Source organism: Diadema antillarum, unplaced genomic scaffold (genome assembly GCF_040938485.1).
Source record: "Diadema antillarum isolate AM-2024a unplaced genomic scaffold, OU_Dant_1.0 seq00000696_RagTag, whole genome shotgun sequence".
Lineage (NCBI taxonomy): Eukaryota > Metazoa > Echinodermata > Echinoidea > Diadematoida > Diadematidae > Diadema > Diadema antillarum.
In genome coordinates, this window is record NW_027271601.1 from 2,228,083 (window position 1) to 2,300,171 (window position 72,089).

General features: G+C 37.7%; 2 protein-coding genes across 2 annotated transcripts; one reads left to right on the plus strand and one right to left on the minus strand.

Annotated features, from left to right (window-relative positions):
- Positions 1–2,674: 2,674 nt before the first annotated feature.
- On the minus strand, positions 2,675–49,044 carry LOC139737607 (dynactin subunit 6-like). Its single transcript, XM_071648288.1, has 7 exons — positions 48,983–49,044; positions 44,628–44,692; positions 43,489–43,594; positions 42,244–42,314; positions 40,101–40,148; positions 38,792–38,934; positions 2,675–2,844 (listed from the first exon to the last, which is right to left on the minus strand). The coding sequence occupies exons 1-7, from the start codon at positions 49,015–49,017 to the stop codon at positions 2,749–2,751; spliced, it is 564 nt and encodes a 187-aa protein (XP_071504389.1). The 5' UTR covers positions 49,018–49,044; the 3' UTR covers positions 2,675–2,748.
- A 5,563-nt stretch (positions 49,045–54,607) lies between these two features.
- On the plus strand, positions 54,608–59,564 carry LOC139737608 (ornithine decarboxylase antizyme 1-like). The gene is made up of 5 exons (XM_071648289.1): positions 54,608–55,005; positions 56,460–56,608; positions 57,216–57,373; positions 57,794–57,879; positions 58,636–59,564. The coding sequence occupies exons 1-5, from the start codon at positions 54,909–54,911 to the stop codon at positions 58,740–58,742; spliced, it is 597 nt and encodes a 198-aa protein (XP_071504390.1). The 5' UTR covers positions 54,608–54,908; the 3' UTR covers positions 58,743–59,564.
- Positions 59,565–72,089: the final 12,525 nt, after the last annotated feature.

The following is a 72,089-nucleotide window of genomic DNA, read 5'->3' on the forward strand; positions in this document are numbered from 1 at the left end:
GTCTTTTGTGTCTCCTCTAATGACTTGGTATGGATGACGGCTAATGACTTGGTATGGATTACGACTAATGGTATGAGTGTGTTCGCACCATTTTGCATAGCAAATCACACAACAATGTTGCAACCACACTCAATTTCTCTCGACAATGGGGCAATACTAGTATTCTCTCCAAAATCAGCTTCATTGGGGGAAATACAAACATACATTTTGCACTACACAAGTTTTATAATGCATTCCAATGGATACACATTTCACCCTGACCTCAGTCGAAATCTATTTTGTAACCATTACATGCAGCTGAGGTTCTATAGTCTACATCTATTGGAATGCATTTTGGTCTTTTTTTCCTCTCCCTTTCTTGCTATGTTGGGCAAGCCTCCAGCTGGATTTTGGGTTGTCACCTATGACCTTTCTCGCAGAAACATGCATGCAATTTGAATGCATTTTGAAAATTACAAACTGGATACATGGTTAAACTAGTATTGATTACATGTTTTTCATTACAGCATGCAATTTTACCTGAATCCATTGATTTGTCTTCGAGATATTTCAGAAGCCTCACTTGATTAGAAGCCTCTTGTTAGACCATGCTTACACAGCTCTCATTTTTAATAGGGATCAGAAGAAAGCAAAATTCCACATCAAGCTCACATTTGCTTAAAAAGATGAGGAGTACTGAAAATCAGATACACAGAATGGGAAGATCTCATCATTACTGGACTTAAAATAAGGCAATTGTGGAATTTTTAGACTTTCGCATGTTTTAGAAAAACAGTGATTTAGGCAACGACAAATTCATCAAATCAAATTAATCAAATCAACATCAAATTAGTGAAGTCTCATAATAAATTTCTTCTCATGACTTGTTTCAGGGAACAGGGTTTGGTTGATCACTTTATGACCAAAAAAGGTAAAAAAACTTTTTTTTTTCTGAAATGTTACTTTTGCATACAAACAAATGGGAGTGTAGTAAGGTGATGACTGACATCACTGTGTCATCTAGGTAGCATATGAGGTTGTGACTATATTTAGCAGTGTCTTATAGAAACATGTGAAACTCTAAAATTCCATAACTTTTTTTTTTATCATTTTAGGTCAGATTTTGATGAAATCTGTAGCATTATTTCAACTTTACTTTAAATTCAATTCATTCATTACAGCTGAGTTGAACACAGTGTGCATCCAACTGCACTACAATTCTTACAACACCACTACTCTAAGAATACTATCAAGTATCCTATAGACGCATCATGGCTATTACTAGTAGCGACAGGGGTAAGCACTGATCTCGTAAACCACAGACAGCAAGAGCCAACCCAATCCTGGCCAATGATATCAGAATGCTTCACCAAGACTGATTGTAGGAAATCTGCAAGCCAAAATGACAGCACACAGCCAATCTCTCATCTCATGGCTGTGTAAACACTTAATGTACGAGACACAAGAAATCCCACATCATGTATGAAAGGTCATGCCTTACGATCATGCATCAAACACTTTCTGAAGAGTATTTTCTTTATCATAATCTCTTTGTGTATCTATCTACATATCAACAAATGCATACACTTATTTATCTACATATTTACTTATGCACACTCTTATTTATCTACATATTTACCTGTACATACACTTATTTATCATTATATGCTTCTCATTTTCAACTTTCTATCAATCTATTGGTTTGGCTTCCCTGCTAGCTTTCGTGGCTCTTGCAGTAAATTGTATGGAATCAAAGATGTCACCCCCCATTGAGAAAGTACGAAGTAGAAGTCAAAGAGAGCCCTTGACCCCTGCAAAGACCGCATAAATGCCAGTAAAGGCTTATTGATTCTATACAACCTTTGGGAGGAGGGAGACTTTTCCATTCAAAATGCACTTTTGGTCTCCATTTGAAAAAAAAAGAAAAAGAGAAGATTTTAAAAGGACCTTGAACAACTGCTAGAGTCAAAAGATTCTGACAATTACACTCTGAATACCGCTTGATATTTAGACGCACATTTCTCCGAGAAAATTCGTCGGAGACATCTTGGATTCTTGCATCAAGGAGCAAACCTGGAGTAAACACAGCACTGTACCCACAACAATGTCACAGCAATAGTGATATACAACATGTCTGCTGGTGCAGTGATACTTGTAACTGCAGCTATATGCAAGCACCAACATTTCGTCACACAAACTGCTTTAAACTTGACCTAACTCTCTTGAAAGATAGTTCTGAAAATATGAGTTTACTGTTATAAATATAGAGAGGAAAGTGGGTAGTGGTCTCTTGAATTTCTCCCACATTGCAAATGTTCATGATATTCAATCTACTCTCATGGAAATAAATTCAACCAACTAGCAGATGACATTCTCTCTAATTGATCATTGGAACACACACACTCACACACAAACACACACCCATGCTAAGGGAGCATCTTCCTTTAAAACTGTCCTTGACTCAAGAGGCAGCGATTGGTCACATGTAGGAGGACTTTCAGTAACAAAGAGGCAAGCAAGCTGTAGCTACATTGTATCTTCCACTTTACAAGGATACATAGGCATGTGGTATGGTCATGCCGACAACAGGGGGGGGGGGGGGGGGGGAAGGAGGTACAGTTTACATGGAAACTAATGGAATAGGTTGTACCATAGCACATTTCAATCCATGTGATTTCAATCCACAGTGCCCGACTTCTGTCCTGTTATCTGTTGAGGTGCAGATCGAGTGCCCCTGCCTGGCCCGGCCCCTGGCCCCAACTTCGGTCCTCAGGACTTCTCCACAGACTTGGTCTTTGTGGACTTCTTGAGGTGGTGGTAGTTGGGCAGAATCTTGGTGAGAAAATCCAGCTGCAGAGTCTGCGCCTTGACCAAACAAAAAGTACAGCAACGAAAAATAAACAAAAATACAAAGATAAGGAAGAGAAAAAACAAACAGGGAAGAACTTTAATAAGCTAGTGGTGAAGGCAAATTACATCTTCCAGTTTCATACATGTAGTTACGATATAAATTTGCTTCTTATAAACAGAACAAAACAATTGGACTTGGTTGGCCATATTTGAAGAGTCTTAGACATGACACAGCTTATGGTCCCATCTTTTGGTGTGTGTTTGTGTGGGTGCAGGTGTGGTGTTGTTGGCTACCAACAGACATGAAACAATGTTAGGGTGTACAGATTGTTTTATAATGCACATATATATGCAGATGCACAGTAATACACCACAGCAATTCACTTTGATAATCCTACATTTGACGTATTTTCACTTCTTCAAGGAAACTTCAAGTACATACATCATGTACTTTCTGGAACTTAGTAGCATGAACACCAACAGTTAGAAGAATTAACTAAGATACAGTTTGGGTGTTTTGTGTGTGTGTGTGTGTGTGTGTGTGTGTGTGTGTGTGTGTGTGTGTGTGTGTGTGTGTGTGTGTTCGCTAATGTCTCGAGCATGCATCTCATGTACAGTTTAATGATATATAAAGTGATACTTAATGTACTCCACTTCACAACATGTTGAATGTGATGATATTCCTCCGTTCATTTCCCCTTCAATTCTGTTGTAATCTAGAAGCACTCAGGAGAGGACAAATGTCCACTAAGGCCACGGGGCCACCAACATCAATCAACAGCGCCCACTTCCCTTAAAACAAAAACAAACAAACAAACACACATACACTAAAAAAAACAAACATCCAGGATCTAGCTCACGAGCAGTATCAGCTCAAAGACTAATCACCTGTACCCTTTTTAATACCACAACGGACGTATGCTTAAAATTTCATCAAAGTTTGTACAATATAAATACCTTTTTGAAAAATATTGCTATCAGACCAACAAACAAGCAAAAAATCAAACCCAGGAAAACATAATCTCCTTGGCACAGGTAATTACACATGTAATGTACCAGTGTATTTCTATAATAATATGGACCATGACTACTTATCTCCCCCCCCCCCCCCCCCCTGATGCTTTTAAGAACGTTGATTGTGAGTTTCTGGGTTGTGATAAGAGTGTTTCCATCCATGATGGCAATCTGTAAAAGCTGTTATTTTTGCATATTGAAATTTTAGGAAATGTGGTCACAGACATTTTCGCGAATTGTTATCGCGATTTGACACCAAGGCCATCATAATTGTACACCACTGTATTGTACATGCAACATTTTTGCATGTTCTTCAATTCATGGCCCCATAGTGATTTGTGAAATTTGCGAAGATTAAAACCTCACAAAAAGAACAGCTTCTACAGTAGTATAAAGATTATGCTTCTTTGTTTTAAACAAAATCAAACCTGAACAATCATTATTTCAGTCAGCATTGTCGTACAAAGAAATATGGGCAAAAAGCATTCCCTACAGTCAATTATGCAGCCTTGATCGCATCATGTTCACAAGGTATCAGCTCCTCAAAAATATTGATATGCCGACTGAAGCAAATACCCTAAAATGCCACCACATCGCATTGCTACTGTGGGACGCAGTATCATGGCGGACTAACCACACACACACACATCACACTCTATAGCACAAAATGTATGTGTCTCCTGCCGCCCATTAAAGCTCATTCCCTGATCTGCAAATTGATGTGCTAAGTTGCCGCTCACTCAAACACAATGACCATTTCCTTCTCCTAACGTTCATTCCACTGTCACAATGAAATGCACAAGGAATCAACCAGCATTAAGACGCGTACACTAAGGCACGAGCAGGAAAAAAAAAAGACAAAAAAGGTAGATGCCATTGACAAGAAACCAACAACCAAAAAATAATTGAAGAATCAAGAAAACAAAGAACAGCAGCAAAGCGCAATTAGAGCAGTTAGGACAATAATTGCCCTGTGTGGTGAAATTATCATTATCATCTATTTTTCTTTTCTTATAATGCCACAATTTTATGCAGAGGCTCTACAAGAGACAAGAGCAAAACAAAAACAAGATGGAGATTGAAACCTTTCACTTGGCAGGAGCGTTCCGCTGATGGCTATCTCCTGTTTTCTCTCCATCCCAACTTATGTAACGCCGGACACAAACACTCCAACATGGACGACATGAAGGAAGGAAGCAAGGACAATGCTCATTACAGAGCCGAAGGAATGGCATGGCTTCTTACCGGGCATCGCCGACCTAACGATGTAAACTCTCCCCCTTTTTGTTTTTGTTTTTTTCTTCAAAATATGGCAGACTGGTATGGCTACTTTCTATCCGCTCTCTATTAATACACACAACCAGCTCACCAAGAAAAAAGACAGCACCAAGCAAGAAAACAAGTTTTATGCGACTCATTCCCCCCCCCCCCCCCCCCCCCCCCCCGCATTGGGCTGTGATTTAAAACAGTAAGTTATTATGACAAACATAATAATATCTACATATATAGTGTACATATTTAAAGAACATCAGCCTGAGGTCTTTTAAATCACAGAGCAGCTACCGACATATTCATTCATGAGCATGGCATTTCTCCAGACTTGGACAGTGGTGATGTCTGTTAATGAATGGGAATTTTTGTTTTATTTACTATTTTTTTAACATCTTTTTTTGGCAGCGTATCATCGCTCAGCTGGCACTACTGCATTGATGGCATCTAAATGATGGCCATCTCATGCTTAGTTTGTCTCGTTTGGTGTCTGGAGATCAGAGCAGTATCACTCTTGCAAAACACAGATAATCCACACCACTATTTTTTTTTTAACCCCTTGATTACGAGTCCTGAGTATACTCGAGCAAGTGTCTAGGGGAAATGTGTGTTGTAGCAAAATCAGCCTGTCCTCAACAGGTTAAGTTTATGTTTACCAAGAATAGATAATAGATATGCATAGAACTTAGAAGTGTGTGTTTGAGGGGGGGGGGGAGGGAGAAAGGTATAGCATATTGTTCAGTTGGTTACTAGAGGGAAAAAATGTTGGGGTTTAAGGTCAGGGCGAATATCATAATTGATGAAATGATGCACAATGATGCACAAAAGCAAACGATGCCCTAAAGATGAACATGTAGACAGTAGGGGCATGAAAAACATTTATGGAGATAGGATGTCAGAGGTCAAAGAAAAAATGTGTTAATGTTAGATGATATCATATGTAAAAAGGTTCCAAGTTTTAAAAAATAAATGTCAGAATTAAAATGTCAAATGTGAGGAGGGACAGTAATGACTCTCATTTCACCGATTTGTAACCTATCACTTCACCATGGCTGCCATTTTTACCTCTCACACAAGTACCTTCTGACATTTTCAACTCAGTCGATATAACATTGCTAGCTGTTATTCACAGCTAACAATTTTACATCGACATAACAAGTCCATCTCTATGGTAATTGCCCCACTCCACTCTCTTAAACGCAACCTGAGCTAAGAGGCCCCTGAGTAAACGCTTCTCGGGCAGACGAGCAGGGCAAGAGTAAGACTGCACGGCAAACGACTTGCTGCCCTGAATTTTGAGGCCAATATACACCTGCTTTTTAGGAATATGACATCTTTCGACTTGTTTCAGCCCTACGGTAAAAACCACTTCATTGTCTGCAAACTTTCTCCAACACTTGTGAACTGTGGTATTGCTCTCAAGTTTCAGATCAACATAAACATGCTATTTGCATTCCCGAAATTGCCTTTCACTTCCATTGAAAATTAGAGACACTTTTCTATCATGAGCAAGAGCAGAATTTTTCCTTGTTCCTGGTGAATATCACAGTCATCAATATTCAATCCTATATGTAGTATTGTACAATTATTGTGTCATTGAATTACATCATTTTACAATCTCTTCTCCTTTGGGTAATCAAATATTTAGTCATTATCATTATCATTGATGTTGATCTCTTGATTACTACTTTGCCATCAACACTACTACATCTTTAGACTAGATCCCCCCCCAAAAAAAAAAAAAAAAAATGGACAAGCTCAATCTGCAGACTATCAATTGCCTAAATCAACACTAATTTTGGTTGAGAATAGAATATTACAAGTTAAGATATGACACAAACACATACACACACACACACACATGAACTAAATCCAAACATACACATTTGTCAGAACCACACTGATGACACATACCACTTCATTCTAAAGTTTAAAATGGTGATATGTTCTGTGTTATGGAATGAAACTAACTTACTTTTATGCAAAAGCTTGATTAATTATGCAAAATTAGAACACACATGCGCAAACCAAAAAAGCATGCTGAAGACGATGTAAGCGGCAACAAACAAAAATAGAATGAAAAGGTTCAGTTGACTTTCATGATAATTTTGCAAAATCCTACCAATACAAAGGGCAAAGTACTGAACAATATCAACTCTGTATCATTTTGACTATGAATGTAAAGCAAAGTTTGGCATTTATGCAGCTGAAGATATTGTGATTTTAAGGTAAAAAAACCAATTAACTTTATGGCTACTGCTAGGTTTACCGGTACATGGGAATCTGGGTTATATTCTGAGTAGACAACTCATGGCTGATGACATGTATAGCCTACTCGATACCTTTCTCAGCTCTGCAGTTACTATACATACATATATGCATCTTAGCCGGTTTATTGAACAGGAAATGGTTTGACAAACCTGTGTATCTTGTACACAAGTTGTGATTTGTTGTGTTAAGACATGTAAGAGTGCAATCAGGGTCTATGGAGGAATGGTAAAAAAATGGGTCTAGGGCAATTACCCCCTGGGCAATTACCCCGGACCCTTCCCCTGGCCCTAATCCTAATCCTAATTATGAACCTAATCTTAACCCTAACCCAAACTCCTAACCCTAAACCTAACCCTAACCCTATTCTTTACTCTAACCTTACCACTTACCAGTATTTAGCTGGGGGGGGGGGGGGGTTAATTGCCCTCTGGGGGTAATTGCCCGGATATTTTAAAAAATGTATCTCAGTACCAACTCAGGACACAACAAATATACTTTCCTGATTGGCCTGGGGAACAAACACCAAAAGAAGAGAATAAATCTCAGTTATTGATGTCAGGGACGCAATATGTAAGAATAAGAATGATCATGTGGTATACTTGTGCAGAGTTTTTGATTAAGTAAATGATATTACATATCAATCAAATGATTGATTATCACAACGAAGGAATGCAATGATGCTGATAAAAAATGTAGGATGCATAGAAACTATAGGTGCAGATGTATAACACCGGCAAGTTGGAGGAGCATATGACAATGACATTGACAAGTTTTGCAGAAGCAGAGTGAGGAGAAAAAAAAAGTTTGGTAAAATTCTCTTTTCCCTCATTTCACTTTTTCTTTTTCTTTTTCTTTTTTTTTTTGGGGGGGGGGGAGGGGGGTGGTGGTCCTTTGTCTGACTTTTACAGACACGAGTTTAGTCACCTACATTACCAGATAGGCTTGTGGAAGAGATGATGCTTTTATGCGGCAACCCCTTTAATGTATGATTTATCTGTTTCTGGACTTCATGGGACACTCTGTGGAGCTTGCACAATCGACAACGGTTGATAAGTGGTATCATGTCCCTCTTTATGGACACTTTTCTCTACGACAGAAAGTGAAACAAATTATGGTGGGGAGACAACTTTCACGCACCCCAACCATGCTTGCTTCTTTGACAAAGACATCTAGACATTTATACAAGCCTATACGTTACAAACATAGACCATTGCAGCTATATAGGTTACTTCATTTCACTTAGATAAATTGGAACCTTACAAACTTTTTTTTCCCCCACTGTGCAGATGCATATAGTGTATATATATATTTTTTTTTTCATGAGGAAAATAATATTTACATATCATACACTTGTGTTTCTTGACACACTGTCATTATGTCATAATGATATATGATAATAATATTTGGGAGTGTCCATAGGAGCTGTGGTTCTGAGGGTGGATACCTTCCTCACTTCTGCTGTCTGGTTTTATCACGTGCTAAAAAATCTATGTTGGGCTGAAACTTTATTTTTTATTTTTTTCATTTCCAATATGGCCAAATTATTATAAATGAGGCATATTCAACTTTTCCCTGCGGCTTACTTTCAAGAGATGGCATGTTGCAAACTGCATATTTGAAGCAAGTTTCAACTAAATGTTTATGTTTGTTAATAACAATGAGAGAATGTACAAGTCATTAGCTTGCTCCCACAGATACTGTACATCGTAGCTACACTGCATTTGATGCTGACCAATGCGTAAAATATCACGTGGTTAAAATTCCGATTCGTAAATCATGTGCACACACATGTGGGAGAGACAATACAGATGGACAAGATAGACAGTTGATGGAAGACACACAGCTAGGAGAACTGTGAGAAACCGAGTGCCTGGCCTGCAATCACACACATGCACCAAGATTTAAAATAAAATCACAAACAAAAAGCCCCTACGTTAACGGTATGTGTACTTTATTGACGAGCTCTGTTGATCAGCTGAGTGGTCAATGCCATTCCCAGATAATCATCCTACATTTGTGCTTCAATGGGAAAACACACTTTATTGACGAGCTCTGTTGATCAGCTGAGTGGTCAATGCCATTCCCAGATAATCATCCTACATTTGTGCTTCAATGGGAAAACACACTTGCGCTGTGACTTTCATCTTATTATGAGATCATAATTATGGGCCGAGGAAGCTGAATTCTTTTATTCTTCCCTGTCTCCTAGAACATTTTCGTTAATTTCTTCTGAAGATTCTCTCATGGCCTGGGATTCTGAGGGTCAAGTGCTCGGCCATTTCTACGAGTAGACATGAACAGGCATGTTGCAATGTGCAAGCAAGCCAAGTTCCTGAATAGTATGTGCTTGCATCATCGGTGATAGGCTTGACATTTGTTTGTGCTTCTCCTGCCAAGCTGGGTGATTCACTGCTTACTTTTCTTCCAGTTTAGACAGTCTGTCTCCATAACTACTTCACACCAAATTGTGGTTCAGTGGTTAAGACCACTCCCTCTACATCAGGAGGTCCCTGGTTCCAATCTGCTGGCAATAGCAGTTGTGTCCCTAGGAAAGGCACTGTATCCTCATTGCCTAATCCCTCATCTGTTGGTCCAGTGGTAGCTTGCTCATAACCATTTTTGTGCTTCCATACTCCATAGTAGCCACTTTGAATAAATCCAGACACACTTTGCCTTAACTATAATAACACCAACAACATGAACGGGGGGACAGATTCTTTTGTGGATGTGCAGAGGAAGATCTTGTTCAATTTACTCACTTTTGGGCCTTAGGGGCCTTGCTTCTGAGCCCCATGTTGGCCACATGAACTATTTGGACAATTCTGTATCCCCCTTTTCCCTAAGAATGATTCCTGCCAAATTTGGCAAACAGCTTTGATAAAGCAATTTAAAGGAGAGAATGATTAAATCAATTCTATCCCCTGGGTCGCACCTCAACATGTGTGATATCCTCCTCGGGTGCCCAAGTGGGCCAGCCCTGTAGCTGCAAAAACAACCCATTGGTATACTCTTTACATATATCTCAAAGTATAAAAATGCAATATGACAGGGTTGCATCCACTCAAGACACACTGGAGAAGAAGATTATTCAAATTTATTCATAATTGGTGTTTGGGAGCCCACAGTGGGCCCCACAGGAACTCCAAACCACTTAACAACTTTGAATCCCTTACCCTTTAATACTAATGAGGCCTTCATTGGTTGGTTAAAATAAGATCATGATGTGTGAAGAAAAAGACAAAAAAATGTTCAAACTTTACTGACATCACACAACAGACAACGTATGACTGACAAAAAAGCGAACGCATGAGCTCACTTGAGCCCTTGGCTCAGGTGAGCTAAAAATCTGTCGCTTTTGAATGTCACTTCCATATATACAGTTTCTGAAGGGGACAATTGTATGACACCTCCTTGGTACAAAAATCCTGCTGGCATGCATGCATAATTCCTTGACAAATATAGTAATTTAAAAATCTATAAGAAATACAGACCGTGAAGGGTACAGACGTTACATTCACACTAGTTACGTTCAGACGGTGATCCTTAACCTCAAGGATAGCTATCTTTGAGGATAAGCTTGTAGTTAGACACTGTGTAGACATACTTGTTGGTAGCCAACTTGAAGTTAACTGGAAGATATACAATAGTAGCTATCCACGAGATATCTAAGGGTTAGTGCTCTATCAATGAGCCCCAGGGGGTCCCAAGTCTCAGTTAAGCATTATGTGGACAGAACTTGTTGATAGGAACTTGTAGATCAAGCACAGTTACATGGGGCAGTGAGCCGATCCTTGAGGGATAGCTACCCTCGAGGATAATCTTGTGAACACGCATCGTAGTTAGGGGGACAGAGCGTATCCTCAAAGATAGCTATCCTAGAGGTTACTTTAGGGCTCACCGTCTGAACGTAATATTGTATCCTACTCGAGATTGGTGAATGAACTCAGGTGTAAAAACACCTGTTATAATAGTGGTAACCTCTCAATCAGTACATTGGTGCTGGACACAGAAACAAGCAACAAAGGAACCATGGCTCACATCAGTGACAAGAGAAAAGATGGGGGAACACAAAACAGAGCAACATGGAGGCAACTTCATCGATGCTGTAGGGGTGCAGTGATAAATGGCAGCATCACCAAATGATTCTTGCTCATATTGCCAATGTGCAGGTAGCTAAGCCCATGATTGTGCAGACACAAATCCAGCAGTGCAGTAATTATTGCACATAAAATTTCTGCCGCGGATGAGACCCTATAAGATTGTCAGTTTCACAAACATTGCTGCATGTAAAACTGTTGGCATGGTGACATGTGGTCTTACCACAGACAAGGGCTTTTCAATTTGCATGTTCTCACAGCGGACTGCTTTAGGATTGCCAGGATTAACTCTTTCAGTCTCGTCTGCCCAGCGTTTAGACATAAAGGTCAATACGATTGTACGCTGGTGGTCCTGGGAGGGCACACTGAACATTATGACAGTGTAGAACATATCTACGGAGGGCCTTATGTTCACCTCTGCTCTAGGATAAGCTTCCCTAGGTATCAAAAAAAACAAAACCCAACCAAACAAACAAACAAACAAACAAACAAACTCCAGTCTCGAGGTGGCGCCATGATGTCATGGTGTACACGTCGTGAAGCGAAGATCTAAACAATTTCACACCGGGCAGACAAGATGAGAGGATAACAACCATTTAGCACAATGAGATAACTTCAACAGCATCAACGTGCACACAACAGAAAAGCCCTTCATGTTGCACATTCAGAAAATAGCAGCAAGAGAAATAGAGCATGGGTGAATCCTTACTCCCTGAGGAATGAGACAAAAACAAAGTAAAACAAAACAATGACACAAATATCAACTGCAAATACCTTATCCAACGACACACATCTAGCATGGCAAAGCAACATGTCATAGAGAGAGAAAATTGAAAAAAAAAAAAGATTGATATCAAGCCAGAAGAAAGAAAAAAATAATGATGGCACAATTTTTCTCATGAATAAATCAGATTAGTTTCAGGAGAAGTTGCAGGATGAAGAGATGAGATTTTTCCATCCAAAAGCTCTAGTGAGGATTAGAATCGGAGATGACTTGCCTTTAGACCCTGCTGTATCGAAGGTTTGGGTTTTTTCCCCCACGTAGGAAGGTGCGTGCATGAATTTATAGAGTTTTGTTTTGACAAGCAAGTGGAGAGAGAGAGAGAGAGAGAGAGAGTGGGGAAAGAGAACAAGATGTTGTTTAGAGTCTGTGTGGAAACTGACAATATCACTGGATCAAATGTGAAATATCCTGCAAATACAAAGTAGCATCTTTGCAACAATTATCTTGTCATACAAGATTCTGTGTAAAATGAGTAAAAAAAATATACACATATTGCTCTACGGTCTCTAGCAAAGCACTCTGAAAGTTGTCGTATGTTAATTTGTTATAAGAATGTATTGGCAAACACACTTTTGTGTGATGGTAATTGCATATATTCCTATCGCTAGAAAGAGAAATCTTTTTCCATGAAGGTATTTTCATCTAAGCTGATGAATTTGGAAGTTTTAAAATGATATGTGACACTATAAAACATATCTTTAAGCAATGATACAAACCTTGCACACTACATTCTGATTCAGAAAATCTAAAAAAAAAAAAAAAGAGGTAACAATGATAACAACAGCAAGTGATTCCTATATACAGTACCCCCATACACACTATGTGTGGGTGGGGGTATAATATCCCAGCATAAACAGGTGACTTAAATATTGCTAATGGTATTAGATTCAAGCAGTTCCTCAGAAGAGCAATCTCACTTATTTTAAGTGAAAGATACATACTGTATATATCCTTTCGTATAAACTGCACACTTATACACATCTTATTCACAATTAGAAAAGCAAATCCAAAACAGCCTAACTCCCAGTACACAAATTTGATGTCACAGAGACGACTTGACATCTATTATGATTGTGTAATATATTGTTAAGCAAGTAATACAGTGAAAGTACATGTACACTAAAAATCCAAGAACTGATCTTTTAACCTCTAACATTGTCAGCTTGAAAATTCCGTAAGTAATCACTCTGTAGGAGAACTGTGACAATCTGAACACTAAATCTGCAGTCAGTCGGTAAGCAAAGACTGTCAGTAAACCCACATGTGTACCGAAATAAAATGGGATTACTGAGGTAACATCCTGAACTGAATTTATAAAATGAATTATTATTGGTGTGAAATTGTGAGTGGTACACTTTGCCATAAAGAATAGATGTCAGTTCCTGGGGCTAGTCTGTTCACAAAGTACATGCACTCTCTGTAGCCACTAGCATGGTTATAGTAGGTTTTTTTTTCTCTTATACAAATCTCTGCATATTTCATCATCAAATCCCCCTTAATGCTTCCCAAATGAACTGAAAAGTCGGAGGATTTGATTTCGACAAACATAACTCTGTCAAAGTTACAAACTAAATACAGCCATACCCTGAGGGATAAATATGTTATAAAAAAAGATAGAAACAGAATATATTTTTTCCAGATTTCCACCACAAAATAATTAAGAAAAAGTTTTGCAAGGTATATGAAAGAAAAAGGGAGTGGGTACTGTTAAAAGAAGGAACAACAGCCATGTTATGTTAGGAATAGGAGGTGGGAGATTGTGAAGGAATGTCATTTATATATATTCATTGTATTCATAGGTTTAAATTTACTTGTATTTCATCTGCAGAATAGTTATATTGCTGGATAATGTCAATGACAGATTCCAGATTTGCATTTCAGCTACGGGGCCTTAAATGCAGTTTTGAGAAGCAAGGAAAAAGAAAGCTAATTTCTGAAGAAAATGATAATTACCAAACCTTTATGTGACTTAAAACTTAATCCAAGCTTTGATATTGTAATGAATGTATGTGAGGGTTTTCCCCTATAACTGTGCATTGTGTACATAATTAAAAAAAATCCTCTTTTTGAATATTCTCATTTTCATCTATACGGAACTGCAATTTTATCATGATTTACAATTCATAACATCTCCTGACAATATTGTCAATAGTAAACACAACATACAAAGACACACACATACCCACCACATACACACACAAATTGTACCAATTGTATGCATACACAAACTTGGGTTATTAGAGACATTGAAATCAGAGTGGTTCATGTCACCTTTTCTCCCTGTGTGTATCAAAGCACTTCTTGACAAAGAGGTGCAATGACTGGATTGACAGCAAAACAAAGTTCTCAGAAAGGGCTCAAATTCATCTTCCACCATTTGGAATTTCCTTGCAATACATCGAAAGGGTCTGCCAAGGAACGTGTCTGGCTGACGAGATTTGCCAGGAGAATGAGTTGTTTCAGAGTATCTTTAGAACACAAGTGTAAACCAGTTTTGATTGTATGCTTTACCAATACAACTGTTATTCCTAAATTCCCTCCTCAATCAGTAATGGGTTGGTAGAATGTTACTTGCTGATCACTTGTGCCCTATCAATGATATTTCCCAACAAGCTGCATGCAATTCACTCTCGCATGGAAGATCAATGGATACTGCTATGGCCAGATTTGGTGTTTATCGCATATCGCTTATCAAAAAATTACATAGCAACCCCAACGTTCTCAATGTTCTCAAATTGTAATACTGTCAGCCTGCCTATTTGGCTAATGTTTTGCATTTCCATCATTAACCACATGAAATTGTGTTACCTAAGCATTACTTCACAAATTTCTCATGCATGTTAATATATGTACATGTTAGAGCAAAGATCAACAGTTTCCTGTAGGCTTTGGATATTCCCTTTTAAGGTCTTGATCACTCCCTTCCCTTCCATCAATGATGTAAAATGGACAAACTGTGCACAATGAAAGGAATGCTTTTGCTTTATGGCGATTGTTTTTCACTAAAGAAAGGTGGATCTCTGCAATCAATGAAACAGCTATGTAGCAATAACGCAGTGAGCAAACTGCTTGTAGTAATATGCTTTTAATTTCATGAATGCAGAACATGATAATTTTTTTTTTTTTTTTAAATCTTTGAAGACTTCTTAATCACAAGTCTCATAAAAGAATGCTTGCCACACAGCAATTGACAAGAGCTAAAAAAGATAGGCAAATAAAGATATCAGGCCAATGACGTGTAAAAATAAAATAATCTTTCTTCCCCCTTTCCAAAATTCTTGTAAGTTCATGGAAAAGAGAATGGCAACACCTTGCCTAGAGACATGTACCAGACTCAGAGAGAAATGTAGAGGTACTTAAAAGGAAAAAAAAAACACAAGATAATGCTTGCTGAGATTTAAGCAATAAATGATTACATGAATGGATTAACTTGTAAATAAAAGAACAAACAAACAAACAAACAACTAACTAACTAATTAACTAAATAAATAGTCAGATAAATAGATTAATATATAAAATTAAAATACCTAAATACATACATGAACAAATAAGTAATTATTTAAATGAATAAATAAATAAATTTATCAATCTGATCTTTCTAAACAAATATTTTGGCATATATATAACATTACCCTGAGACAGGTATAAGAGAAAATTTGAATAAGACGGAAGAAATATGGAACCGTATTTCATCCATGTCAGTCCTCTGAGGTTGACAAATTTCAATTTCAATAAATCCTTTGTCCCCATGCATTATTGTAGCAATGAGCTATGAAATGCAATGTCTGTACTTTTCCATGAAATAATTGATGTTCTTTTTCATCATGGTGTCTACAAGTTAATCATTCTGTCATATGGTTTAATTGTCCTGTCAAGCCAAGTGACTACGTTAGTAGGAGCGCAACTTCTGGGAAAAAAGTCTGTATTTGTGAGGGTGGGGAGTCCTCCAAGATGATGTGGTATATGCATGGCATCCCCTTCAAAATACCTCTTTAGTGGGTTCACATCCAATGATGTTGTGTACAGTCAAGCCTTAATACACATAATAATGATTTAGAAGTTGGCTTGTGCTCATGTACATGCTGATTTCATTCGTTGTTTTTCGTTTTATGCAGGTTAAAGAAGCGTGAATCACAACACTGCTCTCACAACTGGATAATAACAAAAATCATTGTTAGGGCGACAAAACCTTTATCTCAAAATCATCAAATGTTCAAAAGAGCATAAAAATATGGTAGCCACAGTACTATGTCAAATGGGATTGCTTTTCCTCTGGCATGTTGTGGTGGCTTCATTTTTGGGGTAAGACAGCTAGAATTTGGACAGGACATCACTTAAAGTGATTATTTGATAATCAATCAAAAGATGTGATTTTCACCCAAATTTGAGATGCACGGTCTTGTTACCCCACTGACGGAATGACAATGCCACATGCTGAACAAATTTCAGAAATTAAAATATCTAAAATTGAATCATCTTGGTATTTGAGATTGGCCAGCCATTTTCGCAAGTGAGATAATGGATTCTTGCCCAGTCATCGTTGTGACAAGAAAGTGCTAATGACTGGTCACTAAACTTTACTAATGACTGGTCATAAGCAAAATTATGTGATAGGCAAAATAAATGCCTGGTCACATGTATGCTCTCATTCAATCATCTGATTAGGATTTGCCCCTTCATTATATGAATAATACTAATGATCTCTTGAAATAGCAAACCTTGGAATTTTAACATTTATATTCCCAACAGCAATAGTCACAATCTGCTACGTTGTGTGGGTTAATCATAGTACTTCTGAGAATACGCAGCTTCAACTTGAAAATTTCCATTATAGTCAATATCACAGCATCACCACTATAAAGGCGTTTGGCTGAAAACCCTGGATAAACTCGGAGAGATTCTAATGAATTAACACTGTCAGACACTTTATAGCCCAAAAGCGAAGGCTGTGGAGACTTACAAATACTTAAGTTAAAAATTAAATGTAATGAACATAGCTTTTTTTTAAATTACTTTGTATTCTCCACTTTACCTCATCTAAAGCTATCGTTCCTTAACTTCTTTCCTTCCAATTTCCACACTATCTAATTCTTTCCGGATCTGTGTGCTTTGCTTGCATGTCTGTACGATCTCTTAATTTATTCATAATTTGTTAGATCATTCAAATTCATGAAATTCTTCCGTCGAGATGTTTTTCTTTGCAACTGATTGACAAATTGCCCTACATCGACATAAATAAGCACTGAATTGATCAGTGTTTTAGTAGTAGCCATGATGAAAAATCATGGGCGTACATACTCGAGCAGGATTCGAACCTACGACCTCCTGATCACCGGACAGGCGTCATCTCCACTAGACCACCGAGCTTTCGCCCGACAGCAAGTGTTGGTTCTAATCCTTATAGGATGCAGCGGGTACTGCTAAGCAGTATAAAGCAGTATAACAAAGCAGTACCTGCTGCATCCTATAAGGATTAGAACCAACACTTGCTGTCGGGCGAAAGCTCGGTGGTCTAGTGGAGATGACGCCTGTCCGGTGATCAGGAGGTCGTAGGTTCGAATCCTGCTCGAGTATGTACGCCCATGATTTTTTATCATGGCTACTACTAAAACACTGATCAATTCAGTGCTTATTTATGTCAATGTAGGGCAATTTGTCAATCAGTTGCAAAAAAAACCCTAGAAATGTCGCTATGGCGACTGATGCCTCCGCCATAATGCATGATTCTCCCAATAGGTGTAATGTCTTCACAAGGTGTGATGACAGTTTCACATAACTGGCAAAATATCGAAATGACAGGTTTGTCAGAAATATCTTGAATGTTCACTTTCCATGATCTGAGTTTGCTATAACTGTCTATTAAAGAGTGCAGGTACACATATTTGGGGAATTGAAAATTTTTACTGGACTTCTGACCGACCTTATTATAAGTTTATGCATTGAGTATAATTTTCAAGGTATGAAGAAAGAGTGTAATTACAGTACAAAATATATCTTTTTTTTCCATTTAAACCTGACCTTTGACCCTTAACCTTTGACCTTCTGGCCGGAAATTTCCAAGAGAATCTCCATTAAGTAATACATGTACATACTGAATTTTAAAACTAATAATGCAATCATTGCATAAACTAGTATATGAGGGAAATAGTAACATTTTGAGGAGTTGAATTTGACCTTTGACCCCCCTGACTATTGACCCATGACCCCTAAATTCCCTAGATAATCCCTGCCAGTCAGTACATGCATATGTACCAAGTTCCATGAAGATACACTGAACGATTTGCGAGAAAAGTGATATTGCAACATTTTCACCTAACCTTTGACCTTTTGACCTTTGACCTTATGACATGAAAATCTCTCTGGAGAGTCTCTACACAGTAGTACATGTCTATACTAAGTTTCAAGAAAATAACTGCGGGCATTGCATAGATATGGGGGAAATAGCAACATTTTTAGCATTTGACCTTGACCTTTTGACCTTTGACCTCTTGCCAATGTCGCTAAAATCTATTCTCAACTAATTGTCCCATCATACATCATCCTTGGACCAAATTTGGTGAAAGCTGCTTCATCCAGTTTTGAGTTATCACGTAAACAGATAAATTTTGGGATTTGACCTTGATCTTTGACCTTTGAACTCCTTCCGATTTCACTGAAAAACTAATCAAGTAATTGTCCCATCATACATCATCCTCCAACAAAGTTTGGTGAAATTTGCTCCATCCAGTCTTGAGTTATTGCGTAAAAGGATGCAATTTCATGATTTGACCTTGACTTTTGACCTTTGACCTTCAGCCAATTTCACCCAAAAACTAATCAAATCATTGCCCCATCATACTTCATACTTGGACCAAGTTTGGTAAAATTCCAGTAAATATTACTCAAGTTATCGCGTAAACGAAAGCGGACGGACGTACGTACGGACAACCCGAAAACATAATGCCTCCGGCACCACTTCGTGGCGGAGGCATAAAAAATTGTTAGATTGTATATATAATAATTTGTTTTAGTGGTAACAAAGGCCCCTTTCATAAGCAGATTTGCTTGTCATGGGTTTCTCACCACGTAGCTATTTGTCATGATTATGTATTCTGTTGTTTGTTTGTCTATATGAGTGTTTTGTTTTTTTTCTAATGGTCAAATAAACATAACTCAACTCAACCAATAACTTTATCTGGCTTTTGTGATGATGACAGGTCCATGTAAAACATTGAAGTATGCATCGGTGTCAACAGGAATAATGATTTCTACAATTCAGCCTAAAACTAGTCCTTCAGTTTTGCTGGTTTTGGGGAAAGTCAGGTTTTACCATGTTTGTTAAAAAAATATGCAGGATCTGTCTAATGAATCTCACTGCCTTCGCACTGTAGTGTGCCTTGATGATAACATTGCAAAAAGCTTGCCTTGTCTCTACTGTACACTGGGCTCACATTCAGCTGGGCACGCATGTCTACAGACATCAGTCTTTGCAAGCATGGGAGACTTCAGCCGCGCAGGTTTTGCAGCATGGCATGGCATGTTTAGCTGACTTCGGCTGTGAATGACCTCAACTCCTTGCACCATGAGAAGTTAAAATGTTGTTTCCTCTCGGTCTCCCCACATAATGGCCAACGACATTGGCCCTCTATTCCAATGTCAGTTAAAAAGAACCTCCCTTTTGATATCCGTTTCTCCATCTCTCTTCTTTCTTTCTTTTTTCATTCTCTCTCTCTCTCTCTCTTTCTTTCCTCTTTTATTTCTTCCTCAACTTCTCCTTCCACCAAAATCCACTTATGGATTATGTACGCTGACTGAGCTCCTGATACTCTCAAGCCTGACTGGGCGTAAATGACACGCAGGAATCTAATGAAAGACTCGTCACTTTCTCAGATGTTGTTGAATTTCTCCCTTTGTCAGGAAATATATCAAGAGAAATAATTTGGACCCAAAATGACATCTTTGGCGAATAAACAAAGCCGGCAGCATCAATTTGGTTGCGTTAGACATTCACAAACTACGGAATTTCACTTCCGTGGCGGTACTACTAGCAGTAAATGCTTTGTAGACAGCACTTTGGGATATTAATTTTTTTTTTTTTTTGGGGGGGGGGGGGGAGTGAGTTTGGCTTTTCATTCTTGAGGCATATGCTCATGGAAAGTACACATGTTACTACTCCAAAAAAAAAAATAATAATAATCAGTGAATTTCTTTACAAGGCACCCAAAAGACAAACAATAAGAAATCAAAAATTCTATTGTACAAACGTATATTGTCTATGCTGACACTATCTAAGGCAGAATGATTTAACAGACCACTTTCACTATCGGGTGTCATAATTAACAATGCCCTTGTTGCTATCACAGAACCACTAGAAACAAGATCATTACTATGTTCTTGCCCTGCAAAGGGAAGACAGTGATATAAGCATGTCAGTATCATAATGCACTATACACCTCAACAGTGTAATTTGTTTGTGTGAATGCTGCATTTATACGCTGTGATAGATAATGCAAGAAATGAGAGTGGCACGCAAAGGTCATACATAACATTATGCATTGGACTGCAAATTCTTCGTACAAGAGGTTTATTAATATATTACTGAAATGCATATATTTATAGGCATTGTGTCTAACTATTGTTTCTGGTAGCCTTCTGTGGAAAACAAAACAAAAACAAAAACAAAGATATCAAAAATGATTGAACAGATGCAAAATGATCATTATGAATGATTGTGCCTCATTTCTCTCTTAAAGACCAGCATCTCAACATGACACTGATTTTTTTTAATGCATCATGCTTGCTGAAGGTGAGGATATCTAGCGAACTTGCCTAGCTATGACTGACAGCAATGTACAGTGTACGAGAAAACTGAAAAAAGAAATCAACAACATGCTCGATGTCACTTCAATTCCCCAAAATGAAGTTACCACTCTTCTGTAAAAAACAAAACAAAACAAAACAACAAAAAAACTGTTCCATTCAACTACTGTATGTTTTAGCTCAAATTCTAGTCTGCACATATTTTCATTTCTAGCTTCACTGCAATATTGATAGATCTCAAAATATCAAATCACTGTAAGGAATCGTATGAGAGCTATCATGGCATAGAGAAAGATGGATAATTTGTTTAATGTGCATAACTGCATGTAAACTGGACATAACACTTAAATTGCAATGTGCACAGAGCATGGTACCGATCATTTCTACATGAGTGGCAAAATCGTTTGTACTCTTGAATTTTTTCAGGAATACGTACGTAAGATGTTTTTATGCGGACTACCTCCTGGTGTATGTTTGAACAGTCTTTAAATACATTTTCTTGATTGAAGTTGCAGCATGTTGCCTTCTTGCTGCATGTACAATGTACAAGCACCCAGATAAATGGGAAGAGTGGTGTCACACTTTGTCACACAGGTTATATCTGTCCATCTTACGGTTTATCAGATGACTAATGGTTTCAAACAAGGCAATCGCCAAATTGTGTCTCGCCCATTCGCGTACAAGGAATTAATATTTTTTATAACTCCCAGAAGTTAATTGACCTGCTTATGACCTTTGACCTTGTGGTGACCTTCAACACCCTAAGGGACATTTACCATCCAAGTTTGGTCACAAACGGACAAAGGGATCAAAAGTAATGAGCCATAATCGAAACGCGCCATAAAAACTTAACATTGGGCCCTAAAAATTTGTTGACCCCTTTCTGTGACCTTTGACCTTGTGATGACCTTTAACTCCCCAAGGGACAGCTACCGTCCAAGTTTGGTCACAAACGGACATAGGGATCAAAAGTTATGAGCCACAATCAAAACGCGCCCTAAAAACATAACATTGGGCCCTAAAAGTTTGTTGACCCCTGTCTGTGACCTTTGACCTTGTGACGACCTTCACCTCCCCAAGGGACATCTTCCATCCAAGTTTGGTCACAAACGGACAAAGGTATCAAAAGTTATGAGCCATAAACGAAATGCGCCCTAAAAACTTAACATTGGGCCCTAAAAGTTTGTTGACCCCTGTCTGTAACCTTTGACTTTGTGGTTACCTTCAATTTCCCAAGAGACATCTACCATCACCCAAGTTTGATTGCCATTGTAGCAACATGTGCTGAGTTACGTGTGATAAGAGAGTCTTGCAAGTAAACTTTAACGTATGACCTCAAATGACCTTTGACCTTATCATGTGACCTCTTACGACACTATAACATGAAGGTACCCCCAGTTCATCAATCACCCAAGTTTGATTGCCATTGTAGCAACATGTGTCGAGTTACATGTGATAAGAGAGTCTTGCAAGTAAACTTTAACGTATGACCTCAAATGACCTTTGACCTCATCCTGTGACCTCCAACGGCACCATAACATGAAGGTACCCCCAGTGCATCTACGACCCAAGTTAGGTTATAATCCAAGCAACTTATGTGAAGTTATTTGTCAAAAGAGAGTCTTGCGGGTAAACTTTAACATAGAAAAGAGAGTCTTGCACATACTCTTTAATATATGACCTCAAATGACCTTTGACATCATCACATGACCTCTGACAACACCATAACATGAAGATACCCCTAGTGCTTCTATCACCCAAGTGTGGCTGCCATTGCTGTAACAGTTGCCAAGTTATGCATCATAAGAGAGTCTTGCAGGTAAACTTTAACATTTGTGACGGACGACGGACGGACGACGGACGGACGCCATTTGGATCCCTTAGTCTCGCCTTCACCTCCGGTGGGCGAGACAAAAATGGCACAAAACTGAGGCTGAGACACTTTTTACAATGCTTCTAGATCTTCTCATGTAAAAATAGGCAAGAACTTTTGGAATATTTATGTTGCATCTCTGATCCCAGACACCTCTCCCTCCTTACTTCCCCCTCCCTCACTCCCCCAACCCCACCCCAACCCTACATTACAAAAAGTCTACACGCGAACGGTGACAAACAGATAATGAGCTATGACGTACATCCGTCATTTGCATACCACCTATCACAGTGCGTTGAGTGGTAAAGAATAATACATACACACGTATTCACGATGCAATCACGCGCCGCAAATGCTACGTTAAGCTTATGTATTAATGAAATCTAAATAGTAATAAAGATGCGCGCACCTATTGTCACGTCATGAATTTGCATACGTGCTACGTCACAATCACGCATTGACCTGATGCAACCTCGTAAGGCCAATGACATTTAGCCAATCAGCGTCGCGTATTCAAGTGAGAAGCATGCAGGGACGTGCAATTGCTTAAGTGTATGAACATATTGGTGGGTTTTTCACTCAGGGCTAAACTGACATGGCTTATGAATATTGAAAAGGTACCAATGGTGAAGTTTCACGAAATTCCTCCAAACTCAGTATGAATACACGTGAGTATTTGCTGCAACTCACTAGGCAGGTGCACTGTACAAATAAAACAGGTATGGCAGTAAGATAACACTCCCAAAATGGCCTTCAGGCTCACAGTTGGCACACCGTGCCGTCAATGTAAAATTGCGTGTTGTCGTAGAGCTGATTGTCGTAGAGCTGATTGAGTGAGAAATGACACCTAATTTTCAACTCGAAAGGTACCGATGTAAAATTTTCACAAAACTCTACAAATGAGGTATGTAGAGCAAGCTTGAAATCTAGATTTTCATAAAAACCAGGTGCATTTAAGCAAAAAGACATATTCTGGGAGGTATGAGTTCGAAAGTCGAGAGTCTGTGTAAATGTCCTATACCTGATTGTGCGCTCTGCGCAGTGCATTTGAAAATGCTTGTTTCCTATGGAGGATGTCACCGCACTTTTTGTAATGAACTAAAAGACGATATCAGTCTACAACAATGGCAAGCCAAATCGCAACTGACAAAAACAATGTTGCGTGCGAGTGTCAGGGCTGTTGGATCATCTCTCAGTGGCTCACCCTGCCAGAAAGACAAAAAACCAAACATAACTGATAAAACAAAACAAATAAATCTTCACTAGTGCTTTGAAGATGAAAAGAGGGAGGGCATTCACAGCATTAAACTTGATACATGGGCACTTGTTAAATTATTTGCTTCACAGAAACTGAAAGACAGGGCTTCTTTCCAAGAGTTACTAATGGCATTGAATTATTATCTGTATCACTTGAAGGTGACACTTCAGCTATGTTTAATGTTTTTGTTTCTTTCCCCTCATCATATTTTATTCAAGATACATCCATGGTCCTGTAAAAAGTGAAAGCCATGTCACTGTATGATAACCACTCAAGTGGGTGAGTGCAAAACACAGTGCCATGCCAACATCATGCTTCAATAGACTGTACAGTATTGTGGCAATATGTTTACCACACAAACTAAGTTACAATGATCACAACATTGTTCAAATATACACGTGTGACCGGTCATTCAGTACTATACACCATGAAAACTTGATAAAATTTGCCTAAACATTTGATTTATCAAATCTCAGGGTCTCTAATCATGATCTTGTCAAACATGAAACATCAGACTATGCATTAGAATGTTGTATGGTGGCGCCATACTTTAAACATGTACATGTAGTAAGCATGTACTTGCATACCGCTCTATGGCAGACTGAACTGTGGTGTGCAGCTCTTGTCGAATATGTGTGACAGCTGCCATAATAGTAATCAAAATGCCAGCAAATGACTTTGATAGCAAGTTGAAGTGTTCACATGTAAGAACACTTTTTCAAGAAGAAACACAGGTGGTGATGCATATAAGCAAGTTCATGGTTCATCGTTGAACAGATGAAAGACAAGATATACAAAGTACAGTAACACAAATATCTAAATGCACAGCTTTAGTAATTAATTACACATCTTATAATATGCCTTTTTTCTTTTCTTTTCTTTTTAAGAGAGAAAGAGAGCAAAACTAATGTAGTTTGGATCTCAGATTGCATACAGGGTGGTCTCAGTATCAGAACTACTGGTGATGGGTACATAAATTAGACTTTGATTTCAGGGGAATTTATGATCCAGTTTATCATCAGCCAGGGTTACTGTGCACTGGCATTAGTACATTGTTGTCTACATCTGATCACAAATCATTTCATGTCATACACTGTATCTACGTGATACACATCAATATCAAGCACCTTGTCTCCTAGTAGTTAATCTAACAGTAAAAAGAATGAAAGAAAAACTTGATGTGCTATTCAAAAATCACACCAACTGACGAATCTTCAAATTATGTGAGCTGAAAGTGAAAGCCAGAGATGTACATAGTCATATGATGATTATGTCTTTGATATATCTTCTGTTTGTCTTCTGATTAAATTCAGCTGAGTATTTAGTCAAACTAGGAAGAAATAGTCTGTAAATGGCAACAGTCATCATTTGCCAGATTTAAGATGAGTGTTTAGGTGTAGGACTTAAATGGAGTTAATTTATGAAACATATTTGATGGATGAAGATATATATTATGTGAATATTCAGTATTATGTTATGACTGGATGGGGGGATGGGAAAGGGTAAACATTTGGCCTTTTTGTACTTTCTTGTATTTTTGTATTTTTTGTTATCTTAATAAATGTATTGTATTCTTGTTTTGTTTGTTCGATATGCTTTTTATTGTACAATGTTTGATGATGTATATGTGATTTTATCAGGCACGGACAAGCTGAAGAACAGCCATTGGCTGAAGCAGGTTTCCATGCTAAAATAAAATAAACTGAACTGAACTGAACTGAACTTTTCATTGGAGGATATGGAACAACTCGAAACAAAACCTCTCAATAAAGGGTGGTAATAAAATGGATGTGAGACAGACAGAGCACCTTAACTATAACATCTGAGTATGGAATACATCATGGCAACCTAAAATATGCATATATTATCTTAACCCGTTGAGGACGGTTTGATTTTGCTACAACACGCATTTCCCATAGACACCTGCCCGAGTATACTCGGGACTCGTCCTCAACGGGTTAAGTTCTGCAAGGCAAAGCAGTTTTAAATGGATATGATTCTTCTTTGAATTGATAGAAGTGCAATTGTCCTCTGGTCATAGACACTGACAACACTATTGGCAGAGCAGTGGACTAGAATGATACACGATACCACAGGTCCCTGGATGACACAAACTAGCTGGAAGGAGATGAAGCAAAAGCAATACTTCAGCATGGCCGCCATTTTTTTCTTTTTCTCTCCTTGTGGCAGTCGGTGATCAACATCAGCAATAAAACTTATTTGCAAGCATGGAGTCTGCACAAAACAAAACTGAATTCTCAAGGGGGAAGCCATGTGACCAAAAAAAAGAAAGAAAGAAAGAAAAGAAAAAGAAAAAGAAAAGGCTTGATAACAAATGCGCACTACTCTAGCAGCCGCTGTTGAACAAGGAAAGGAATTGGGGCTTTGGGAGGAGGCCCGTATTGTGGCAGTTAGGGAGCACAAATTCCTCCGAAGGATTAGGAACTGCGCATCTCTCCGGCAAAGGAGAACAGACCGAATACTATTCATCACCGCCTTGCATAATTACCCAGCTCTCTGCCTCTCGCAGAGCGCCACGTCAAAGAGATGTCCTCCCCTGCCCCATCCCTGGCGGATCATTACAGTAGCCATAGAATCCTTCTTTAAGGTCTTTCCACAGAGGATCTCGCAGATCTTACTAATGATGGGGAGACTTTTCCAAAGCGATGCATTTATTCCAGCCAAGATATTATACACACGATGGCACACAAAGACGTCCCTGTCTGCATTTTAAGTCTGTTTCCCATGTCTACCAATACTATGCTAAACTTCACTTCATGCATGTATCATATCCAGTGGTAATAAAAGATTTATATATCTTGCATTCTTAAACTATTGCCTCTTAGGTATTGCAATTTCCCATAGAGTGAATGCATGGCTCACATGGTTCTAGTACACAAAGGATGAACACATACACATATACATACTCACACACAAACACACATCTCCACTCCTGCCCCCCCCCCAAAAAAAAAAAAAAATTAAACACAACTGAATGCACCAAATGAAAGTACAGAATATAAAACACTGTTTAAAGGTGTGTTTCAATCCCCGAAAACATGAATGGGAAGTGTATAAAAATCATTATTTAGCCATTTCAAAATGAATCACAAAGTTGGAGACCTGTAGATCAGGATCTAACAATGCTGTTTGAATGTAACATAGCAGGCTCACAATGGTCCTCCTGTGAAGGTCCACAAGAAAAGCTGAACTTAATATCTTTAAATACTTGACTCAGTCTTGTTAGAGGGCACTATTCATAATTGAACATTCACAGTCTTTATTGCAGTTTCACAATCACTTTTTTTTAAATAGCCTTTTATATCTACATCTGTCAAAAAATCACATGAAATGCAGAATATCATCTCAATTAGTGACAATAAAGACAGTTTATTTTGATGGTGAATATCAATCATATCATTATCTTCTGTGGCAATGGCAAATATCCACTTTAGCACAACTACCAGTATATCAACACATGCCACAATTTTCTAAATAATACCGAGTTTCCATCCATGAATATTGCAGATGTGCATTCATTACATTGATTCATGTTTTATTGTGGACACTGCATATAAAAATTCTCTGGATGGATATGACCTCTTCCAAAGCAAATTTGAGCCTTTGAGAAAGAAGGGAGACTACAACTCCACTGACCACTTTGAATTCCATCGATACTGACTCTCAGCAAGACTCACGCAGAGAGAGTACAGAGACTCCAACTCTCCCGTTTTCGACGGGAGATCTCCCGCCGAAAACCCAATTTTGCAAAATCTCCCGTTCTCCCGTTTGAGATTTAATTTCTCCCGCCCTGGCTCAATGTCTCCCGTTGGAAAGGATTTCTCACTTATTGCTATCGTATGTTGCAAAAATAAGCCTTAGATAGCACCAGAGAGCATCTGTAACCCTAGGAACTTTGCACTTCACACACATAAACTTGGAGTCTCCCGTTTGCTAGGGGTTTCAGGCGGGAGAATCTCCCGATCAGAAGGTCCTTCGGGTTGGAGTCTCTGAGAGTATTGGCTGGGCAATGCCAACTGACCATGAGCGCCTGTGGTGTTCAGAACACTGACAATTTGAACAACCCAATGCTTGGCACATTGGCATGTAGTTCTCGGTATATCCACCCTTAGATTGTAATTTAAAGGGTGTGTACAGTTCTGGTCGAGGTGAGGATTTAGCTTTTAACGTATTGCGAGATATTCAGAAACCACTCTATGAGATGTCAAAGAGCATGCGATTCTAAGGGGTATCGAAAGTTTATTTGATGAAAATCGGTTTTGAAATGGCTGAGATATCCAAAAACAAGGTGAAACAAAGAGATCCTAATAAAAGGCGTGGCCTCTCGCCTTTTATAATTATCACTTTTTGGGATATCTCGGCCATTTGAAAACCAATTTTCATCAAATAAACGTTGAATCCTTCTTAAAATTACATGCTCTTTCATATTTCATAAGAGGTTTCTCATTATCTCACTTAGGAATGTTCAAAACATGAATCCCCACCTCAACCAGTACTGTACAGTCCCTTTAATGGCAAAATCATCCCAAGAAAACAATGGCAATCACTGGAAACATTTTTGTATTTCGCAGTCACACGCGCATCATGTTGCAAGATCAAGTAAGCTTCGTCGATCGACAATGTGAACCTCCTACATCGTTGTTCATACAGCTTTGCCCCGTAAATTTCAAAATTTGGAGATGGAAGTTAAATAATTTGTGTGTTTTATGAAATCAATCACAATGTGCCTTTCATTTGCTGAATAAATTCACAAACTTTCATGAAGTTTTTCTTGCAAATTGTCTGGAATGTTCTTTAAATGTTGTAAATGCATAACACAGAATAGGAACTAAAGGTATTGTTTACCACTGGGAGTAGTGATTAATTTTTTTTTTTTTTTTTTAGTTATCTTACTTGATGCATATGTGTAGGTCAGTTGTATCACAAAACATCCTACCATGTGAAAGTTTTGCAATACAGCCTTAAATATAAGGAGATATCACTATTTTTCTCACTAAATCATAACTATTGATGGTTTAGTCTGGAAACAATCATAACAATTCTTCACATTTGTATATTTAACAATACTTAACATTGATCATAATGGCTAAAATGTTTACATGCTTTCTATCCCTAACTCATTTAAGAATCATTTTGAAGCCCTCGAGTTGGGTTTTTGTTTCACCTACAAATCGTAAATAATGCCTTAAGATATCAACAGGATATACACATAAACATGTAAATTAATAAATGCAATTGACTGAATATAAAACAAAACTCAGATTTAACCACTTTGCAATGCAAAAGTTTGGATGAGGTCCAAGAACCTATGAAAATATCACTTTCAAAAGTAGATTAATTTGATATTTTTAACTTGTTACTTTGGTATCTCTCATTTTTCCTTTCCTTTGCTTTCTCTCCCCCCCCCCTTTTTTTTTCCTGGTGCTTAGAAACAATGTATTAACTGCATTACAAATAGAATGTATCATTATTATCATAATGATGGTGACAATGATGATTATTAGTAATCTGTCCTATGTTTTGGTGCAGAGTATAACATAGCTACCACATAACGTGGAGAGATAATGGTCATTTACAATACAGCTATCATCAGGAATGAATTGAAGTAGTGTTGGAGGCATTGATACCAGCCGTAGTAATAATATCACTGGTGATAGAATCAAATAACCAGGGTAATAATTATTGTGGTTGATATGTTTTTGCAATATTACGAATGTATATTTTCACAAGCTTAAATAATGGTAATATTATTGCACATGTGGTATATATGCTGTAGTAGGAAGCTATATGTTAGTCATATTGGCGAATAAATTTGAAATTTAGAACCAGAATGACAATAATTATGTAACCTTTGTAATGCCTGTTTGTCTCTCAATTGACAAAGCTGAATCCTGTTGGATTGATGCACCACTCAAACAAAACAAAAAACACTAGAAATATATGACAACAGCAAAAAGTTTTTTTCTCCTTATCACTATGTGAAAACCTTCTTTTTTTTCCTATCACCATGTCACAACATTGATATTCACAAAGGAATACTTGGCAAATTATCATGACTGTTAGACAAACGTCATGCTCTGAGCCCTTTCGCATAACAAAAATATAATATTCTACTTTGTAAGAACCTTTCTGTCTCTGTACCCACAATTAAAATATGTGCTAAAGAGTGGGGTCTTGCTCAAAAGTCCCACGCTTTTTATGTCTAATACCCCTGATGATAAATCATAAAGAAATGTGATATTGGATTCAAAACTTGGGGCACTGCCAGTAGCCAAGCAAGATATGCCACATATGCCACAACCTGTTGTTTTTGATTTTCGCATACTTTTATTCTTTCTTCTGATGAATGCAAGCAGAGATGTGTGGCAAAATTACTATAAAGAAGAAGATAGATCAAGTTTTATCAATGTAGAAGGAAAGAAAAGGGGAGAGATAAAGATGAATAGAAAGTGTGGTCAGAGGAAATGACTGAATAGATTGTGCACGCTGCCATTGCTTTGAAAACTGAAGCTTCATGCATACTTCATATCTCCACATTCTATTTCCTGTTGCTTGAGAACACAGTCATACTTTTAAGAATTGTCTGGGAATGTTCACGAGAGGGCAGCATAACAGAATGCTCACTTCATGGTGGGGGGAACCATAATCCTATGTTAACCCAAATGCATGGAAATGCTCTCTCAGTTATTAATTTCTTTGGTGAGGGTTGTTACTCATTACTGGGAGTAATATAGAAAAAAAAAATCTTATGCTACTCTAAAAATAGCATGTAAACAAAAATTTCTGTCTTATCCACTTCAGGTGTAGAAAATTCTTGGTTAATCAATATATGGACAGATAGACAGATAAAGAGATAATAGATAGATGGAAAAATAAATGTGACAGATAGGTAGATAGTTTAAAAATGAACAGATAGCTAAAAGACAGATAATGAATAGATAAATAGTTAGTTTTTTTATTGCAGTGCAGCAGAGGGCATGCATATAGAGCAGCTGTACTATAGCTGTGGTGTAAAGCACTATGAAACAACTTATACATGCAGTTAGTTTGTATTATAAAATGGGTTCAAGAATGTAGCCAATTGGAAGCGCTGAAATGAGTCACGTGTGCGTGCATTATTTTCTTCAGGTAAGCACTAAGAAGAGTCTCTCTTCCACCTCCCTGGCCTGACGTACGTCACAATGTTTTACACTAGCAGTGCGCACTCAATCAGTTGTTACAAGTGCGTCACGCGCTACTATACGCGCTGTCAATCCTGTAAACAACTTCTAGTTCGGGCTGCGGGCTGCCACATACAACAGCCGGCGGCCTTTCTTGTGCATAACAGTACGTGGCGTACGTATACTCTTATACGTACGTACAGTACTTATAGTGTGCGGGATTTCCGAGTGCGACGTGCGTAAATGTTTGGGACGAACATCTTCGGACATCTTGACTTTTGAGCGAGTGCTACATGTAGCTGACTGGTATTGACCCACAAAGGTACGTGAATAATGCTCTTAGTTTTCGACCCATTTTATAAAACTAATGATGCACAGGATTATTTCGTGGCGTTAGTGAAGGTGCGGCTCACTCTCGAGTATTGACAACGGTTGCAAACATGCACTCGGCTGCGCCTCGTGCATGTCGCACCATTGTCAATACTCTCGAGCGCGCCGCACCTTCACTAACACACTCTATCCTGTGCATCATTAGTATAAGAGCACTATATGAACATAATTATTGTATTGTATAGTAATAGATGGATAGATAGATAAATAGACAAATAGATAGATGATATAAAATAGATTTATGAATCAAACTGAAATTGAAACTGATAAATAGAAATATGATAAATCACATTGTACTTAATTCAACCGTTCATGCAATTGCACAATAGTTCTTCTACCGACCTCATTATGGGCTCATTCCTCTTTGAATACAAAACTCTTGTTTTCCTCTTTCTGCATAACATGTTTTTCATCCCTTTAGGTTTTAGTTAATTCATCAAGTGCAGTGGGTATCAAAAAACAAACAAACAATCACACAAACAAACAAACAAACCATACAAAACCTATTCATTCAAATGTCAAAGATGCCATTTGAAAACTATAAACTGTCCTATTCTTTCCAGATATCTCAAGGAAGAAAATAAGATTCTTAGTAAATTTTGTAAGCAGTCCCATGACACTGTCCTTGTTTGGTTTACGAAGTGATTAGAAGTTGCAAAGTTTGTACACATGGAGTGAAAGGGCTCAGTTCCAGTGCACGTAAACATGCAAGTACTGGTGGCCTGCATTACAAATACCAAGTCTGCTAGGAGAGATTTTCAGGGCAAATGCTACATTGCAATGCCCCCCCCCCCCCCCCCCCCCCCCCGCAAAAAAAAAAAGAATAAAAATGAGTGAAATCCATGAAAATTCATTACTTCCATTGTATGTATTGTCGATAAATCAATCTCTCTACCCACCCCAGATTTGCACACTGAGAATTGGCAGATATTTTTCGAAAAGATTACTTACAAATTCAATGCTAAGGAAGGCTACTTAGCTGCAAACGTCAGCATAACTGAAAAAAAAAAACCAGCAGAGTTTCCTTCAGAACTTCTACTTTCAATAGAAAAAAATAAAACATGACATTTGTGTTGCACACTGGAAGATCAATCATGATATTTGAAGCACACCACTCTCTTAGAGTAGCAGCCACTGTTCACAAAGTATCATGCTTTGGGTGGGGGATCACTTCAGTGGATGAGCAATTATTTCATAGGGAAACAACAACAACAGAGAAATTAAAATGAATGTCAAAAGTGAATTTAAAACACTAATTGTAACCATCAGCGATCTTTGATCTTTGATGACAAAATAGCATGCGTGAAACTGTGCTGTAAATCATACAAGGGTCTATTAAACAGTCATTTCCTTCATTTACTTTCTGAATGTTTTAAAGTTGTTTTAAAGTTGCTTCAGAAAAAAAAAGTTTCAAATTTCCCATGATCATTTCATAACAGACAAAGCATGTAACATGCAGCGCACTGCTAGTGATACGATCGACTCCATTCCAAGTGAGACTGCCTACAACATCCTGCCAATGACGGTAACTACCTCAGCCACTCTAAAATGTCAAAAGAGTTTAGAATTCACATCATGGTGTCCATGGAACCTTATGTCCTCTGGCTGTTGAGTGAAACAGGGGAGTCTATAATTTCAGTCTATAATATTAAGACATAATTATCAAACAAACTGAAAATAGGAGTTTCTGATAGGCGGAAGCAAGTTATCTCTGGTGTTTTTGCAAAGAGGTCCCAAGAGACAAATAGCCTTTAAAACACATTCTATGACTTCCCTTGCCCAACCTACACACTGCACAGCGGCCTGACTGATACCTTATGACTAGAGCATATCAGAGGATGTTGTTTTCTTCAAAAGGACATCACAACAGCTCCTTTTCCCACTCACTGTAGGGCAAGTCCAAGATAAGGTCCCCTCAGAAGGCAAAATTTCATCTTTGCTCAATATTGACATATTTGGTATCATTTTGAAGCTTATGAGTTGAAGTTTTGATTTCCATGGGGGAAAAAAATGATATTAGGTAAATTTATGCAAATTTCAGGGGCTTCATTTGCATAAATGTAAAACAGCGTTACGTATGGGACATTTGTAAAAATTCATATTTATTCAAAGGAAAGCAAATGATGTTTTATTAATATGTGGACATAAGAAGTTCATCAAATAGTTTAACTTGGTATGAAAATTTAGGGATTATGCAAATGATTATGCAAATTAGCTTGTGTCCTATCATGAGATGTCCCATACGTAACAAAATGAGGTCATTTTTTTAGGTTTTTTCTGAAATTGCTAAGGTTATTTGAATGCCCTTTTGGAAAGTTCTAATTTATTGTTTAAAGAAATTGAATACCATAGAAAAAAGAAAAAACAGTAAAAGAAATATTTTTTATTAGGCATTGAAATAATGTTACGTATGGGAAAAATGCGTTACGTATGGGACGTCCTCATATATATTGCATGTGACTGCATGTAGCTAGCTGGGAAGGTCTCTCAGTAAACAAAACGTCAATCATCCTGAAGAAAGCATCCCAACTTTGTAGCTACTTTTTGAGTTATAGACACTTGAAACAATACATGTACTTGACTGAACAAGTTTCAGAAAGGGGGAGCGGAAAATGGCAAAATACACAATGAAAATCAGCATTAAAGGGATGGTATAGTTTTTGTAGAAATGGGGATTCAGTTTTCAACATTTTATGAGATGACTGGCAACCAACAATATGAATTACTAAAGAGCATACAATTCTAAGACTAGAGGAATTCAAAGTTAATTTCATGGAGATCCAATTTGGAACAGTTGTGATATCAACAACAAAAAATAAAGGAAAAAGATTTTTTTTATATTACAAGTGATACACAAATTGTCCTTATTCAGTTTTCAATAGTAGCCACAACAAAATTCATGGGTATATTTATGTAACATACTGAGGTGTGACTCAAATCAATGACCTGACTGCTAGACAGACATCATACATCTACTCGATTACTGGAATTCCACGCAGCAGGTATTGCTTATCTATTTATAGATTAATATTTCTTGTGTCAAGTTGTTTCTTATTGAAACTAAATGGCAAACTGCCCTTCATCAATGGAAGTAAACACTTTAAACTATGCAATTTTTTAGTAGTAACTATCCTGATAAAAATAGGGCATACATACTCAGGTTGGTCATAAAAAATATAGAATATGATTGAATATGATTATGATGGTAAATATTTGGGGGATATTGTTTCCTTGACAATCTGGATCAGTATTTGAGTAATTTCAACTGATTCCACCTCAATAATTATGCAAAAATTTGTTTTATGGGTATTTTGCAAAATTATTTCGCAAAATACCCATAAACATGGTTCTCCACACACTAAACGAATGGGGGACAAAGGGCATGCATACTCAGGTTGGTCATAAAAATATAGAAATATGATTGAATATGACTATGATGGTGAATATTTGGGGAATATTGTTTCCTTGACAATCTGGATCAGTATTTGAGTAGTTTCAACTGATTTTACTTCAATAATTATGCAAAATACCTATAAACATGGTTCTCCACACACTAAATGAATGGGGGACAAGGTGTCCCATACGTAACTGTCCCATACGTAACACGTCATGTCTGTCTTTGATCAGAACCTGTAATTAGAGCTTTTTGCCTAATGACATGAAACTTACCTGTGATAATCTTGAGTGTTGTGACTTTCATCACAGTGAGTTACAAGTTGTAGAATGAAATACTTTCAGAGAGTTTTGAGGTTGAAAAAAATGTTCAAAAAAACAAAATTTTTCTGGTCCCATACGTAACGGCGCATATTTTCTCTTCTAGAATATAATTGTGAAGGTCATTTTTCTCAATTTTTTACATGATTATACTTCTCCTAGATATCAATCACCATGATAAAGTTCAATATGATCAAAGGCCATTAAAACTATTTTTCAGGTCATAAAAGTCTCTGAATGTCCCATACGTAATGCGCGCGTTATCTTGAACTTGCCCTGTATCGTATGTATAAGGTGAACAGATCTGCACTTTTAAAAAACAATAACATTAAGAAATTACACAACATATTTCTTCACCAAATACCCATCTGTCAGACAAGTAGAGTTCACTGAAAAATATTCCCAAGCAGCAGAGATAATAAAAGAAAAACAAAACAAGAAAACAAAAATTGTATAATATCAAACACAGCAGACAGGGAACACAAAAAGCAGCATCCACTATCCAATCTATAATTGTACCTTGGCATGCTGTTCAACCCTTATCGTGCCCAGGCACTAGAAAGTTATAGCTTGCCAAGCTTTTTTCATTAGCATTCTGTTCAATTTCAATTTCAATTCAATTTGATTTTATTTCCATCAAACAAAAAGTAATACATGATGCAAAGTATACATTTGACAACTCATATTGTTGTGCAATTAAAAGAAAAAAAAATGTTGTATCCGTTGAATCTAGATAAGTTCAGTTAAAGGGACTGTACAGTACTGGTTGATGTAGGGATTCATGTTTTGAACATTCCTAAGAGAGATAATGAAAAGCCTCTTATGAAATATGAAAGAGCATGTAATTTTAAGAAGGATTCAACGTTTATTTGATGAAAATTGGTTTTCAAATGGCAAAGATATCCCAAAAAGTGCTAATAATAAAAGGCGACATGCCACAACTTTATTAGGATCTCTTTATTTCACCTTGTTTTTGGATATCTCAGCCATTTCAAAACTGATTTTCATCGAATAAACTTTTGATACCCCTTAGAACTGCATGCTCTTTGACATCTCATAGAGTGGTTTCTGAATATCTCGCAAAACGTTAAAAGCTAAATCCTCACCTCGACCAGAACTGTACACACCCTTTAAGTTAGATAGTCCAATCAGGTACAATAACACCTTATTAGTCCAGCAGGAAGGCCGTAATAAAACTAGAGGGATTATGAGGATTAGGTAATCTGTATTCATTTATAGTTAATTTCCACACATCTGTGCCAATTGGTGACGGAAGCCCTTCAATATATATGTGCTGGTAGGAAAGCTGATGCCCACCAGTCAAGAAAACTGGCAACAGGTACAAAACAAACAAACAAACAAACATGTGGATTTACACCTGTCCATTTAGCTGCTATAATTCCTGCTTTGATTTTTGAAAGTATTTATTGAGCATGAGGAGCATTCTTTTCACACACATGCACATAATAGGTTCTTCATTACAAACACACTTTATGGCCCGAATTCACAAAGGTGGTACAAATGAAACCATGGTTTAAACCATGGAGCGCCAAGTGTCACACGGAATATTTCGTTACCAAATTGGTCATTTCGTCGACAAAATGACCGTTTCATTAACGAAAATTATCATTCCATGGACGAAATGTTCATTTAGTTACAAAATGTTGTCATTTCGTTACAAAATAATCATTTTATCGACGAAATTACTGATTTCGTAATGAAATATTCCATGCGACACTTGGTGCTCCATGGTTTTTGTCCATGGTTTAAACCATGGTTTCATTTGTACCACCTTCGTGAATTCGGGCCTATGTGTGTGTGTGTGTGTGTGTGTGTGTGTGTGTGTGTGTGTGTGTATACAATATGATATGATATACATACGTACATATATTAAGTTTTGTATTCCCATCTTTTTAAAGTGAATTTGATGAGGTGGTACTGGAAGTTGTCACATAAGGAAATTTCAATGGAATATACTTCTCAACACATTTTCATCAGAATATGAGTGACAAAAGGTTTGGCAGGAATCTGGCAATGCCTTATTTCATGCTCTGTGGTGTCAACCATCGACTGGCTGACATTACCACTGCTACATGGCCTGTGCTGATTTTGCTTTTTCTATCCCACATATATCAAGGTGATATTCGCAGAATATTATCCTTCTTACAATGCGAAGAGAAAAACACCCCAAAAGAAAAGTCACAGGTTATCTGCAATATGAGAGAAAAGCGACTAATTTGTAATCTGAAACATGTGGTGGAAATGTGTCATGTTTAAAATGACTGTCATGATCAATATCATCAATTACTGAAGGGAATACGATTGAATAAGTCCATGTATCAGTTCTTAATCCCCTCTCTATCAGATGAAATCAACAGAATCAAAAATTGCCGCAAAAAAAAAAAAAAAAAGTATATAGAAGGTATGTCAAAACTTTGCATTAATGGATGAGGAATACAGGATGCAAAGCCGTGGTACGCCAGGGTACGATGTATGATCTTTATTGCGCATGTAGCCTAGGTCACATGAGCTAAAATGATATTGCATGACAGCTTAGCATACATGAAAATAATATAGTAGCCCCAAGGTCTACACAGAATTAGATCCAGAGAGCCCCAAAGCACAGGGACTTTTATTTTATTATATTTTTTTTTTTGGTGGAAATACAAACACTGTGAGAGATATTGGGAGAAGCAACAAATGCATCAAGACAAAGGCTATTGCTTGGAATGTGGTCTCCTTGCATGATACTGCTTTCACATTAGAAGATCATTGGAATGGAGAAACCCATTCATTTCTATCAATGTTTTGGTGAATAATTCACCTCTGTGAGAACTACTTAATCTATTCTTTTTGAAGCTATTGTGGAAAAAGAAAACTTCTGAACAGGCACCTATTTGAGCTTGTTTCACACTCAGATATGAGAGTGTGGTGTGGACTTTTATGTGCATGCATAATTTTTTGCTTCTGCTTTGTTGAACTGTTTTGTAGAAAACTGTAGCTAAAAACAAAATGTTGGTCTCACAAGCAACAGCTTTATCATAAAAATCAGCATGAATACAGAGGAACATCACACTATATCAGTAGACATTCTAGAAATCTTGAATGCAACAGCACACAATGTATACCATTATATTTCAAATGAATACACTTCATGCAATACAAGTTTGTATTTTGCACATATCTAATACTGCTTTGAACTTCATGCATGCATCAAGGCAGCAAAATTCATACCAGTATGGCATACATCAAAACAGTAGACAGATAGATAGATAATAAAGATTGCTGGGACTTTGCTGTTGCTACGGTTACCTGTGGTTTGTCAGCCTGTAATCTCCTCCTGCAGTTGTCGCCAAAGATGACGGAGTTCTCGGGGAGGGTCTCATGACTAGTGATGTTGCAGAATGCTCCAATCACGCAGCCGCTGCTCAGCTCTGTCTCCCGGCCAATGGAAGCTGGAGGGGTGAAATGAGGGAAATTCGAGGGATGGTGCTAAGAGGACAGTATGTTTGCCAAGAACCCAGCATTAGCTTGGTTAATCTGTAAGTGTTCCAACAAATTAATAACACAAATGCAAACACACACACACACACACCACCACACACACACAAGTTACTTAATAGTATGAAAACCTCCTTAAATAGCACTTTCATCCTTGAGGCTAGAACATTCTGTTACATACTCGACAATGTACGTTGTAACTCCTTATCTCTTATAACTAGAGGAACTTTTGTAGCCAATGGGATAAGGCCACAAACTATCAATCGTGAGGTTCCTGGTTGCATCCTCATAAGCATTCAATGCTTCCTGTGTAGTCACATTGAAAAAAAAAATGAAAAGTTGGTTATATCATATGGGCTGGTGAATTAATCAGGGAATAATGCAATACACATTTGTATATGATAATAATGATTTGAATTTTGCATAGTGGTTATATTTGTAGCATCATCCAACTGCAGACTGCATGAACAGGAAGCTAGCACAGACTTTAGGGCTCGCACGAGCAGTGCATTACAGCGTACCATATTCTATTACGAGCTGCTTCCCTGAAAAATAACATCTTGTATGCCTCCAAAATAATCAGTCATTCATGCTTTTCACATTTCATACCAGTAGAATACAAATAAACAATTATATCTCATGGCATATAACACTATAAACAGAGTACTTGTAACAAGTGCACAGGGTGCAGGGTTCCCACCACATGATAACATCAAGGAATCAGAGCACCTAATGCCATTCTCACAAGTGACACAAGTTTATGCTCATGGCTGAGCAACTTTTATGGAAAGTCTTGAATCACACAATATAGGTTTACATCCAGATGAACATTTTTAGCAATGAAAATTACACACACACAAAAAGACTTTCTTTCTCTAAGTATTAAAAGACATGCAACACATGGTTTACTATCCAGTATAAAGAATGCTACTCTGTCAAAAAAACAAAAAAAAGAAGAAGAAAAGAACAAATACCTGTCACTGAAGCACTTTCCTTTAAATACAGACATTAATACTATTGCATAAAATCACAGGGCAGTGCAAAATTAATTGTTTGCACATTAGAGGGTTGCGACTCCTGTTTTTGTTTTATACACTGTAATACAGACAACTTCACTTACCTTTTGACTCTACGATGTTGTTGTTGCCCACACGTATAGCCTCACATCCTGTTTGAATAGCTTGTCAAGAAAAAAAATCTTACTGAGCATAACCGCCCGAGAGTATTTTGCTTTTAAAATGATTGTTCGCACTGCATCACTGTGAAACTGTATAGAATTGGATATCAACCACGCCCTTAAAGGACAAGTTCACCTTCATAAACATAAGGATTGAGAAAATGCAACAATATTAGTAGAACACATCAGTGAAAGTTTGAGGAAAATTGGACAATCGATGCAAAAGTTATGAATTTTTTAAATTTTTGTGTTGGAACCGCTGGATGAGGAGACTACTACAGCTTGTGAGTCATATGCGTACAACAGTATAAAGAAAATATAAAAGAAAATTCAACATATTTTCACTTTTTTCGCATAATAAAAGAGCAATTGACTTGCCTCTTTCTAAAGGCAGGGGGAATAATATTACCCATAACATTTATCGGTAACGAGTAAGGGGAATGTGTACTTTTTTCAAAAGATGGAATTTTGTGAAATTCTCTTTATATTTTCCTTATATTGTTGTACGCATGTGACATCTAAGTTATTCATACACTGCAGTAGTCTTCTCATCCAGCGGGTACTGCACAAAAACTTCAAAAATTCATAACTTTTGAACGGATTGTCTGATTTTCCTCAAACTTTCAATGATGTGTTCTACTAATATTGCTACATTCTCTCAATCCTTATGTTTATGAAGGTGAACTTGTCCTTTAAGTCCTTTACATCAAACACTGATAGACATCTAGCAATGAAGAAAGACTTGATAGTAGTATGTGGGAAATTTATGACTTGTTTCTCAATATGGACTCATCTGCACTCAAGGGATCTTTTGGGGTCATGAAGATGGTTCACACACATTATAACAGAAAGACTCAACAATCCTTTAGTTTTGAGCTAAAATTTAAGCAAGTATTCGCTCGAAATGACAAGAAAATTACATACAGATGAAATATTTACTTCATGTAACAAGATTCATACAATGCACATCACTACAACCATTGATTTCATGTGTCCTTATTCTCCATTTAAATTCATGACTATGAGCAACATGGTGCAGCAGTCTGAAACTGAACTGCACTATTGCACTAAACCATTGTAATATTTTTAATGCATAAACCTTAAACTATTAATGCAAATCTTTTAAAGGGTGTGTGCAGTTCTGGTCGAGGTGAGGATTTAGCTTTTAACGTTTTGCGAGATATTCAGAAACCAATATGAGATGTCAAAGAGCATGCAATTCTAAGGGGTATCAAAAGTTTATTTGATGAAAATCGGTTTTGAAATGGCCGAGATATCCAAAAACAAGGTGAAACAAAGAGATTCTAATAAAAGGCGTGGCATGTGGTCTTTTATCATTTTCACTTTTTTGGATATCTCAGCCATTTGAAAACCAATTTTCATCAAATAAACGTTGAATCCTTCTTAAAATTACATGCTCTTTCATATTTCATAAGAGGTTTCTCATTACCTCACTTAGGAATGTAAAAAACAAGAATCTCCACCTCAACCAGTACTGTACAGCCCCTTTAAACTATGGTTGCTCCAAACAATCAGAGAGTTTTGCCCAGCATACCAATGAGAAGCTCATGCAAACTAAATTCCAAGTTCTACAAGGCATGACAGAAGGGACGTGTGCAGTGCCAGGTCTTACAGAGAAAAAAACAAACACTGTGTATTTGAATACATAAATAAATTTGATTTATGGACTCAAATAAACATTTTGTAATTCATAAAGGGAATACCCTCACTCAAATAATTGAGTTTATTGTCCTTTAAAAAGTGTATTTTAACTTACCCCAATCTGAGTGGATGACCACACATGTATCATGAAAGACAAAAAAATATCTGACTGCACAAATTTATCATTGTAGCCTATGATCCATCTTGACAAAGGCATATTTGTGTCTTGACGAACAGAACATTCTGCACTGGTGAGTGTCTACAAAAATATAAAAATTTGTGATGATATCAGATGTATTTTGCAATAGTTGCTCCCTCTCACACCATGCAAATAGAAATAGAATGAGAAGTCATCTTCTCCAACTTTTCATGGAAGCAGAGAGTCAGCTCATTCAACAGAATGCACAACACAGTTCAAGGATACGGGAACCCACTTCAAAGACATTATTTGTTCCTATCGTCATGGCGACTGGTGTGTCTTGGCCAGGAAGTTTTCTGAAGAAAGAAGGAGCAAAATAAGAAACAGTTTTACCAGGTATGCAACCACAAAAGTGACAAATGGGCACTTCCAATATCCTTTCATAGGTTTTCTTCTTAAGTGATGAGGAGTGTGAACAGGCTATCCCTCATAGTAGAGAAAACAAAAACAGAGGATCGGTATGTTTTTGCCAAATCACTGTGATAATTACTGACATTGTTGTCACAGGATGCATTTAACAATTACACTGTTTCCTCTTTGGTTGTTGAGACTTTTACAGTTTGTGAGCTAAAGAACGTTTTTCATGTATAGTACTTATACTCATGACACCTGGAGTGAAGACTAACTGGCTTGCACACGTTATCTTAATCTATTGTATCAAACTCTACTTGTTTTTTGTTTTTTTTATTCATTTTTGCTTTTATTGAAGATGCTGGTAGCGTTTCAGTACATCTCATCAGTGGAGAATGGATCTTTCCATTCAGCTTGTGGAGGAAGACCAAGAGAATGGTAAGGAAGGAACTACAGATGTTTTGGTTAATACTATGGGTTGTAAAAAGACAATGAATGCAAGTAAAGGTAAACTACATGCTTACTCCTTTCAAGCTCACACATGTGTGCATGCACCTATCTCAAGACTTTTGCTGAGATCAACCACCAGAGAATAATCTAGAGACAAGGAAGACCAAACTCACTAAATCTAGGGATGACTTAATTATCCATATATCTTTATCTGAAAGTAGTGATGAAGCATCTATAGACACTGGGCTTCACTATCTGCTATTTGAACCATGATCACAGTGATATCAACAAATGCATAAACTACAGTCAACCTTGCTTAAGTCGACCTTGCATAAGTCGAATAATCGCCTATAAGTCAAAGCACTTTTTAAGTCCTCTTCTCTTTATAATCATGTTCTATTATCAATTTTAATCCCTCATAAGTGGAATTTTCTCTAGTCGAAGCTATTTCTTCAGTCCAAATAGATTCGACTTAAGCAAGGTTGACCGTTCTAGTACTCAACAATATTGATGGATGCATTTGAAAGAGACATGATTTCATTTCTTGTATCTTTCTTGTCGACTTGTCGTCATTCCTACAGGGAAATTAATGGATAAAGTATCTCTTTACTATTAACTACTAATCGAGCTCATCTTCACTGGGAGCCTACAACACATCTACTGACATACCTGTTGTGAAGGACCACCTGTTCTTCGATAAGGTTACTCTCCCCAATGATTATCGGACCTCCTTCCGCTAGGACCTTTGCTCTTGGGTGTATCACGGTCCTTGGACCTACACATGTCCAAGAAAGGAATCCACATGACAGAAATATTCCATTATATTTCAGGTGGCCACTGGCCTTGAAAAGAGCCGAGAGCATGAATTTAACTGGCTGGAGACATAAACACCTGGATCGGAGCGCTGTTTCTGTCTAAAGCTATACAGTAGGTAAGTAATCACTTTTTAGTACACATTTGCTAATAATATGTACAAGGTGCAAAACTGTGCATTGCAGTTTGAGTTGGTGCACTGTGACAGAAGAACTTTTATAACGGTAGTGTTGCAAGCCACACACACCATGTGGTCTGCACAAAGTACCTGTTCATTCCTACATTACTGTATTCAAATAGTGTGTATGAACCAGCCAGTGTTCCAAATGCAGGAATAGTTGCAAAAGTACCAATGGGTGAGCTTCTGTGAGTGTTTACAAAAAATGACATGTTATTTTCATGTTTGGCTCCCAGTACTTTGGTGTGGAACTTGGTCATAGGTGCTCTTGTATTACTGTAACATCGCACACTGTATGCTGGGCCAAGATGCCAAGGATGACTGCTGTGGGTTTGCTGGAAAATCTTCCCTTACAAACTGTGATGGCACTGGCTAATGAAACTGGAATAATGAGAAACACTGCAAGAAGCACTCTCTCAACCCTTACTACATGGCAAACTTTAGTCTGTTAAAAAACCACAGTGTGGTATTACTGCAACTCAAGGTAGAAAAGTGTACAGTACAGATATCTGTCTTTAACTCACAGGAGCATTAAGCATGAAATTTACATAAACAGATTATTGAATATGAAAGTTGGTAATTTAATGATTTGGCACACCGTTTCATGGGTGTTTACAATTAACATAATATTGGTTATGTGTCTTCATCCATACAGAACTGCTGTCCATTTAATAATGATTATATCTGAAGCTCACAAAGCATAACATAACCGAACTGAAGGCCTAACCCATGCACTTCACAACCATAAGTTACTAACATTTTACAGTATACAAGCATTTCCAGCTCTAGCTCTTAAAAATGATGAAGAAACACGTACCTATCGTGATATCTCCTCTGAGTTCAGCCTCAACACAGACAACAGCTCCAGCACCAATCTTGACGCTAAAATCAAAATCAAAATAAATTAACATTTGGTAAATCACAGAATATGCAGCTTTGCATATTGTTTTACTGTTTAGTTCCATCTTCACCCATAATTTGATGAAACTTATGCCAAAGGGAAGACATGCTCATGCAGAAATCACAATGCATTGTCACCACTGAATCCTGTGCTATGTATGTTCAGTTAAAGTTGGGGGGGGGGAGCTACTGCTGATTATGCATCATACATTGCTGCCGACCTGTTACTTTTCATAGGTCTTGTACTGTAGTGGCATTGCAATTTGACCAAGTGGTTACAGCACCACTGATGATGTCACTGATCTGGGCCAGAGGGCTGAATGGCAATTCGTCAGTGGCCAGGTCTGGCTTCTCTGTTACAGAAATTTCCCCTTATAATGCTCACTCAAAACTTCTAACTTCATTTCCTATTCAAAAAGCAAATTTCTCCACCAATATAGGTACAGACAATGATAAGGAAGTGCAAACCACATTATTTGACACAAATCAAGAATGAATTACTAGTACCTTAGATATATTGTATGCATTTTGATAAGCCTTGTGTGGTCATGTTTTTCTAGACTACTGCCAATATGCCTAAAAGTTGTAATATGGTGCATAGAACATCTCTTGCAATAGACCTCTTGCAATATACCAGTACATACTGGTATGACACTGCAAAACCAACATTTTTTTTTTTTAATACCTCTAGAATGACCTTGTAAGGACACTAACAGACAATGAAGTTGACTGATGGCAACATGATCGCATGGTTGCATCTACAGCCACTTTGTCCATAGATGTTAAGCAAGTAATTTGAGAAATCTTGTAAAGTAAAGGCCCACACATCAAAGGATTCTGCATTGAAATAATCACACTCTTTTACATACATTATGTATGGTCTGTCAGATAGTTTGACCAAGAGTCCCTCTTAGTACAGTAAACCCCTTCTAGCTCAACTAATTTGTCCACTTTTCGTTTAAAGCTAAGAGATACTGGTTGCAATTTTGAAAGTTGTTCTGGTAACTAATTGATTTCAAAACTTAAGTTGAAATATGAGTTGATTTAAAAAAAATTATGTTCAAACTTTGTGACATAAGGATACGTGTATCCTGTACGCTGCACCTAAAGAGTACTGTACAACTACAAGCAAGTGCTACAGAATATACGTGGCTACATTATCTTCAGAGAATATGCACACACTTTGATTGTGTTTGATATGCACACATTCTTGTTTATGCATTGTAAGTAGTTAAAAGCTGAAATCCTTATCGATCTGAATGAAATCTAAATGTGTAATATGCAAGAAGACTGGTACATGACATTATAGCATTGCAATTGATCTAGTTATCAATCACAAGTCCCAAAATCAAATAAAATTTGCTATTGATTTAAAATCCATCTTATAAAACAAAGATGGGCGAAAGTAGAGTGAAAAATGTGTAAAGCAAGCCACGCATAATTCGAACATATAAAATGCCGTCCCAAATTTGACCGCTGGATACATGTGAAACCTATAGAGGTTCTATGCTTCTGCGCACGACCAGATTTTGGTATTGGAGGTCGAATCTTGGTACTGGTTTTTTTACTATTAGTAGGAAAATAAACATAGACTAGAGTATCCAAGTGCAAAGTAGGTACCTATGGTATAGGTTATCTTATTTGCTTCACAAGGTGGTGTGTGATGTCGTGACTCACAGGACTCGTACATTGGCATATTTTGATTGATAAGGTTACAAATATACACCTACAGCCTGCATTCAGTCTCTCCTCCGTGTGTATGGAATCAGGCTATACACGCATGTGTGTAGCTATATCCAGCTCCAGCCGCTCAGACCATGGAAAGAACCACATGTGCGTGGCTGGATGGTAAAGACACATGCGTGTGGCTGTAAAATTAAACCATGCACGGCCATGCCAGTCCTTTCAATCCTGGGTTTTAGGGGTCTAAATTATTTTAGGCTTCTAACTTCAGCACAGCCATAGAATTCCATGTACCGGTAATTCCAATTTAGAAATACTCTACCCACACTAAAATTGAGAGAAAAAGAATAAGTGATACAAGAAAACTGATATGTATCACAAAGTTAGACAGAAAGATCCGTCTGTCCGGAGGAGTCTTTTATTTTTTTTTAAACGTTATTGCTCTCCTCTGGAGACAGATAGAAACTTGTCATATACCTCGCTGTATTGAAGCTCTTAACCACGGTCTCTATGGAGAATTAGGTGAGGTACCTCACCCTTCTCAACTGCATCTAATTTACAGCCCTAAATCGGCAAATTTAAACTTGCATAGCAAACTCAACATTTCAAGATTGCATTGCAATCACCAGATTAATGAATCATCCAACATTTTGGTAGAATTTTCATGACAAAAGACACAACTACCAGCCCGTCGATACGGTCGTAACAGCTCTTCAATGTATGAATCCATTAGCCAATCACATGCGAAGTAGATTTCTACGTGCTTTTTATTAAAACACGTACCTCGCATGTGATTGGCTAACAGATTCAAAATGGCGACTTACAGCTAGCGAACGGTAATGTTGCGATATGGATACAAATTTCTGCGATCTACCCTAGTTACTGTAAGTATTTCGATTGCACAAAGTGAGAAAATTACCCAAAATATTGCTGCATAATGTGTCATGTCATGTCAAACTTGTTTGAATGCGAAATACCGGTATGAAATTGGGTTTATTGTGACATTTGGTCTGTGCACAACCGCTGGCAGAGCATTAATACAGGAGCTAGTATGACAGCCTTCGGTCTGTATAGCCTATAGGAGGGGATCCATGAAGCCAGACGCAGTCTCCGCGGAACATATCCCCGACGACCATGATATACAGATGATGATCGATCTTTCGGTCAATCACAAAGTGTGTGTAGGGACCTAGATTCTACTAGTACTACACATTACAAGCTCTGCTTTTTAGTAGGTCCCCCACATTTCATATTTGTAAAATTGTCTTCTCTTGTATTCTTTGTAATTATGACGCTATGTCCTGTCTTATGTTCAATCGATTGTATCATGTTACTTGTGTTTGAGATGTGGAACAATAAAATCAAAATCAAATAAAAAAATCAAAGTAGAATATCTCTAGAGTAACTGCGTCAGTAAGCGGCCGTGCAGCCGTTCGCGGCAGGTACAACATACACGGTAATATACCGCTAAACACAGCATTGCACTGTTACATGCACACTACACATATACTAACACATTAGCAATCAACAAAAACCAACCGATAAAATGGGCACGATCTCTGATGAAAGTGAAATTTTTTCACCTAAATGACAACATATCGCATCCAAAATAAAATTTTCGGTACTTCTTAACATAACAATTAACAAATAATGGTCCAAGAAACTTGATTATTTGTCGTTTTCCCGATGCTCATGGATTTTGAAAACATATCCTCACATAAAATAGAACTTTCGCGAGCCGATGTGGGCCGCCATTTTTGTTCGGAAAGTGGATGTTACCATCGAAAAAAATCAGAAAAACACGAGAAAGACATCAACAACACCGCCAGAATTGCAATCTTGTTTGCGGCCAATGCATGTGCGCCCGCTATTTTCACGTGCTTTCGCAATGGGAATTGGCGCTTACGCAATGTTCGCGAGACATGTGAAGGCGTTCAGCTAAAGATCGCGGAGCACGCGTGTATTGCATAGGGATTGTACATCGTGCCGCAAGCAGAAATACTACGTCGCATATCGCCGTTATCGGCGAAAATTGTGCCGGGTTTTGCCCTGGTAAATCATGAAAACTGCGTTGGTCAATGGTAAATTTCTTTTATGAAAACAATTGCGTGAATGAATAATCTTGTATATGATATATGAAATGGTTGAAAATAATTTGCCTGATTTGTTTACAAGTTGGAAAAACCCTTAACAATGCTTAAACTGCCGCAAACGGGATATTTTACTCTAGATTAGGCTCTAATACGATTACATTTTACATTTAGGTGACTTTATGGATTAATATGGTTCGAGACAATAGAGTTAGGGTTAGGGTTCGGATAGGGGCTGTGCTTAAGTTAGAAGCCTAAAATAATCTAGCCTCCTAAAACCCAGGATAGCCCTCATCAGCTGACAGCACAATATCACAGCTACAGACATTATTGCCTACTTCGTTTTCAATACATGGGACTGTAATGCCAAACTTTCAATATTGGGGATAATTTTCAGCATTTATTCTAGAAATGTTCTCATGTGAAGGTAAGACAAGATACACCCGAAACTTGGCCACATGATGCTCACATATTATGACAAATGAAATGGAATACTTACCTCGGTCTGTGCGTGGTTCCACTAACTGTCGACATGTTGTTAGGAGGGATGGGCGGCCACGGGTGATGTACAAGACAATCAGAATGATCGCTCCGATCGCACGTCGAGTACGGGGTGGACGTGTGTGTAGTGCCGATGTCAACCTATCACTATTGTATTGATTACCTAGTACATGTACTAGTATATCAGATATCAGCCTGCCGTCTGCTGTACGTTCTCTTGATCTCATCCAGAATAACTATCAGTATACACTCTCTACAGAAACATGTGAGAGTGTATAATTCATCTACCTACCTACCTGTCTATCTATTTATCTATCTATCTATATCTATCTATCTATCTATCTATCTATCTATCTATCTATCTATCTATCTATCTATCTATCTATCTATAGATCTATCTATCTATACCGATCTATTTCTTTATTTTATCTATATATCTATTTATTTATTTACTATCTCTCTGTCTATACCTATTTATTTTTTATTTTTTCTATCTATCATTGTCGCTGGTATTAAACACAGTGTATACTTGCTCCGTACTACTTTAGTATGTGTTTTCTCTGTTCATCTTTTTTTTATGGTTAAATTACTAAATTACCCTTTTTGAATCGATATAAAGACGGGGGGATTTAGGGAATAATTAACCAGACGAAGAATAAACTTGCGTAGACTAGGTGACCAGAATGGTCTATTAAATAACTCTAGGGGAAGTATCCATTTCATTATTTTCATTCCCATCGATATAATGGATATATATATATATATATGTACATATAACATATCATATATACATATAACATATCATATATATATATATATATATATATATATATATATATATATATATATGTCTGATATGTCCGATATATATTTTTTCTATCAATATTGCCTAATAAAGTTTCATATCAGGTGGATGTGCTGGTAAACACCAATTTAAAGGATCACGTTATGATAATCATTATATCACAGAATCTGATGTTGATCTCAGTGAATTAAAAAAAAATAAGAGAAAACATGCCCGTTGGTACAAATGACTTTCTTGCTGTTCAGGCGCAAGATGAAACTCCAAACCGGGCTTATCAGTTCAATTTATTTTTTGGACAGGGTTCAAAAGATTGCAATCCACACTCAGTGCACTCGTTGTATAGAAGTTTACAAATTGTTTGAATACTTCATCTTATTTTCATATGTTAGATATAACAGTATAGGATTTCCGTTGTACAGAATAACATGCAAATACTCTACAAAGAATACGCCTTTCAGTCATAACACGATATAATTTCTTGAATTGTCATCAAGTGTTCATATTTTTCAAAGGAAATTCAGAAATATAGCAAAACAAAAACAAGTCCGGAACATAATCCAGTGAATGTGCTGTGACAAAAAAAAAAAGGACAAGCCTTGTGTCTGCGCCTGAGTGCAGACCAAAATATGTCACAAGGTTCTTTATGCACGAATCAGAGTGATTGGTTCAGTTCCTAATTCAACCTTACATACTGTTTAAAAAAAAAAAATAATACGTGGCACTCATTCTAAGTATTTTAGACATCTTCCAATAAGAAGTGGGCCCTATCTGGGTCGCATTTAGGCATAAAAATGTGCCCATCGGTTTTTTTTTCTGTTTCTTTTGTTTTTGTACTGTTGTACCCACGTGTTGTCTTCCCACCGGACGTTTTCCGTCAGGGACCATCAAATTACTCATTGAATAGAATAATAACTTTCAGGGGAAAATCAAAGTATAGGGAAGACAATTAATAATGTTAGTAAGGATATGGGCACAAAAAAGGGCACTTTTAACTCAGATCAAGGAAGTTAATTGTAATGTTTATTTTTTTTCTTTTGTGGGGGAGGATGAATTGCTCCAGGTCCTTCACCAAGGTTCAACCGCTCTTTCCAGAACACATGTATTAAAACATGATATATATGTTGATTTGATTATTATTTTTTTTTTACACAGGACTGTGACCGAAAGAGAAGAACTGCTGTGCTGCTCTTTCAACATAAGCACAATATCCAAGTGTTACGACGCCCTCTACCATTTGCTCTATTTTGCGCTGCACTCCCACTGTTCGAGGGGTAACGTCTCAAACATGCAATTAATGACTGACAGCTTGCTACAAATGAAAAGTTAACGCGAAATATGAATATACATTAAAGTAAATTAATGACTTAAATGCCTTATCTACATTCTTCCGGAAAGCGTGCAATAAGAATAGTCTGCGACGTAAGCCCTTTCGAGCACACTGCAACATTATTCAAGAAAATGAAAGTTTTAAAAATTGATCAAAATAATAGTGCAATTACAAGTGGCCATATCTATGTTTTCGTATTTTAAAGGCATTTTACCAGTAACCTTCGATAAGTCATTCATCCAAAATAGTGCAGTTCATAGTTATAACACCAGATGTGCTAATAACATATGTTTACCCTTTTACCAAGATAAGTTTTCAAAGACTACAATTAGATATATTGGAGCTAAGTGCTGGAATGAGTTACCTGCTATTATCAAAGAATGTCCTACACTCTCATCTTTTAAACGTAAATATAAAACGTTTTTAATCCAAAGTGCAGCTGAATAATTCTTGGGATAGTTGCCTTTTTGTTTTGTTTTATTTTGTTTTGTTTTGTTATCTCTTACTTGCAATTTTGTGTATAATTTCTAATGGTGTAGATTTACTTTTAAAATGTATATTTTTGATTGCAATTTATAGCTTCTTCCCTGTAAGGGAATCGGCCTTGATAAGTCCTATATATTATGGTCTTTTTTTTTTTAATTCCCACACATGCTAAGTATACCTTTTGCATTATTTCCTTTTGTTTCCTTTGTAAACGTAATGTACAATATGTTATGTCCATGTATGCGTGCTTTTATGCTTTTTAGCATGTGGAATGAATGAAATTGAATTGATTTGAATTGAACCCTTTGGCCCTTTGATAAGATGAAAAAAACAACAACCGAGAACTCACAAGACTCTGTTTTGCGTTGTATACCACACTATACCTTACAATAAATTTCATTGGTGTTAATTTGTTGAGGCAAACTAAATGCAAACCCTTGTGAAGCAAATCTCCACATGGTCTAGAGAGAGGTACATTTATTTCAGAAATTAACGATATCTACTTACAAAGAGATAGATATGAGAAACCGAAATCATTTTACCTTCACTGTAGGCCTATACTCATGCAGATCGCTGATGAATCGAGAAAATAAAATTGGCTGTTTACCTCATCTACAAGTCATCGATTTTATCCACCATCTGTTGATATGCTTGCAATGAATGTCAAAAGACAGAATGATGTACATTTCATATTTTTCTTGCGATAATCTATATTTCGGAAAGTGATGTCATTGCGGGTGAGCATAGTGCCGTGTGTATCTAGAATAGTATTTTTCACGTTCACGGTTATGTTAGCAAAGATAGCGATCTGAAGTTGGAAGCTATTTTGCATCAAAACAGAGTGAGAAAGAGAGAGGGGAAGAAAGCAAGAGACGGAGGGAAGGACTAGAGGGGGAGGAGAGAAAGACGAGATGTGTATAATATAGTTGTATATATATATTATATGTATATATATACATTATATATATAATTATTTACATATATTATACATATATATGTATTATATATGTATATATATATATATATTATACATATATATGTATTATGTATAGGTGAGAGTAAGGAAGAGGCGGTAGACGTATAGCTTTTGAATCCTCCCAATTTGATTTTAATTCTCGAGCTTTCGGGCCCTGCCCTTTATCAAGACTGAGGATTAAAGAAATTGGACAAAATACAGAACATGATATAGATATTGTATACACAAAATAATAACGATGATCAAGACAATAGTGAAAATAATAACGACAATGATAGAGGCAGAGACAGCAGAAAATAACAAAACTATAATAGGAGCGCATATGCGTCAATCTTACATAATATAACATACATACATACAATCACAAACAAGCATACATATGAACACGTACAAACACGTATAACTAAACATCTGCGCACACACGTGTACATATAGATACTTGCAAATCTCCACACACATATGAAGACAGGCAACCATATACTAGTAAACAATAACGGCAATTGATTAATAAAAATCATAAGAGCGGATACTGTATGATAGTGTTGGCCAGACTACTTTCTGCGAAAATAAAGTTCCTATATCTGTCATCCGTAATGAATTTGACTATTTAGAGCCTTAATTCATTCGGGAAAATGAATCACATTTTTCTCATTTTCTTCCTTACATGAAATTTAAGATTTTTTCTTCTTCTTCAAGCAATATGAGCTTTAAAACCATGGGATTTAAGGAATTGGTCTGGCAATTTTTATATTATACAAATGATGCACAGGACCCCTTCGCCTCGTGCATGTTTCACAATTGTAAATACCCTCGAGTGCGCTACATCTCCACTAACGCCACGAAGTAATCCTGTGCATCATTTGTTTTATGAAATGGGTCGAAAACTAACAGCATTTTTCAGGTACCTTTGTGGGTCAATACCAGTCAGCTACATGTAGCACTTGCTCAAGAATCGATGTCCGAAGATGTTCGTCCCAAACATTTACGCACGTCACACTCGGAAATCCCGCACATATAAGTACTGTACGTATAAGAGTTTACGTACGCCACACACGTTATGCACACAAGAAAGGCCGGCCGGCAGCACGAACCAGAAGTTGTTTACAGGATTGACAGCGCGTATAGTAGCGCGCGACGCACTTGTAACAACTGATTGAGTGCGCACTGCTAGTGTAAACATTGTGACGTCAGGCCGTGCATGTTAGTGAGAAATTAATACACGCACACGTGACTCATTTCAGCGCTACCAATTGGCTACATTCTTGAACCCATTTTATAAAGTGTTATAACAATGCAATGTCAGAAGACGAAACAGAAATGCTTAATTCATTTTGATCTTTACAAAACATTTTTTTTTCGAATATTAAGGAATATCAAGGAATGTATAAATTCGGTGTATTTCTGAATGGTTGATAGTCTTCATTACCTTTTTATAAGTAGATTTGTCAATCTAATGGATTTGTTTTGTTATTTTTGTCATGAAAACATTTCATCACGTGTATGTTCCATATCATGTCGAAACATTCAAAGAAAACCAAATTTACTTTTCTGTGGAGCATGTTGTTGGAACGGGATCGCATTATCTTTTTGTTCTCGAAATTCCCAAGCGCGCGTGATGACCTTTGTGATGTTGACGTCGATCAGCTGTTTGATGCTGAGTAGTACAGCTCGAGGTTCAGATTGCGCAAGTCAGGTTGATCCATTGGTTAGTGGGGGTGGAGATCATCATATTCCACAATCAATAATAAGGAAGTGCATGTATAACAATAATTATCAACATTACTTTAACTATAGATATTATGCTTATTCCACCGCTCTCGAAATGAGATATCCATATTGTAGATTATCTTTACATTCTGTGCATATCCAAGACCTATGCAGTATGCAGATTACCTCCTCTACCAATACTGTCATGTAATAGATTTTTGTTGACTCTTGACTTTACGATTACTAATCCAGAATCATCCAGTTCCATAGCCAGTCATAGTGCACAGATCTCAGCGCTAAGTAGCCGATCGTTTGCGTGCGTGCGTACGTACGTACGCACGATTACTAAGTACATGTATAGGGTGTCTTTTTAGCTACGACTCCGACGAGACTGCGCAGGGATATTTATCTTTTACACGTACACTAGCTAGCTAGACAAGTAACACGTCTGTTTGGCTGTGCTGCGCCTTGCTTTGTCGTCCTCTCGGTGTTGTTCCTCCAAAAAGATCGAGAGAATCCTACCTTGAAGCGTACCAAGTTTCCCAACGAAGTGTACAGGAAATCAATATTGATGGTTTTATCAATAGACAAAACGTCCAAGTTGGATCTGAATTTCAGTAGAAATGAGGAAAAAACGTCGCAAAGTAGCCACCTATTTGGTGCAATCAACCCCATCGACCAATGCATCGACAAGATGTCCGCTGACCGAGCAGCCATGTTGTAAGTTCTGGGCCCTGTTTCATAAAGCTGTTCGTAAAGTTACGAACAACTTACGAGCGGCTGGTGATCAGTTCTGATTTGCTATACTTATCAGAATTTCCATAATTCAGCACAAGAACTGATCACCTGTCGCTCGTAAGTCACTTGTAACTTTACGAGCAGCTTTATGAAACACCCTCCTGAAGTTGGTGCTGTGTTGAGTTATGGGTGACGACTGGGTCTATGTCATGTTCATGATGTTATTATTACTATCAGTCGTCGTCGACAAATTGTTCTGCTTTATGTTATTCTCATTTAATTCGTTCACAAACAGGGTAAGACAGGGTTTATATAGCTTCTAGTATTAACTTTCTTTGGCGCCTGGCCTCGTCTCTCAAAAAATCCACAAAACTGCTGTTTCAATATCAATCAAGATTGTCATAAATTTAAACTTTCATAGGCAGCAGAAAAGTTTTCCATGGCGGGGATCATTTGGGCATTTTAAATACCGATATGACAACTATTTTACGGGTAAATTTTATTGAACATGCATGTGCACGAGTGTTATGCACAGCCATGCACAGGCACATAGAAATTAGAATTTCTACCATTGATCATGATGACAGGATCAGGAGGGGGTTGCTCTCCATGTGACTTGCAGTGTAGGCCTATCCACATTTATGTATAAAAAAAAAAAAGCATCAAAAAGATTTTATTGAAGACATGTTTGTATGGTGCAGGTGTCATTTAGTGTCAATGTTTTTCCCAGAGAAGGATTTTTTTTTCTTTCTATCTCCATTTAAAGGGGCTATATTGCCCAGAACATAATGGTGAAACTCTGAAAGGACTCTCATTTGATACTGAATTTTTTGTTACAGTTTTGTATTCTCACATTTCAATTTCTATGTTGCTATCATGCAACTTTGGCCGTAGATACATTGTAATGGAATTATACCAATAAATATTACAGACCAAGTGCATGTAAAAGCAACAAATAGCAGTTCTGCTTGGTATCAATTTACCCATGATGGGTTGTTACAAGTGTATGTTTTGCTTGAAGGTTGTGTTATTAAGGTTTACAAGGTTTGTGTTTGTGGGTTTTGAAATCAATGTTTTTTTTTTTCTCTCTCTCCCTCTCTTGTCTCTCCAAAAAAAGAGGGTGAAGGAGAGAACAAATCATAATTCACCGAGAGAAAATGCTCCAATTTTCTTACAATAGTTCAGTTCCAGGAGCTTTGTAGATGCCAGCATATCTTGACAATAACATTGACTGGCTAATTTCAGTAGATAATGCCCATGTACTACAGTGACGATTGCAGCTAGAAGAGTCTGATGAGTTCAATGTAGGGTTGGTATTTTGCCAATTATACACGTAGTTGATGATCCCAATTTGGCCTAGATGCTGACTAATTCCATGCTTCAATCCTTGCCACATTCTTGCTGACAAGTGATTTTCTCTTCCTGCCTGAATGCAGGGAGTCCGGAAAGAACTACATCTTCACGCTTGGAAGGGCGCCTCAGCAGTGCTCCTGATGTTCCTTCGGGATCAGAGGATGGTCTTATCCTTCAAAGTGTCACTGAGGAAGATGAAAAGTCGGGCATATTGGCCTCAAAGTTCTTCAAGGTATCCAGAGAGCAGTATCCATTACTTTCTTACCAAAGACGCTGTTTTGTTGATGCCAGATGTTTTATAGTCTGATGACCTATAATTCATTTCTGTGAATTTTATTTTATGAGAAAAATATTTGAATTCTCAGTTATAACATGCCAAGATGACTTTCTTTTTCTTTTAAGTGGAGCCAGTGGTAACATAACTTACATTGAGTCGTGTATTTTGTTGTAATCTATAACTTCAAGGACCTTAAACAAAAGATAGGCATCAATCACATTGGCAAACAAACCTGTGTCTTTTTGAAAGTTAATGCCCTGGTTTTAATGGCAAGCTTGAAAGCAGGCCATACCAGTGTCACCAAATGGAGAAATTCTATTATGACAGAATAGGTTTGTGAAATAAGCATGAAGATCATGATTTAGTGAATGGACGAAAAGGAGAAGAAGAAATAAAGAGTTATATTGTGTGAAAGCCCTTAAAAGAATGGATCAGAATGTTTAGTAATTGTAATGTTGTAATGTTTAGTAATCGGAACCCTGTTGATGGGTTGGTATCATGCACGGTGTGGAGAAATGCAAATTGATCCCATCTCTTCTTCTCTGTCATGTTTTATGAACAGAACTTGTCGACTGCAGGAGGCCCCAGTGACACAAGCTACCTGCGCTTCCTGCATCATTTGACGGACAACTTGCTGGTAAAGTGGGAGAGTGTCCTACACAACTCGCGTCTCTATGTCCAGTTGCCAACGGACAGCCTACACCAAGGGAGTAGAGACAGGTGAGCCATCCTAACAGCAGCATACATGTAGATCAAGGAATCCTGAATATAATAGTCAAAGTAGAGAAACAGGATTCTTTTTTCCATGTAGCAACTTGTGACCATGTCTATCATTCAGAAATAGTTGGACCATGACTGATGATGTGACTGATAGTGTAAAAAGTGTAATGAAATAAAGATGATTTTCAAAAGGACTCTTGAACAAAGAGTAAATAATGATGGAAAAAACAACAACTACAGTTTGTAATTTGTTTGTCTTATGCTTATTCTGATTGCACCATATTGCAGATTTTTTATTATTATTATTTAGTCATGTTTGCCATTTCCGAGGCACCTGTATGCCTCATACAATAAGTGTGGATAAGATAAGGTGGTATTTCAATCTGTACATGAGAAGATGCTATCTCATTTTGTTGGCAGCCTTGTGGAGTTGTTGGACATTGCTGAGGAGCAGTTGGAATGCAAGCAAGTCATCATCATGTTCAGCAGGAACAGGCAGGATGTTGGTAAGTCACCATTTATTCACAGCATGCCATGCAAAGTTGATTTTACATTTGGTTCAAAGGATATGAGATGTTAAGAATGCTTTTCCTTGTTTCTCTAGAGAGTTGTCTGTGTCGTAATGCCAATCTTAATGCCGATCACTTTCTGTGCAATTACCCTTTTGTTTGAATCAATTAGACATACCTTTAGAGGAAGCACTTAAGTGTGTAGCAATAAAAAATATAGGAGAAAGTCTTCAGAGAGAGTCAAAAGTGGGAGAGCTCACATGAATTACACATCTTTATGAATGTTTTTCTCCAAATCGGGGCTTGATTTCTAGTGTTGCTTTTAATCATGAAAGGATGCAATGAATACTGCTGCTTGCATGCATGCTCTATGCCAGAAGCTTTTGGTTCATAGGTTGGGATTCACTGTATTTTATTAGCTGCTGTTAACACAAACACTGCATACTTGTGTGCAGTGAAGTAAAAGATGTACAGGTGATGATTTTCGGACCTGGATTAGTTCATTGTAATGAGAATTTTGTTATAACCATGTTCGTTATAACGGGAGTACACTAGAATGTTTACTTTACCGAAGCGAATCAACTAATGCAGATTACTGTTTGCACATTGGCATATTTAAAATTTTTGGAGGAGTTCAGGCAGATCCTGTCAAAACAGTGTTTTTATTTGAACATTATGATCCCATGGGCACTGGAGTCACACTCTCTAATCATTACTTTCTCCCTTTCTGTCTGTCTGTCTTGCTGTCTCCAGCCGCGCTGATGCGAACCTTCAAGTTCATGGGGTTCGAGACTATGCCGCCTGGACACGAGTTGCTGCCTCAGAGCAGTGATCATTTCTTCATGGCATACAACATCTAATCCTAGACTTGCATTGCCAAGTCATGGGCAGGGCCAGCCATGAGAAGAATAGAAAGAGCTCTGCAGTGTGTACATAGTGTTTCTCAAACCACTGCTTCAAATTAAGGGTTGCTCAAAAGACCCCACATTTGCTGTGGCTTGAATGTCCTGTTTTTCTTTGTTACTGGTAATGTTTTAACATACATATTGTGGTCATTAGCATGTTTTGTTAAACTCCGGTGAATTGGTCAAAGCGACTTGAAGTATATGCATCTCATCTTCGTCAAGCTTACAGTTTTGTAAATGAGTTAGAGATAATTTATTGGAACCGTAATATATTTCTGAGTCACTTTTCATCTACACTTACTTTGTTGCGTGCAAACAGCATAACATATTTACATTTTGTTTTATGTATCACAGGAATAGAGAACAATAAAATAATCTCTATGGGATAGTAAAGAAATGGATAAATAGTTTTTATCTTATGCTTGACATAAAACTATACAGTGACTTGATGATAAAGAAATGCAAGGTGGAGATTGGTTTAAATTTTAAGAAGAGCATACAAATTATTCTTTTGAATTGCTGTATGTGATCTTTTGGCAGTTTTGCACAGCTTGTATACATAAAGTTACGTAAGTAAAATAAAATTGTTTGTTAACAGTGATGCTTTTGTTGATCATAGTGTGTCATTCATTGATGCTTGTTATTGAAGTAAGGAATTTGCCTGTGTGATGTGTAGTGTATTTGAACTATGAAATGTAGTCTGTCATAAAATGGTGATGGGGATCCAAATCAAATCACTGAGAGCTGTCACATGACCAGTCTGTGATTTTGCCTTATGGCCCATATTTACTTTTCACTGTGGGTCTAACTATCTGTATATTGATCGGTATGAATGATCGCTTGACTGTGTTCTGCTGCATTGCAATTCTTTGTGTGTATGGTCTGGCTAGCTTTGAGCTGGTGTTGGTCTGGGAATCTTGCAAAAATGGCTGCCACTGAATTTAAATTCTGTCACCATTTTAAAGAGCAAATAATGGACATCACTTGTCAGAAGTTAGTAAAAATACCCACCGGCAGGAACTTTTTATCAATCCAAGGTTACTACAGCTGTATCTGGTGGACTAATTCTTACTCGTGCTCTGTGTAATGTGTGTTATTTTCATATTTGACAATGCCATTGCTGCCCTTAGACATTGCCTTTCTCTTTTTGCTTTTTTTACCCGGCAGTAAATCTCTTACATGCTCATGTGCGCGAGTGATGCCTGCGTGTGTTTGTGTGTGTGTGTGATTGTGTTCATAGAAAGTGAAGTTAAAATTTGGGTTTGTGTTTTTGCCGAGGTTATTATTTATTAATTTTTAGAGAAGTGTCCAGGAGAAACAAATCACACAAGAATTGAAGTGACAATATTTACCGGTAATTTAGTTTTCGAAACTCAATACACGTAACTATGGTGAATGTATAATGTACAAGAGGGAGTGCTACAATTCAGCCCCCCATTCACGTTGTCATCGCACTTTTTGATCAGATAATACATGGACCCCAAATGCAGAACATATCCAACAACTTACTGAAAGTAGTCCCTTGTATACAACATGCATTGACTTACCAAAATACCTTGGGGGTCCAGAAGGTAAAACATGTTTTTAATCAAAGAAAACAAGAAAGAACATAGGAAACTGAACACGTGGCCAATGTTGCCAAAATTTTAATTTGGTCTGACTGAGGCACAATGACTTGGGTGTACAGTCCCCGGTGTGGCAAGTACAGTTGTACTACATAATACAGACATGATCATTCTGTAGATCTGAATCTGATTTTTTTTTTCTCAAGTCTATACACATTTTGCTTCTTCCATCTATCAAAATCACCTGAAAATGTTGATTTCCGATTTTTCAACAAACCTCAATATCATCCCTGATGATATCATGATGTGTGCAGTGAAAGGTTAGTGATAAAAATGACATTGAGCAAACACTCAGATGATAAGCATGTTTAACATAATTATAGACAGCCACAGTCATGTTATCCACGTACCACACGTCAGTCCCCTCATGTACTACCAGTAACATGTCTCCAGCACGTGAAGAAAATCGCCCATGGAAAATGGCTGCTGTAGCGGTCGAATGACGTCATGGAAGCCGTAATTTTATCTAGTGAAACCATTCTGATGTTGGCATTGTGTGCTTGTCTATACATTGTATCAAGTATGCTCGTTCTCATAGGCATTGTACATGTATACCCTAATCCGAGCTTAAGCTAAAGGGTTTACTTGCTTAAATTGTGGGCTCACAATGTGGGCGGATTTTATGAAGTGGTTCCAAACACGTTTAAGCCGGTCGTATAGTCAGACTATGAACTTTGGCAAGGTATTTACTCTGGGCCACCGAAGCATGGACCTACTGTGTATATATTAAACCACATTGCACAGGGTGGCACGAGTGTCCTTGCACTCGTGCATGTACATTGTACTCGACGATATACTAGTACACTGTACTCGTAATGATGGCCCCAATGTATATTGCTTTCGGACCCCCTCGATGCCAGCCACTTTGCTTGCGGTATCGATATAAATACATGGTTTTTTGGGAGTGTAGTAGGATCATGATCAAAGTTGATCAGAATATGCCCATTGTAGCAATGCGAGTTGGACCGACATGGCCTTGACGGTAAAAAACCGTGGCCTAGCCCGAGACAACGCAGATACGCACGCCCACACACACACACAGCAACTACCAGTATACACAACGACAGTATAATCTATCTATCTATCTATCTATCTATCTATTTATCTATGTATGTATGTATGTATGTATGTATGTATGTATGTATGTATGTATGTATGTATGTATGTATGTATCTATCTATCTATCTATCTCTATCTATCTATCTCTACCCTGGATGATATACCTATATAATATAATTATGTATGTGTATGTGTGTGCGTAATAATGTAGGCCATGTAGGCTACATTAGTGCATGCATACATTCATTGACAGTCATGGGTTTGATGCGCATCTATGATCTAATCAAATTAAGGCGAAATTTCGTTTGTACACAAACTATTTACCTTGCGTGAGCTTTCGCTTACTGTCTGTGGGCTTCATCAGACTGGCTTCAAAATTTCACCTTAATTAGAGAATTACCAATCAGATGAACCTCTTCCAAGATATGATCTAATCATTTTCGTTGTTCATAGCAAAATATTACATATCAGTGCAGCTTTAGAAGGAGAAGATAAACGTAGTGAAAATCACACCATTGATATTTGCAGTCGGTCAATGGGGAGGAGGGATACAGAGTACGGGCGAGGGGCGGCGCCGATTTTATGTCACACTACAGTGTATTTAGTTTTCAGGGATCCACCACCACAGGTCCTGTCACAAAGGCGTAAAAACGATACGGGCAGTTTCGAGCAGGGCTTCAGCTCGACTGGTACCATAAAAGAGCGTTAAAAAAAAAAAAAAACCAGAAAAAGGGGCGGATCGGATCCAGGAATTCCGAAAAGGGGAGGGGAAGCCAAATATATTTCTGGTTCCACTTCAGGGTTTCATCGGCTGACAAGAAAAAAAAATGATTTTTTTTTTCTTTTTATTTAGTTTGTTCGAGAAAAAAAAAAATTAAGGGGGAGGCGCCTGGGGCACTCCCCTCTGGACCCGCTAATGAGAAACAAGGCCGCATGTCAATTCACCCAGGGAGGTGAGAGGAAACACCTCCCTGATTCACCCAAACAACTTGCTTCGCCAAGGCGGGCGGGCGCGCAACTTCATGGACTTTAACCTTGCGATTGAACCAGCAGCGTGACAAAGCTACCGGCATGTTAATCTCATAACACGTCATTGTCTAGTGTCGTCCTACTTGACTTCTCTTTACACGGGCGACACAAAGCACATGATGCATGAGAACGTGCAATCGCCTGATATTGTCACAGTCCTCATATCTTGACACGTGCTTCAAAATTAATAGCGATTACGTGACAGAAAATGGGTGTCGAATATGTTATGACGACGCTTTGAAAGTGACTGCATTTTTATTGTAAAGATAATGCCCACGAAAATGGTGTAGAAGGGCCTACTGTTAGACTTTGAGAGGGCAAAGTTTGTTGGATGCACCTTTATACAGCTTTTGAACTGACATCAGATTGAACCAGGGAGGTGAGGTTCCTCTCACCTCCCTGATTGAACTGAGTTGAACAAAATAAGACTATGAGTGTTCAGTTCCTAGGATACAGTTCATATTCACTCGAACAGTTTTACAAATAGGGCTAAATTTTACTACTCCCTCGATGGAAATAATTGTACCATTGCGTCTTCCACATTTTATTAGATTCCTATACACAATGCACGCACAATGATTGAAGACGAAACGCATTTTCAGTGAGAGCCTTCTAAATATCTATAACGCGCCACATTTCACTGAAGACATAAGCCTACACTAATGGTCCAAACACTGAAAGGTTAACTCGAGAGATTAAAATATTTCTTGTTCTATGTTTTACAGAATTTCATTGAAAGCTATTGAGATATGAAAGGGACACTTTCTGAAATAAATTTGCCTCGACTTGCTAATTTTCAGTAAATGTTCTCTGCAGGCAAAAGTTTTCTGCAGACATGAGGAGTTTATAGTTATATCAATCACATCTATTATCATGACACCTCCAGACAAATGGAATTGATCCTTTCATGTAAACTCAGATTTTATGTTTCAAGTCACGCGATACAATCGTAAACTAACTTTCAAGTGTTGACATGCGCTCTCAGAAACACAAGTTGCCAACATAACTATAGTACATTTTCATGACATTAATAATTCTTCTCCGCCATCCTACAAAGGAAATGAAACTGTTAACACAATACGCACACAAGTACTGTAATATTTTTTTTAATCACTCAACACAGTACCTTCATGACCTTTGGTACTATGTAAAGATATTGCAGGTGAACCTATTTCAATTGCTATTTTCGTGAACATTTCTTTCGGCATTGATTTTGTTAAATTCGTGAACGTTGTACGCAAAACAAAAAGTGTGAATGATATATATCTTATGACGTCATACAAACATAATTTTCCCAATTGAACCCACTACAGTTTTCGAGAACCCAGGTGGGCATGTAAAGTGAAAGCGATGCAATGAACAACTTCCCTAAAACTCTGCCAAATACCGTGCATGCCGGGTGGGCACAAGTCACGGGTGCACCCCAACTCATGCATTACCTGTTTTTTTTTTTTTCTCTCTCTCTATCTTTATCATGAATCGTCGCAGAAAAAAGAGAAAAACTATCAAACTCCAAAATGGCATGTGATCATCAAATCAAAATGAACAATGAAAACTCTTCATTTCAATGGGGTATATAGTAGAGAAGTCGATAGAGATATGCATTTTGTTCAGTTTACCCATATATTTACAGGTATTGAGGTTTGCTTGAAATATCTAAGAATATCTATTTCCCAAAGTATGTCTTAATACCTTCCAAAGAATGCGACAAACAAATAACTATTGTCGGGATAAAGATCTCACTTAAGGTAAGTACAATTTTTTTTAATGGTGTTATGTTTTATGTTTCACATCTAATAAGCGCGGTATATAAAAGTTACATATTAGCGTGAGTATAATAGGTTTTCAGTTTATACTCGCATCACTTGTGCTGTAGGGGGTAGGCCCTAATACCAGTCGTAATAATAATGTTTGGAATATATGCAGGCAGGGGTATCTTATTACCAAATATCGATAATGATCCTCTGTTTTGTCTCAACATAATTATGGTATAACCCCCTCCTCTCACTCTCTTCCTTTCTTATTGAAGAAAAAAAAACTGCTGGTAGTGCATTCCCATAATGTAAGACATGCGCACACACACACACACACACACACACACACACACGCGCGCGCCATAGACACACAGGTAGAATATTGCATTTAGGCCTACACAGTCATGTGTTTTCAACCGCTCCGTATAATAGTGAATTCAAATCATATAGTGTAAAACCTATCTAACAAAAAAAGCATTGGAGAACAATTTCAATTTTATTGGGCGTAAATGACGCAATGGACAATACATGACGCAGTGGACTTTAATACATGTACATAGCGTTAAAATATACTGCAAATCATAGCATGCACACTATGAGGCACTTTTATGTCATGCCTTGACAGTCAAGGTTTCTTCTGGCCAATCATGGATCTTCACAACATTTTTCATCGCTTTTCAATAAAATGAAAGATAATAAGATAACATATAGTAAGTTGGGGTGGGGGCTGTGGCATATTGGATAAGACTCCCGACTCTCGATCGGAGGACCCGAGTTCGAATCCCGCCCATCGTGCTTACGTCATTGGACAAGATGTTTTAACCCACTATCCAATGTCCCTCTCGACCCAGGTGAAAGGGTTCGGTGTAAAAATGGCAGAGGTAAAAATGGCAGGGGTAAAAATGGCAGAGGTAAAAATGGCAGGGGTAAAAATGGCAGAGGTAAAAATGGCAGAGGTAAAAATGGCAGAGGTAAAAATGGCAGAGGTAAAAATGGCAGAGGTAAAAATGGCAGGGGTAAAAATGGCAGGGGTAAAAATGGCAGGGGTAAAAATGGCAGAGGTAAAAATGGCAGAGGTAAAAATGGCAGGGGTAAAAATGGCAGGGGTAAAAATGGCAGGGGTAAAAATGGCAGGGGTAAAAATGGCAGAGGTAAAAATGGCAGAGGTAAAAATGGCAGAGGTAAAAATGGCAGAGGTAAAAATGGCAGGGGTAAAAATGGCAGGGGTAAAAATGGCAGGGGTAAAAATGGCAGAGATAAAGATGGCAAAGGTAAAAATGGCAGAGGTAAAAATGGCAGAGGTAAAAATGGCAGAGGTAATAATGCCAGAGGTAAAAATGTCAGAGGTAAATAATTATCATGTCAGTGGTAAAAATGTCAGAGGTAAAGTTGTCAGTAGTATGTAGTATGTATGTTAGTTTAGTAGTATGTAGCACAGGAGTGTAAGAACAATTCGGGGCTCGTGATTGACTTCCAGATTTTGATTTATAATGTATGCATTCAAAAACTGTTTACAGTGACTATATACAGATTGCACCATGTCAGTTTAAAGGTGGAAGTCGCTAAATTTGGCAGAGTTTGTACTATACATTATATAGGACCATTTTACACTTGCTTGGAAAGACCACAATGCTACGAAAACTGTGGCACTTTGATGATTATATTGAAATAGATAAACGACAATATTCCGTTGAGCTTACACTATACAGGGTGGCCCCTAAAATCTGAACGGCAGGTTTTTAAGACTTTGCTGGGATAAAATGCGATAGTATTTTAGCTTGTTGGGTGGAGAATCCATTCTTCATTGAAATAACATCAGAATCAATTTGGTGGAGAAGTCTTTATTTTATTAGCAGATCAGTTTGAATAGTCATTTCCGGGGTTTGCTCGTGTAGCAAATTCAGAGCTCTGTTCTGCATTGATATATGAGATCGATTACAACACTTTTGCTGCATGAGAAGTTATCATGAAAAATGAATTAAAGCTATTTTTTCATCATTGATTAGAGTAAGGCTCCTTAGATATACAAATGACAAATTTCTCACAAAAAAGGATATCCTTTGATACACGTGGGTCACAGAAAATAACAAAATAACCATGTTAGAAAACCTGTTTGCAGGCAGTTCGCTTTGGCTGTCACTATGTTAGTCTAAAGTCCTCATTGGATGGGGTAATTACCCCTCCCTCGTTCGAGAGGGTGTGAAAGTTTGAGTTAACATGGGTATTACGATCTGGTGTTGTGAATGAATTTTTTATTTTGAAGACTTTGGAGTCATGCTAAATTTAATGTAGTAATAACACAGTGAAAAAGAAGCCAACAGTTAAACAATTCAACCCCGGGTGCATGACAAAATTATGTATACGCCTACTTTCTTTTCTGCATGAACCAACCCCATATTATCATGCAAACACGCACACTGTCTATGAATGTGAATAAGTTCTTCTTTTTGTGCTGCCCTGAGAAAGATCGATTGTGATCATTATGCACATGTTTACTTTTTTTTCGTTTTAATGTTTATAATAACGTACATCGTATACGTAACGGTTTATGCACTCTTATCTCATAACCCGATGAAAATGTTTCGAATAAACCAGAAAGAGGCCAGGTGATGCGATATGTATTCTACCTGTAAGTGAGGAAAACGAGGGAAATATTTTGTACATGTACGTAGGCCCTACTGGTCGTGAAGGAATACAGTTTTCACTCTGGACAATTTTTGTACATGCTCCATTTGCAATAGTTTAGAGACCTTGGCGGCTGGGTGGGAGGTTTGGTCCTTTCCATTAAAACGCAGAGGTTATCCGTGAGAAAAAAAAAATGCAGGAAAGTGTAGGGGAGACCGGGAAGAAATGGGACATTTTTGCATCATCATGAAAGATTCCTTGTAACTTTTAAAATATTTTGTCAAACTAGGTCATAATCATAATTATGTAGTATGGGTTCTGAAATTTATAGTAGAGTACTTAGTGATACCCCTATAAATATAAACAATTTTTCGTGTAATTAATGATTTGTTTAGCCCTAATTTTGGGGAAAATGGGACATCAAGCGGAGAGAAATTAGATAACCATCATGACCAAAGTAGGATTTACATGTGCCGCGGGGAGAAATGTAACACTGCCCTATTAAATTTCTCCCAGTGGTAACAGAAACAGTAAAAGATCCCCGCGAATTTTTCATACCTGCATGTCTGTTATCAAGCAATGTTATTTTCAAAAGTTTGCACACTTATTAAAATACCTCTAGGACCTACCAGATCTATAGTGAGTTTGATATTTTACTGGCAAGATACCTGTAGAGCTGTACAGAGGTAAATATGTCCATTTTCAGGTGTACCGAGGCTCATCTTTTCACTGATATAATGGGATTGTTGACTGGCCGAGCATTTTTCAAGTTGCATGAGTGTCCCATATTAATTCTCCCCGGTCTCCCCCGTGCTTTATTTCAGGAGAAGGCACGAAAAGCGCGTATTGCGAGAAAAGTGTCAGAAACATGAAGAAAAAAATCTCTGTCACTTTTACCTCGTCCTCTTGCATTTCCACGACTAAATTTTTATCAATGACATTTGTATATCTGGCATTTTGACCACTGACATTACGACCACTGACAACTTTACCTCTGACATTTTTACCACTGACATGATAATTATTTACCTCTGACATTATTTCCTCTGGCATTATTACCTCTGCCATTTTTACCTCTGCCATTTTTACCTCTGCCATTTTTACCTCTGCCATTTTTACCTCCGCCATTTTTACCTCTGCCATTTTTACCTCTGCCATTTTTACCTCTGCCATTTTTACCCCTGCCATTTTTACCTCTGCCATTTTTACCCCTGCCATTTTTACCTCTGCCATTTTAACCTCTGCCATTTTTACCTCCGCCATTTTTACCTCCGCCATTTTTACCTCTGCCATTTTTACCTCTGCCATTTTTACCTCTGCCATTTTTACCTCTGCCATTTTTACCCCTGCCATTTTTACCCCTGCCATTTTTACCTCTGCCATTTTTACTCCTGCCATTTTTACCCCTGCCATTTTTACCTCTGCCATTTTTACTCCTGCCATTTTTACCTCTGCCATTTTTACCCCTGCCATTTTTACCCCTGCCATTTTTACCTCTGCCATTTTTACCCCTGCCATTTTTACCCCTGCCATTTTTACCTCTGCCATTTTTACCTCTACCATTTTTACCCCTGCCATTTTTACCCCTGCCATTTTTACCCCTGCCATTTTTACCTCTGCCATTTTTACCTCTGCCATTTTTACCTGGCACCGGTGAAAGGTACCTGGCAACGCTAGGGCAGTAGTGATAGCAGCTTAGCAGGGCCCTCTGGTAGAGCAATGGCAACACTGAAGAGGGTACCCCGGGTAAATAAGACCTTATTATTTCTCTTATTATATTATATTCTAAAAATATATATTATATTATCATAAAAAGCCCTACCATACTTATATAACGTGATTTTTTGAACAGTGTTTACTTTCGAGAAAGAAAGATAAGGAGGGGCATGTCTGTGAAATCAACGGCCATCCTGTTTTATACGTATCTATGTACGAAAAAATATAACGTGACGCGATTACATCATTACCTTGATTGCATAAATAATTGCAACCGATATGATTTCTCCGTGAAATCACGTGACTATTTAGAATAACTCTTTAATTTCATGTATGTTTCTCATTAACTATATAGCATTAACAATCCGTGCATTATAGATTTCACTCGATCTATAATTGGAGTTATAATGGAGCTGCTTTACACTAATTTTACTGTAGCTCTGTGGTTATCTTCATTCTTTACAAGGGTTTGCGTCATTAAAGAATGAATAGTGTTTGTGCCTTTGTGGCTAACGGCGGCCAGAAGTTCCATCAAGTTTGGCCAAAATGGTAATTCATATTCAACAATCGTTACATCCCAGTATGTGGCTCATTTCTTGAGGGAGGGGGTGTTGACAATATCATACTTATACTGTTTATAGCGTTAATGAATTAGCATGCAGGCCCGACGTTCATTTCCATCGTTTTACTGTCGTTTAGCTGTGCGCAATGAACCGTCACACCAATTTCCACAGTATTCATTTTCATTTTATACCTGGACGTTCGATCATTGTTTCAACGCGTCCACCAATCTTCACACTCTCCGACAATCTTAACGGATGTAAACTGATGTCATCCTGTGGATCCTTCCGAAGGAGCCTTAATTAGCATTGTTATGGGTGCTTCGTTTGCTATCGATCCTGTAAACCAAGGAGGTATTGAGACGAGCACTGCAAACTGGTTGTAAACACGAAGATCGTTGTTTTGGTATTATGAGGCTAGATACTTCACAACAACCCAAGCCTGATTATGATACAAAATTTCCGTGTAATATGCACTCGCTATTTCGTAACTTCCTCATTTCATTTCAAGTTAAACATGTTGAATAGGCAATCATAGCACGTTACAATACCTGCTACATTGCTTAAGATTGACAGGATTTTCCAGCCTAGTAATGACTGCAAACATTTCATACTGTCATAGGACCCTACCAAAGAGGTTCTATAAAGAACCTCTTTGGTCCCTACATGGCTTGTATGAAATGCGACTCGAACAGCTTTCTGTAATATGCTGGTATAATTTTAAGGAGGTTACGTATCAAGCAAATGCCCGAATACGTGAGCATTCTTTCATTGATAAATCAAGAACGTATATTCCACAACCTACTCGCTAAATGGTACGCGAAGTTATTGCTTATTATCATTTGGAACAGGATGGTACAAACTGTACTTGTACGTACAGTATTGCGCGACGTTGTGTAAAAGCTTGACCGGAACGAAATGATTAACATAAAAGACCTCAGTGTGAAAGCCTTGGGAGCTCTAGACAATAGACGTCTGTGGGGTATATCGATCGCTTATTACATATTAAAGATCTTTCTACAGGGTCCATATGGGATCAGAGAACACGATCTCAAGCCATTGGAGACAGGGTCTTTAAACTTGGAAAAAAAAAAAAGAAAGAAGAAATTCTTCTCTTCCTTGCTCGAAGTGCGCTGAACCTTTAATTCTTGTCCCGGTTAGCTTGCGCCGCATGACGACGACAGGTGAAATCGAGGACAAGGAACTACAGATTTCAGCATTTTAATGACTAATTCCGTCCTGCTAAACATTGAGAACCATGTGCAAAATAACTATAGGGCTCACACCCATAAATATTTCCCCATAGGGACGTGTGTTAAAAATCAAATTTCAAAAAATTCTGTAAAATAGCTGGGAGAAATGAGGTGTTTCAGCTTCACTAACCTGGATAAGTTAGATGTACCCTTTCATCCATCAAATTCTCTGGGTGGATAATTCAGTTCAAATTCTGTTCAGGGGTACGAAAAGCCAGACTACGAGTTCTTGTCACTCAAAAAGTCACCCATTTTCCGTGCACGTACCCAATGAAATATAGTCCCCTCAAATTCCACCAGAAAAGCTTTCATCTTCTAACCAAAATGCAATTTGTAGAGGAATTCATACTCAATATCTACAGCTATTCAGTTTTTTGCCAAACTGCATCATTGATTTTTAATTAATTTTTTTCTTCATTTATTTTGGTATCTTTGGTACGAATTTGTGAAGGGGTTTCGGACATTCCATTGTATTTACGGGTGTGAGCCCTATAGTGAAGGTCATATTTCTCATTTGACTTTTAAACATCATAAATGTGTTTTTGATGATATTTGCACCTACATCATATGGGAAATTACACATTCTAGGGTTATAAAGCTTCTCAAAGGGACACTTTTGAAACTCACACCCTTTGAGGTTTTTTAAAGAAATAAAAATGTAGTGTTGATCAGTTCTTCATAAGATGAATACCTAGAAGCAGGCAGTAATCTTTGATTATGGGGGTGTCATCATCACATTATTGCCTACAAAATACTTGAAAAGACTTTGTTCTGTCAAACAGACTAACTTTATGAATTTTGACCTCTTCCAGTGGTAGCCAAACAAAGAAATACATTAAAATAACACAGTCATTCAAAGTTGTGTGATACTGATGACTGCTATGTACAAAGGTCTATCTATACCACAACAACACAACAACATAATAAGAAAACAAATTATAGCCAAACAGAGTTGGGGGGGGGGGGGGTAGAGGAGAAGGGGGGGGGGGGTAGGAAGGGGAAGGGGGGAGGGAGGAAGAGATCTGACACAATACAACAACATAAACCAGCAGAATTTGTATGGGATGAATACTTCCCATAGACTTGTGTGCATTGCATGCATCCTCTATAGTGAAGGTCATATTTCTCATTTGACTTTTAAACATCATAAATGTGTTTTTGATGATATTTGCACCTACATCATATGGGAAATTACACATTCTAGGGTTATAAAGCTTCTCAAAGGGACACTTTTGAAACTCACACCCTTTGAGGTTTTTTAAAGAAATAAAAATGTAGTGTTGATCAGTTCTTCATAAGATGAATACCTAGAAGCAGGCAGTAATCTTTGATTATGGGGGTGTCATCATCACATTATTGCCTACAAAATACTTGAAAAGACTTTGTTCTGTCAAACAGACTAACTTTATGAATTTTGACCTCTTCCAGTGGTAGCCAAACAAAGAAATACATTAAAATAACACAGTCATTCAAAGTTGTGTGATACTGATGACTGCTATGTACAAAGGTCTATCTATACCACAACAACACAACAACATAATAAGAAAACAAATTATAGCCAAACAGAGTTGGGGGGGGGGGGGTAGAGGAGAAGGGGGGGGGGGGTAGGAAGGGGAAGGGGGGAGGGAGGAAGAGATCTGACACAATACAACAACATAAACCAGCAGAATTTGTATGGGAT

Bases quoted from the DNA above. Each gene is read 5' to 3' on its own strand.
- LOC139737607 (XM_071648288.1), bottom strand. From the start codon at position 49,017: ATGTCGACAGTTAGTGGAACCACGCACAGACCGAG. The intron at 40,149-42,243 runs GTATCCTTGAAC...CTATTCAAACAG, and splicing joins TGTCTTTGAAGTGGGTTCCC to GATGTGAGGCTATACGTGTG. The intron at 2,845-38,791 runs GTAACCGTAGCA...TGTTTGGTCAAG, and splicing joins TACAGGCTGACAAACCACAG to GCGCAGACTCTGCAGCTGGA.
- LOC139737608 (XM_071648289.1), top strand. From the start codon at position 54,909: ATGAGGAAAAAACGTCGCAAAGTAGCCACCTATTTGGTGCAATCAACC. The intron at 56,609-57,215 runs GTATCCAGAGAG...TTTTATGAACAG, and splicing joins TGGCCTCAAAGTTCTTCAAG to AACTTGTCGACTGCAGGAGG. The intron at 57,880-58,635 runs GTAAGTCACCAT...TGCTGTCTCCAG, and splicing joins CAGGAACAGGCAGGATGTTG to CCGCGCTGATGCGAACCTTC.